The 72,089-nt window shown below is 39.8% G+C and overlaps 1 protein-coding gene across 12 annotated transcripts; it reads right to left on the bottom strand.

Moving 5' to 3' along the window:
• Nucleotides 1-13,317: 13,317 nt before the first annotated feature.
• On the bottom strand, nucleotides 13,318-54,496 carry PNPLA8 (patatin like domain 8, phospholipase A2). Of its 12 annotated transcripts, none has more exons than XM_074870318.1 (11): nucleotides 54,329-54,493; nucleotides 53,173-53,245; nucleotides 52,032-52,885; nucleotides 50,881-51,030; nucleotides 49,535-49,686; nucleotides 47,679-47,773; nucleotides 42,329-42,500; nucleotides 35,674-35,731; nucleotides 33,304-33,498; nucleotides 16,494-16,689; nucleotides 13,318-14,420 (listed from the first exon to the last, which is right to left on the bottom strand). In XM_074870318.1, exons 3-11 carry the CDS (start codon nucleotides 52,860-52,862, stop codon nucleotides 14,146-14,148), a joined length of 2,124 nt encoding a protein of 707 aa, XP_074726419.1. In that variant the 5' UTR covers nucleotides 52,863-52,885; nucleotides 53,173-53,245; nucleotides 54,329-54,493; the 3' UTR covers nucleotides 13,318-14,145. The 12 variants fall into 12 exon arrangements, 11 of the variants coding, with proteins under 11 accessions (XP_074726419.1, XP_074726415.1, XP_074726414.1 ...); XM_074870314.1 differs by lacking the exon at nucleotides 54,329-54,493 and adding an exon at nucleotides 54,225-54,315; XM_074870313.1 differs by lacking the exon at nucleotides 54,329-54,493 and adding an exon at nucleotides 53,964-54,203.
• Between the last annotated feature and the right edge of the window lie 17,593 nt (nucleotides 54,497-72,089).

The raw sequence follows: 72,089 nt of genomic DNA, 5'->3' as shown, positions 1-72,089 counted from the left end.
AACGAGAAAAATGCCCAAAGGGCTTTTCTAGTCTGCTTGCTTAAGGTACACCTTGTTCTCCAAGTCTGTTAGACCTTCTAAGGATGAGATTAGTTTTAAATTACAAACACACCATTGCCCTAATGGCTTATGTTTGGATTTCTTGAAGCAGTTTAAGTGAGAAAATCTCTGGATAAATTGACTGGCTCTACCAGGTTCCCAGAGGAGGGATATCAGTTCATGGTCCTTGTAGCTTTCTGAAGCAGTGAACAATCAGATTTATTTTTTCTGCATAACCGAACATATTTCCAAGATTCTCTTGTATTGGTCATTATATCATGATTATTAGGTATTTTTAAAGGTCCAGAAAACTATACTTACTTTAAGTGAAAGGTTTTGCACTTCCTGTTTTTATTTATGTTAGTCTGAAATACCAAAGAAAAAACAGTTTCTGATCCTGAGAATGTACAATTCACAAGGCAAAACACCTAGGATAGGAGGAAAAGCAATACCTGCACAGCCCATCACCTCAATAACAATTCATACTGTAATGCGGCACGTGAGTATTCTCAGCTTTAACTGGCAGTGTGGTTAGTTAATAATTCATAGGGTCTGTCATAGTCCAAGCACCAAATGGTGTTTAGAAGACGTGATTGATGATCACTGCTAATAGCCAATCACTAACCCTTTGGGAAGCCTGGAAGAGGAGCTGAGATCCCATGGGAACGTTCTAGTTATGATGACCTCTAGGTATGAATTGGGAATTTAGAAGAGTTCAAGAAATCTGCCCCGGATGAATCAAATACTTCGACGGACTCAGAAAAAAAATTATTGAAAACGTTTAATGTGGAACACAACAAATTAATTAAAACCAATTAATTCATGCATCACAAGATATGTAATATATACACATTTAGCAAAAGAAAGGAATTTTAAAATTAAAAAATGCTGAGATGGTCCAACTGCTGACAGGGGACATCCTGTTGGAAATAATTTTCTCCATGCTTTTGAGATTAAATTGGGGTGCAGAGAATTTGCAAAGGTCCTGTTGCATGTGTACATGGGAGCCTCAGCATAAACAGAAGGAATACCTTCTTTTATCCCCTCATTCCTAACAGAAAATTGCACTGATACATAAACAGCAAGCAGATCTATTTAATTTTACCATTCTGTCTCCACCAGATGAGCTTCTGCCTGTGTTTTTGTATTTTGTTTGATCATTTTCAATTCATGGTATACCAATATAGCACTTCTCAGTAAAGAAACAAAATGTTTCACTATGTCTTCTTCTGCTTGATCCCCCCTAGACCCCTGCCCTTTGCTCCATGGTCCCTGAGCTTCATTATTTTTCCATTCTTTTCTGGCAAGAGCATGTCATTTTCCTTTCAGAAACTGAAGGAAAGTGACACAATTTCTGAGAATAATACTGGAAATGAGTCTGCTCTGTCTCACTATTTACACTTTGCTAGAAGAGCTACTATCACGTACAGCAATTATTGTGAAGTTTGGGTATCTTCCATCTATGTGCTGCATGTCACTCAAATACATGAAAAACCTTAATTAGTGATGTATGATCCCTGGTGTTCACACTTTCTTCTCACTGGAAGTGAGCCCTTTTCCAGTTTGCATTCCTAAGATTGCCAGTCTTTCATTCCGTAACTACTCTTGCTCCTTCCAAAGTTCTCAGGCAGGGCTCATGTTTAAAGGATAATCACTCACCTCCTCCAGTGCTGGAACCTGCTTCCCTGCTTGCTGTGGTACTGACTGCTACAAGAGTCCAGCAGTTTCCTCAGCTCAGGAGTTCCCCTGAATATTTTGAAAACTTGCAGAAGCAAATTATTTTAGTTACCAGCTGTATGTCCTCAAATCAGATGGCTGAAGTGACAGAGCACAGACTATTCAATATTTCGTTGCCAACAGTAGAGCACAAAGTTTTCCTGGTTTACTCAACTGAATAATACCAACTGCTGACAAGCAATGTGGTCCCTAGGCTGGTGCTAGCTCTCAGAGGTGCAGCTGGTGGACTCTGATACCCACAGCTGGAGGCAAGGTGGATCAACCAACCTTAGGAGAGGCAATGGAAACCTCTGGATCTATGAGACCAAGTCCCTGTCTTTTTAATCTACTACAGTCCCTAAAATGGAGCCAGGAGAATGTCTGTACTCCTTACAGGGAACTTTTACCTGGGCGTGGATACATCCAAGTTTTTTCTGTATGTGTGCATACACCTGCTCGCTATTTTCCACTACCATGGATCACAGAAACAGCTTTCAGTCTGAGTTCCCTCAGATGTTTAAATATGCTAAATAACCATTTTATTTAGCATATTCAATAGTAATTTGCATGTTTGATATATGAGTATCTGTAATCAATACACAAATGACGTTGTGGTTTACTGTTTCAATCTGTGCCTTCAAGCCAAATAGATTCATCTGTCACCTAGATTTCTCTTCAAAAACAGGGTATATATATTACCTTTGACATCAAACTTTGTTTCTTCTTCTGCTGACCTCCACTTACGTTCTGAAGTTGTTTTTTGTTGTGGTTAGGGAGAAACCTTCTACCATATCCAAGATCAATCCCTTCTACACCATCTATGCTCTTCTCTTATTTTAGCTACGTAATAATGATTTTCTCATTTCTGCAATCATCTGTTGTTCAGAGAAACATTTGTGCTCTGCTCAAAGGTTTAGAAATGCTGTAACACTGACATTTTTGAGCAGGAGATACAAGGCTATTGCTTTTTTTTCTGTAACACTTTTATCGTTCTTTGTTCTATGGCACAAATTCAAGAAGTAACATGAAGAGAGCTGTCTTAGGCAAGTACATTCTTGTCCAGAAATAAACAGAGAAATAGATGAGCACAAAGACTGCTCTATAAGCCATTTAACAATTGTTTATAACAGCAGCATTAGGTTTCAAAATTAAGCATGTGATCATTAAAGACAGTACTTTAAAACACAGCATTAGAGGTACAGGGGCGTCAGAAGTCAAACCAGACATAGACAAGTCCACAAGGCAGAGCTAAAAAAATGAGTTCTTCAGAATGTGGAACAATGACACAGAAAAAAAAAAAAAAAAATCATCTTTTCTGGGAAAGAGAAAGGGAAGATCCTGAAGCAGTACTCAGGTAGGAACTTATATAGAAATGCTATCATAACTTTTGTCCCTAGGGAAGTAAACCTAGACCTTGATTCACAACAGCTATTGTTCTAGACCTTGAAAGCAAGATGAGAATAAGGCAAGATTACTTGTCTGAGCAAAACTATGAAATCCTAGACATCTTCGCAGAGATGTGGAAGAGTAGAAGCAGCTGAGTGCAATGCTGACTACTTGCCACCATCTACTGTGACATCTTGTTTTAGTAACGATAGAGACATATGCGTAGAGATTAGAGATATACAGCTCTGGCACATACACCTGAAAAAAACCTCAAAGACATAAGATATTAACATCGAGCCTTCTGTGATAGGATTTGTTGACCTTCACAGCAGGTGACTGCAAACAAGAGGCTAACACTAAAATACAGACTAGCTGTAGCAGGTATTGTTTAATTCAAGCTAAATGAAGGGTGCAGTGCTATATCTCTGTAAAGCTATTTGAGCGTGTCTGCATCAGATTAGAAAATCAGCTACATTCAATCATTTTCTAATCTGCTGTTTACTGTTGTGGAGAAGTGGTTTATGAGATGCAATGTGTTTGTTTTTACAAATACAGTCTGACAGGGTGACTTACCTTCTGAAGAAGCTTTTTATTCTTGTTTCTTTTTATGCAACTAGGGAAGAAAAGCTGTCCAGGAGCTGTCGTGATAAAAAAAGTACATAGTTCTGAGCACCTAATTAGAAGTTCTGTTTTCTGCTTTGTACAGGTTTTGGGTCTGCTTTGCACAGTTTCAGATTCCTTCGTTGACTTCCCTTAACATGCCTCTGGCAGCACCCATAACGCTTCAGGGCTCCAGAGAAAGACCCAGCTGATGTCAGGGGGCCATGTTCCTCAAGGCACAGGATTCTTACACTACCGTTCAGATTACCTCCTCACGTGGTCTGCAGTGATTTGAGACTGCCAGCACATATTCCTTGCCACCTCCATGATGCATGCTTTTGCCCCCATAGATAGCACATCTCTGCAAAAGCATGGCAGCACAAGCACATATTGGGACCAATTATGTTTTTCCACCACCAACAGGAGAGTGCCATCTCTTGATGCACTATTAAACTTGACATTTGGAATAGCAGCCTGCCTATCGCCATGTCACCTCATGATGACAACCAAAAGTCATACAAGTGGCTTGCAGGGTTAGCAGAGCGGCAGCCATGCTTATCCTTTGGCTTGCTCAGGAAACATGCTCCCTTCCTCACACACCTGAAAACCTGCTCTAACAGCCCTCAGCCCAACATCGAATCTAGCTGGGGAACTTTGTTGTCTCATTGTATAGTAGATTTCTCCAGGACAGAAGGTTGGCATGGGAGTCTTCTTTCAAGGAACTGTCTCAGGCAGAAAGGAGAAGGCTTGGCACCAGCTCCCTGCTAAGAATAACTCTCTGCCCATTTCACAAACATCCATAATTGTCAGCTGAGCAGTTGATACCAGGTCTGTCAGGGATGTTCTTGATAGGAAAGGTTATGGGAACAAGGTACCTACTGTCAGCTGGAGTTTATTTTTTCTGGGGACTTCACACCTCTGAAGTGCTTTTGCAATGGGGAACTTCCCATGGGGACCTTCTGCAGAGGGACCTCTTGACACTGACAGTCTTTCACCGTGCCTTTAGGGCTTGGCAGTCTAAGCCCAGCTGGAAAACAGACATTTCAAAGCACTTTGGGGATCTGAAAAATCTCCCTTTCCAGTGCTTTTAGTGACTTTGAGCTGACAATGGGCTATTGTGACCATGGAGTATTGTTTTCTGAGGCCTGGCTGCAAGAGTGTCTTCTTTACAAGTAGCTATTGTGAGGGAGGAAAGCAAAGACATTGTGTCCTCGACAGTAATAATGATCTAAGTCTTCTTCCTCATTATCTCTAGAAGGAAAGAGAAGTATCTTTTTCTGTGTGTGGTTTGATTTTGCAAAGGCCTGGCTGGTCAGAGTGACTACTAATACAAAGTAGCTACAGCTTTAATGTGGAGGAAGAGACTATCTGCTGAATAACCAATTGCTGCCTGCATACAGCTGCCGCAGTCTCCCATGCCAGCAGGGGCCATTTGCAAAGAGACTAAGTGCCCATGCAGCAGAAACTGCAGGGAAGTGGTGCTGCTTTCTGGGTGTGCCACAGTGACAGTACCTTCCAACCAACTCATACCAGTTGCTGACAAAAGATGGTAGCAACCCCTCAGTTTTGATCTAGCACATGGTGGATATATTTGGTTCTGGAAACTACTCTCTTTTTTTAACAATATTTGGTTTAAATTGAATTATGATGTGCCTGCTGTAAATGTGTTGGTTTGAAAAGAAATGATGTTTACCTGAGAGGCTGCAGTGTGCTGAACCCTGCATAATAGATGAGGAAAACCTTTTATTTTCTTGAACACAATCTGAAGTGAATGCATTCTACAGGCCAGACATAAAATATATAGGAACAGCATCACACTGGAAGTATTTTGTCTCGCTTTTTTTCTTTACTATCTCTAATATACACAACCATTTTTATATATATGAACCCACGCAATAAACAGCTGCCCAGAGCATACTTGCTTCCTGACAATCTCATCTAAACTTTCCTTACTGATCTGTAGCTCTTCCCAAGGATTTATGACATATGTAGTACAAATTATTTAAAACTCAGTCTGCTATAGAAATATTATTGTCTTTCCTGCTGTATTCATACACAGATTTGTTCAGAACTGCTTGGTGATGGTTTTAAATCTAATATTTAACAAGAAATAAACCAGCTAGAATGGACACGATGCTCAAGTTTTGGAATTATGACACGTGTATGTCTTAGTAGACTCTGTAAAGTAATGCTTTGAAGTAAGATTTAGCAGTGCCAATGGTTTTGTCCTTTGACTCCACATTTTAAGCAATACCTGAGATATCTGCCTTTCCTTGTAGGAGAATAGAAATATTCCCTACTGTATTGGGTTTGTGTGGCAAGGTTTTGTTAGCGGTAGGGGCTACCAAGGTGGCTTCTGTGAGAAGCTGCTAGAAGCTTCCCCCATGTCTGACAGAGCCAAGGCGAGCCAGCTCCAAGATGGACTCACTGCTGGCCAAGGCTGAGCCCATCCATGACGGTGGTAGCACCTCTGGGATAACATAAGTAAGAAGGGGGAAAAAAAACCCAAAACCTGCACAATTGCAGCTAGGAGAGAGGAGTGAGACTATGTGAGGGAAACAACTGTGCAGGCACCAAGGTCAGTGAAGAAGGAGGAAAAAAACTACTGGGGGAACAACAGCAGCAGAGAGACTGAGAATGTGTGAGAGCAACAACTCTGCAGACACCAAGGTCAGTGAAGAAGGAGGGGGAGTTGGTGCTCCAGGCGCCACAGCAGAGATTCCCCTGCAGCCCATGGTGCAGCCCATGGTGAGGCAGCTGTGCCCTGCAGCCCATGGAGGCCCATGGTGGAGCAGATCTCCACCTGCAGCCCATGGAGGACCCCACGCCAGAGCAGGGGGATGCCTGAAGGAGGCTGTGACCCCCTGGGAAGCCCGTGCTGGAGCAGGCTCCTGACAGGACCTGTCGCCCTGTGGAGAGAGGAGCCCACGCTGGAGCAGGTTTGCTGACAGGACTAGTGACCCTGTGGGGGACCCACGCTGGGGCAGTCTGTGCCTGAAGGACTGCACCCTGTGGGAGGGACCCACACTGGAACAGTTCGTGAAGAACTGCAGCCCATGGGAAGGACTCACACCGGAGAAGTTCATGGAGGACTGTCTCCTGTGGGAGGGACCCCATGCTGGAACAGGAGAAGAGTGTGAGGAGTCCTCCCCCTGATGAGGAAGGAGCAGCAGAGACAAGGTGTGATGAACTGACCACAGCCCCCATTCCCTGTCCCCCTGTGCTGCTCAGGGAGGGGAGGAGGTAGAGAAAATCAGGAGTAAAGCCTGGGAAGAAGGGAGGGGTGGGAGGAAAGTGTTTTTAAGATTTGGTTTTATTTCTTTATTATCCTACTCTGATTTGATTGGTAATAAAATAAACTAAATTCCCCAAGTAGGGTCTGTTTTGCCCATGACATTAATTGGTGAGTGATCTCCCCCTGTCCTTACCCATGAGCCTTTTGTTGTATTTCATCTCCCCTTTCCAGCTGCAGAGGGGAGTGATAGAGTGGCTTTAGTGGGCACCTGGTGTCCAACCAGGGTCAACCCACCACATATACTCGACTTTTAAACTCTCCAACATTTCTGCTTCTTTTTTTTACGGTACAGGTCTTGTCATTTCATTGTTAGAAATGTTCCATGACTGCCTGACTTGCCTGCCTGAAAATGTATTCAAATGAAGGGTACAAAAAGGACAGATCAGGACTATATTTCTGATTTCTACAGAGCAGCCAGTGAGGAAGCATGGAACAGCAGCCATGCTAAAATTATGCCCAAGAGTGGACACAGACCAGGTTTTTAAGAAATTACTTTTAGGGGTTTGATATCAAAAATTTGAGACATTCTGGAAGACTGTTTCCCTGTGATATTATTGTGATAATTATTATCTTATTCAATTACAAAATAATGGTGTGAGCACAAAAAGCTATTCCTTTTCCAGTTCACAGTGTTCTGAAAATGAAAAAAAAGCTTTTAAATGCTAAAATCATAAGTTTGCTGAACTCAGCATTGCACTAATGGTATTAGTAATCTGTCCAGGTTGTCTCTGTGGTTTTACATGAAAATGCTGTATTACAGCTTCTCCCTGAAAGGTAAAGATTTCAAAATACTATAGTGTATTTTTTTATGCTATTGCAAGTGTATGGTGAAATAGCCATTGATGATATTGTTGAGAAACCGATAAATTGAATGAAATTGTAAATAAAAAGCAGAATTGCATTGCTGCTAAAGATTAAACATACATTATCAGGGTTATTAAGCACTGGAGTGTTTCAGTGCTTATTTGATTTTTATATTATGCTGAAAATTGCTAATGGTTTCCCCTTGCTGAAGTCTGCTTATTAAAATAAATAATAGAATTGTCCTTGTTAAATCTTGAAGAACATTTTTTAAAAAATCGTTCTTGTTATGTAGGTAGCTGCAAACAGTGAAGGCTATCAGCAATATATTGGACCAGGTGGCACACTGGAATGAACCAGTGCATACCAGGAGCATATGTGAGTGCAGGTCTGAGGATGAGGAGGCCATGAGTGAGGAGGCTGAGCAGCAAACAAGGGAATTGGGGCAGCAGCCCCTTCAGTTCACACCCCAGTGATGTGCGGCTGGAGCAAGGAAAGAGCCTACTCATCTTGTTCCTACAGAGTTTGAGGAAGAGGCATTTGGCATGCTTATTTTTCTTTGTAAATGAATATGATTACACTTTATATACCTTACTTCTAGCACCAAACTGTCCCTCAAACGGAACATTCTGCAAGGTCTGAAAATTTGACTCACTTTTTAGGCAACAGTGGAAAAAAAAGTGGTTTTGCCTTCTTGCCTCATATAGTTAAGTGTAAAAGACTACGGGTTTATATCACAGCTGTGCCTGGGAGTGTAGTCCTTAAGCAGAAAGAGGAAGCCTTAACACAGCCTCTCCTACAACAGATTATGTTTGTATTTAATACTTGTCATTTTGAGAACAGTCTTGTAATGGAAAAAAATCAGCACTATTTGTTGACCCAGCAGCATATAAGTATTTTAATCTCTGATGAAAAATTAATGGTGCCAATGAGTAATAGGCACACAGCAGATTTTTCCTTCACCTGTCATGTGGCTTGTATTACTTCAGCCTCTTTCAACTCCCTTTACCCACTAGGCAAGGAAAGCAAAGTAAATGAACTGCCCTGTAAGTGATGGCTCAAAGACAAGACATAATCCTTCTCTATTGGGCCTAATGAGAAGGAGCTGTTAGAAGTTTTCATAAGCCTATGGATTCTATTATATATAAGGGGTTAACAAGTTCTTACTTGCCGCATAGGTTAGAAGGGATTCAGTTGGGCATGGAGACTGGTAGTCATTCTCACAATGCATTAGAGAGCCCCATTCATGAGCTCCGTTTCTAAAACTTAGACTAAACCTGTTTCTTTTACTCTGTTAATTCTCTGTATAGCTATTCTGTAATCTTGCTCCTCAGGGCTTTAGCACCTTTCCACTTTCTAGCTAAATTTATTTCTGGTCGGTTTGAGCACCTTTGGTTTTATGCAAGTGTTGTCCTCAAGCTTACTATCTTTTCCTGCTTGAAGCATTTTTAAAGAGCAGCATCTACCCTCCTCCCACCCCTTGTCTTGTTAGACGAAACAAACCATGCTCTCTTAATCTTGCTTTTGGCAGCCCTTCTTTGCATCTGTTTTAGTCTGAATATCTCTTTCTCTAATAGCAGTGACCAAAACTATAATTATATTCAACTGCTGCTGCCTGTGCCTTGAGCAATAGAGTAAGTATCTTCATATCACTGCTGGAATGGACACTGACAGGAAATATCCTAAAACCAGTGATCACGCTTCAACATTTAAAAGTTTTATCTTCTTTCCTTTGGTAGTGAAACCTCCTTCGATTAAGATCTCCTGCATAGATAATTAGAAGCTAAGAGATGACCTAGAGGCTTTTTCTCTTTCTGATTTAGCATAAAGGGAGATTATTTTGTGTCTATACCTTTTCATTTTCTGATCCAGACTATTTCCTCCTGCCTTTCAAAATCAGAGCAAGGGCATTATATCCATTTTACAAAGATTTGACATTATCACTTTCTAAACTAAAGTGTGAACTTCCTGATTTTCTTCCCAGGATGCAAACCTGGCACATTTTCAAGTGGGAACACTCATCTGGGCAGACAAACCCTCTCTTCTCTCAATTCATGAGTAACCTGGAATGCAGAATGCTTATCTACTATTTTCCTGTGATTTCTTATTCTAGATTCAAAACTCTACATTGGTATCTCATTCTTTTAGTTTTAGTTCACATTTTCCTGGCCAAGGAATTCTCTGGTGATTGATACACGGCTATTTTTGTAGCTGTGACTGCTAACTCAATTTCAGTTTGTTAACTGGATAACCGCACAGCATTCCCAAGGGTACTTCTTCAACGCAGCATTCTGTTAACATGATATTCTGCATTGGAGTATTCCTTCTCCCATTGTTAATTTTACATTATTCTTCAGAGGCTCTTTTTCATTCTAGCCTATTTTCTTCTCAAATCCATGCTGCACCGAAATCTTATTGTTCAAAATATTCATGATCACTCCTAGATTCACCTGTGAAGAGAATTACCATGTTCTTCAATCCACCCAAATGGTTAAAATATGCTAGTATTTGACCCAGAACTAATCCCTTTGCTCCCTATCAATAATCCCCCTTAATTTAAAATTCTTCCTTATTTAGCCAATCCTGAGTCCTCTACAGTTCTCCTTATTCCATTTTCTTGTATTAAAGTATCACGTGGGATTCCACATCCAAAGCCTCAATAGACTTCCTGAAAAGTTTTACTTTATATAAAGTGCTGTAGGAACACAGCCACAATAGTTGCAAACTGCTAATATTTTTTTTGAAGTAACTAAAAACTAATTACAGATGGAGCGATAAAATGTTGCACCTGCACATTTTAAAGTGGTTTAGTGGGGACAGCACTAACTCCTAATTAGTGCCTGATAGACTGTGCAGCACTTGCAACACTGACGATCAAAGACTTTAGTTTGAAAGGATTCAATACATGCATCTTGTGAATTTATACACAGAGTGTCCTAAATCAGTCTGAATTAATTACTCTATAGCTTAACTCAATTCTGTGTGTACTTTTAAAAGCCACACCTAAGAAAGAAGTTACAGCAGTAAAGAAGAGAAAAAAGGGTGAATGAAGATAGTAGCTTCCAGCAAAAACTGTAATCAAACCCAGATCCTGCCCTGAAACTCCTCCCTCCCTCTCCTCCAGACAGCAATGTAAAAAATTAGCAATACATTTAAACTGAATCAGAATCTCGTCACAGAATGAACCTGATTTAAATACAGCCTTTTCTTCTTGCTCTTTATATGTAGCCTTGACCTCACCACTTTAAGAGCTATGATGTTTTTACATTCTCTAGGCACAAGAGTGAACTGGTGTTTCATGAGATTTACCTACTGTTGTTGCTGTTGTGTATCTTTACATACATGTGCTCTATCTCAAATATTAATATTTATGCAACTCGGAACCAGACTTCCTCTAGTACACACCAAAGATTACAATCAAGCTTTACAGAGGTTAACGTGAAGCCCATGCACTCCTCATTCCTAGTTTGTGAGCTGAAGCTACCCACTTGGATTTTGCAGAGAGAAGGCAACCAGCTGCAAGTACCATTTTGGAAGTACCCTTCTGAAGGCAAAACGGTACTTGCCTTCACTCCTGTGAGCTGATTAAACGCATTCATGTAAATCCACTTGGAAAGGCCATGTCAAGTAACATGGAGACAGCATAGATGTCTTAGCAAGTACACTGTAACTTCTTAAATCTGGGATCTCAACAGTCAGCCAAATAGCTGCGCTCTTCAGCCCAGAATATGTTTAATGTAGTCTTCTGGAAGGCAGATTAGAAAAACCAATGGCTCTAAACAAAATGACTGCTTTTTCAACAGAGCCATAGTGGAAGCTTTGCAGGCAGCTTGTAAAGAACTAGCAATAACCTGATATTTAAATAAAGCTAATTTGAGATATTCTGTACTCATTCAAAAGGTAGCTTTCCATTCTCTAATCGACTCCTAATATGTTCAATTTATCCACAGTACAGTGAGAACTTCTCACTGAAGAAAAATTCTTGCATTATGGTAAACAGAAACATTACACTTGCAAAGGCTAGCTCAATATACACACTATAACCCCACTGACTGACCATTAGTAGCTCACACGTTTTATTTATATAAAAATTAAATGGAAATGTTATTGCTTTGTTCACCACAGGTGTTTTCTTAACTAAATACTTAACCCAAAAAGCTATGACTGGAAACTTATGAATTCAGAATAATGCCTTTGATAGCCTTATAGATGATGCCATAACTTTGTCTTTGCCAGGGGAAGTGTACTATGTATGTTGTTAATGAGACTATCCTATATTGTCCGTTTTGATTTAGGATGCTGGCAGCACACCTTAACTCTACACAAGGTGCCTTGATCAAAACAAAGTATATAAAAATGAAATGTCAACAATCTCACACCAATGGGAAAGGCTTGATCTTGTTATTCCTTTACTCAGTTCCTAGTAATTGAAATAAAGGGAAGTTGTACCAAGTACAGCTGCACCAAGATCACAAAACTTTCTTTACTATTTTTATTGCTGTATTCAAGGAACTACTTTTGGTGTTCACAGTTTAAAAAAAATGGGGGGGGGGGGGGGGGGGGGAGGGGAATAAACAACATACGTTCTTTTACTTATTTTTAAATTTCTATAGCTTTTCAACTTTTCTGTTTCTCCTCTTTTCCCTTCCTCACATACTGAATGACAAAGGCTTCTTTAGTCCTTATGCACCTAGAATTTGTTTGCCTTGGGAACAATTTAAAAAACAAGGCTACAGCTTATGCACTAATGACACTTACTGACTTCACTGGCAAAAACAAGCCAGAGAACTGAGGGCGCATCAGAAAAGTATGGATATCTGAGTAAAATGACACGGGTAAAAATGAAAAATATATCAGATTAAAAACAAGAACAGCCCAAATCAAAAGTTTTTTTGCACAGTCATGGGATACTATTTAGCAATTCCTAAGATACTAAAGGATCTCAGCTGTCTTCCTCAAAGTTCCTTTCCTAAAGGCAGCCTCATAACATTTTCAATGTTTTAAGACAAGTACAGAAGGTGACTATCAAAGTAAATGTTATTTTTAGTAGATAATGCAATGGCAGGTGATTAGTCCCAAAAGGCAAAGTGACAAATGCACTGTTTTTTGGTGAAGCTGGACATTTTATCTACTGCATAAAACATACTTTTTTTTTTTTCTAGTAAACATTTTCATGTTCTGTAGCTAAGAGGTAAAAACTCACCGAGAAACCTGTCAAGTAATCTTATTAATGGGCACATGCCCACCATGTGACAGCAGCTGTGTCTAACTCAAATTTCACTCAGTCATACTGTTTCGAAGAGCTCACGCGTACCTTCCTGTTGTTGAAAACGTTTCACTGACGTACTATATTGTCATAGTTTACCACACCACCCTTCCTGACGTAAGCAGAAAGTTGCAAAGGAATGAGCAGTAAGACCGTAGTAAGCTCTAAATGTCAACTTCACAACTCTAAAGGTAATTTCAAGAGGATGCATATATGAAAGACGACAAAAGGAAATGAATAATTTATTATTTCATTTATCAACTGCTCATTTTCCTCTTGACTAGAGACACCCGAAGTTTGGCATCCAAAACCAAGGCTTCTGTAGTAAGCTTCTCACTCAGATGAACTATTTCAAGATTTTATTTCCTTTATCCTGTGACAGGAATAGCTGCTCAAGTGAAGTTCTGGGGCTTGTGATTATTTTCAAATAATAAATGAACCAAACTGAAGTTATCCCAACAAAAAGCAGCAAGTCCTAAAAATATCAGTTAATTTTGATAATTTAATATGCCATTTATAGTCATCCAAACATTTTACTCAATACCATTATGTACAAAACCCACCGAAAATAAAAAAAGAATTTAAATGTTACCTTTCAAATGTAAAAGTGCAATTAACACAGGTAAAAGTTTTGTAGGAACATTACATTTCTATTAAATTCACAGGCTACATAAGAGCCTAACAGGTATATTGCCTACACTAAAGTGAATAAGGATTTTATTTTTTGTTAATTTTGAATAAGCCTGGTAGTTGATAAAGTTTTACTGCCACCATAATTATGGTACATACATCAAAAAATGCATAGCACATTTTTTTTTCATAATTTTCAGAGCAACAGTAAGATCTGTAAAATTCAAAAATTAACACCATAAAACACTGTATCAAGTAAGTGTGCACAAACCAGCCATTCTGAATTGCTTTCTCCAGAATTCTGATAGCTTTCCAAAGATGTTATTTACCCCAATAAACATTCTTCCTTTACAGTACTGAATGGATGTTCTAGAACAAGATTTACATTTATGATCTTTCATGCATTACATATTCACAATTTGGAAAGAAATGGAAGGCCTTCATACATATCAGCCTTTAATCTTATCCAGTCCTGAAGTCTCTGCAAAGTTGTTTTTTCTTGTATTAATATTTTTGCAGCTTTTCTCAGTTTTTCTTCATTTCGTTCTAAATAACGAATTCCATCTGTCTGCAGCTGATTGAGTTTCTCTTTACGACTCTCATCCAGAGGTATGTCTTCATTCATGAGAGGGTTAAATCTGAAATAAGTATTTGGAGGTAACAGTGCATCCAGCATGGTGTGAACTTCTGTATTGAAAACAAACGGAGGAAACAGTTATATTTACATGAGACAGACAAATAGTCCTACAGTCTCTGAACAGTGAGTGCTCTGGAGTGACACAGTACGTGTAAATACATGCTGCTTTGCTGAGTACACATTTTTCCAGCATTGCAAACCTTCTAATGAAAAAGGGGTTTTGGTAAGGCAAACAATCCTGTAGCTCTGTTTACTCTGGAAAAGCTTCATCTTTTATTCTAAGACTACTTCACTGGTATGACAATTCAGAAGCCTTTGCAGCTATCCAGATTTTCAGTTACATGTACATTGCATTCCTTTACAAGTGAGAGTGCATTCTGAAGAACAGGAATGTAACTTACATATTCCCATTCAGGATACCCATGATTTGTTACACTCAGTACCAGTGGAAGTAGGTATTATGAAAATGACAACCATATATCCTTCTCTAATCTCAAAGACTGCAGTAAAAAATATGTAGGCTTAAAACTTTCTTTTGTTTTCAACTAATTCATTTTTTTATATATTACTAGAGATTTTGGGTTTGAATTGAACATTAATTTAATTTAAAATGTTCAAGTTAAATTGTAACAGTTAACTAGTATGACAATAAACTGGCTATGTAATGTATTTGTATGTTCTTCTCTTTTTTTTCTTTTTTATAACCTGTTTTCTCTCTCCTTTTAGACTCTCTTCTCTTTGTTGGCTCCCTTAAAATTCCACTTCCATGACTACCTTCATCTTTCACTCTCTTTTATTTCCATCTTCTCTGCATTCTTTTAAACATCTTCTATTATATAAAAATTTTAAAGCTAAAAAAATATCACCGTAAGACTACAGCAAAAGATTCTTTGTAACCTGAAATCTTCTCTCTCTTGGTCCCAGAGACTCAGCTGTGTCTCTGTTCTTGCCTCACCACATCCAGTCTTTCTTGCCCTATTTAATATTCTTCCCTGTTTTCTTCATAATCTAACTTTCCATTTGCTCAAATCTACTCTCCCCTCTTTCCATTTCCTCTCCTTTGGTCTCTACAATGAACTTCCCTTTCCTCCTTTTCCCATCACATTTCTTGCCTGATTTTTGATCTGCAATAAAGCTTCTTGTTCCCTTGATAGAAAGCGGACAGCACTTCTCTCCCTCCCACAGTTCCCACTCCTTTTCCATGACTCTGCAAAAACCAAAGGTGTCCCGAAATCTGGCTTCTTCTTACTAATGACAGTCAGTTGACAGAGATCATGCAGCAAGGAATCTAGACTGTAAGAGTATTTCTTGTTCCCTAGCTTTTTACAGTATCAATTTCCTTTGTAAAGGGGGGGAAGCATCTGCATATCAGTATTTCCCATTTATAAAAACAAAAAAGATGTAAACTGCTAGTGATAAGAGTTCCAGTGTACTCCTCTCCTAGGAACAGAGTTTATTTTTGAAAACACATGCTTGGCTCCTCCCGCAGCAATGGAAGTCATGACCACTGGCAGGTACAGTCTAGCCCTTGGAAAAGCACATGTATAAAAGCATATACAGAAAAGAACAGAACTAAAATACTTTTCCTGAAGCTGTTGAAAACCAAACAATGTTCTATAACTATTAAGCATTTCTGTTTATGGGAAAAACAAACCAAATAAGAAAATATCATTTGTCTATTTAAATTAATTCCTGAATATGCCTTTATCCTGAAGCACGAGTAAAAACATATTGCTTTGCATAAATCCTGTTGGATTACCATTGTCATTCTGACAAATTTTAAGGTATCTTTTATGCTTAGTATACCTTTGTCATCAACCTCATGTTAACAGTTGAGAACTCAAACGAAAAGAGCTTAGCAATAACACAGTGAAGATAAAGATTCATGGAGATAGGGCTAAGAAACACATTCATATTATCGTCTCCAGAATACCTGTAATACTGGTACTAAAACACCAACTATACATAATGAGTTACAAAAAGGCATGTTTCAAGTAGTTTCAATGGGGTGAGAAGGGGAAAGACAAAAGGTTGCAGATTGCTCTTTGAATCAGAACTATAATTCTAAGAAACTTAAAAAACCTGAAAACAGTCACAATACAAATGTATCTTAAGTCACCAACCTTCTGTATCAGTTGCACTGCTGATAACATTTGTGAGTTTGGCTTTCAAACTGGTGTATGTGACACTGGTCTTTCCCTCGCTTTCGTATCGACCAGTGCCCAGTGATACCAGACACTGCAATGGAACATTTGGCCAAAGACACTTGCACTCATGAACTGCCAGTGCAGAAGGATTATTTAGAAGCAGACCCCCATCCTGTAAATTAAATAAAAATGTTAGTACTATACCTAGCATATGGCAACTAAAGTAGCATAGCACTAATACACAAAATCAATTAAATCAAACAAGCATTGATTTCCATCTCTTGTGCAACTGTTCTGTTTGTGCTCTACAGCAGCTGCATAGCTAGGCTTCCTGGGCTTATGGCCACTGTCAGAGGAGCACCTGGCTCTGTGGCCAGTTCTGCTGTTGTGAGTACTGTATAGAAGATGTAGGATGAAACAGCAGCCCTCACTAGAATATCTGAATAAGTTATGACTTCATCTGAAGATTTTTTAGGCAAGACAGATACACGTACTGACAATTTCTTAAACAGTCAAAAAGACTGCATCTCAAAATGTTTATTACTGGTATTACAAAGATATATTCTGTAACAAAATCCAAATCACTACCTGCAGATTCTAAAAAAAAATAAAATAAAATAATAAAAAAAAAAAATCACAAGAGCTAACCTTGGCCAAAGCTACTTTATAAGCACAGTCATTACACAGGATGCTATAGCCTGGATTTAAGACTTGGAAAATCACAGAATCACTGAGGTTGGAAGGGGCCTATTGAGCTCATCTGGTCCACTCCCCCTGCTCAAGCAGGGTCAGATGAAGCACACTGCCCAAGGCCATGTCCAGTCCAGCTTTGAGCATCTCCACAAATGGAGACTCCAAAACCTCTCTGGGCAACCTGTTCCAGTGTTTGACCACCGTCACAGTGAAAAATTTTCTTGCGTTCCGATGGAATTTCATGTGTTCTCATTTGTGCCATTGTCTTTTGTTCTGTCAGTGGGCACTACTGGGAAGAGTACAGTTCCTTCATCTTCATTCCCTCCCATCCTTAATTTGTACACATCGGTAAGATCTCCCTGAGCCTTCTATAGGCTGAACAGTCCCAGGTCTCTCAGTCTCTCCTCATATAAGAGATAATCAAGTCCCTTAAGCATGTTTGTGGCCTTGCACTGGACTCACCCCAGTATGCTCATGTCTCTCTTGTACTGGGGAACTGGACACAGTACTCCAAATGCAGCCTCAGCAGTGCAGAGAGGAAGGATCATCTTCCTTAACCTGCTAGCAACACTGTTCTTAATGCAGCCCAGGATGCTGTTGGCCTTTTTTGCCACAAGGGTGCATTGCTGGCTCATGTTCAGCTTGCTGTCCACCAGGACCCCAACGTCCTTCTCCACCAAGCAGCTTTACAACCAGCCAGCCAGTCCCCAGTGTGGGTTGGTGCATGAGGTTATTCCTACCCAGATGCAGGACTCTGCCTTTCCCCTTGCAATTCTCGAGCCTGCTGAGGTCCCTCTGCGTGGTGGCCCAAACATCTTGTGTACCAGCCACTCCTCCCAGGTTTGTACCATCTGAAAACTTCCTGCAGGTGCCCTCTGTCCCATCGTTCAGATCATTAATGAAGACGTTAAATAGTACTGGCCCCAGTAGTGACTTGCTTCCAAGTGGACTTTGTGACACCAATCCCAACCAACCCTCTGGGCCTGGCCATTCAGCTACTTTGCAATCCACCTCACTGTCTACTTATCTAACCCACACTTGTCTCTGATGTTACGGGAGATAAGTGTTAAAGGCTTTACTAAAGTTCAGGTAAACAACATCCACTGCTTTCTGCTTGTCCACCAAGCTAAGTCGACTCATTGCAGAAGGGTACCAGGTTAGTCAATCATGAGTTTCCATTTATAAATCCATGCTGAATTCTTGTCTTTCATGACTTTGGAAATCCTTTCCAGGAAGATCTCCTCCATCACCTCCCAAGGGATTGGGCTTTTGCTAGCAACATGTCAAAAGCGTAGGTGATGAGGCTGGGATAAAATACTTTAGGACTAGTAAGAAACAGTATGACTAGCAGTCTGAGAAGCATTCAGACAATGAGATTTTGATTCAGCAAATCTCGAAAAGGATGTTCAGCACTTCTTGGAAGCAAAATGATCTTCACTCCAACTAAGAAATAGGTTACTTTGGACTCTGAATTCAAGAGGACTTTCTATATTGGGAACCCATTTTAAAAAGCAGTTATAAAGGCAAAACTTAAGCTGAAAACATTATCAACAGCAGAAATGAAGATCTTTATAGCCATTCAAATCCATTAAAAAAACTCCATGTAAAATATAAAAGAAACACAATATTGACCACAATAAGCATTATGCAAAAGCTCCCTATATCCCAAAGCTTCCTGGACTCCCTATATCCCATACCTGACCACCACATTACAAGAACAATAAAAATACCCCAACTCCACTCAGGAATAGATTAGAATAAAAAAATGTTTCAGAGTTGATAAACATTTTACAGAAACTCCTTTTAACTACAGCTGTGCTAGATAAGTAAAAACAGGATTACTGAGCTGAGTTTGTTTTATTGATTTTTTCATTAAGCTTTCATTTCAACCTACAAAAAGCTCTTTGAACTCCTTCTGGATACTGTCCACTTTGCTTAAAACACTGCTAAAATGAATGGTCTCTTTAGTGTCTATTATCCTTTGCTTATGTTTAAATTCACTTCTACACAGAAAACTAAATACAAGGTTGTTTTTGTCCTTGATATAATTTCCCATGAATCTTAATCTAAAAATCTTAATAGTTATCTTTGTGGTGTTTACTTTTTTCTTTAAATCCTACATTAAAAACATGTTTACCAAATAATTTCCACTGATCTTGTCAATTTAATTAAACACAATTGCTTCACCATGGGAAAATTAACAAAAGTTAGGAGGTATATAATACTAGAATACTACAATATTTTTGTAATATTGAGAAATAAAATATCAAAGGAAGGGAAAGTACACATATCAAATGGGTACTGTGATGATAACTAACATTTAAATATGGAAATCATTGCACAAAACTTATCTGGTTTAGGTTTACTGAAATGACAGTAAATATCCACTCCTAATAATTTTCAATTTAGACACCTGTAACAAAACTTCTAGAATTTATATAGATACATGTAAATTTTGGAAAGTTAGAAGTAGGACTCAGTAAGGAAGGCAACTGATTTTCTTCTTCCCCTCCAAACAGATTATGGTTAATAATGACAACATCCTCATCAATATTGTGCTTCAAATCCTCTTACTCTGTTAAACAAAGATGTTCATCATATTGCTCTTTTGCTTACAACGATCAACTACTGAAACAGTAAATAATGTTATTAGTTAAATCGGACTATTAAGGATTCAATGAAGGAAATACTGAAATAATTTATATAATTCTGCAGCTCCAGAAACCCTAGAGCTAATTACATCAAAGGCTGAAATTTTTGTAGAAAAATATTTCACAAGTTTTAAAATTAGTTGCAATGATTTCACATGTATTTGAATTCTAAGAAAACTGTAAACAACAAAGACTTTTCCAGTTCTAAGATTAAAAAATAGAAACTAACCTTTCTGATTCTGAGTAATTCCTCTATCAGCTTTTGACACCCAATTAGAAAGCACTGAAAAACTGGAATACGTACAGTAAAGAACCACTAAGATGGTTTGTGAGCTGAAGCACATAACATATGAGAAGAGATGCAGGGAACTGGGTTTGCTTAACCTGGAAAAAGAGAAAGCCATGGAGGAATCTAATCACAGTCTTCCACTACCTAAAGGGGGAGAAGACACAGCCAGACTCTTTCAAAAAGTGCAGAATAAGAGCCAGAGAAGCTATGGAATCTCCATCCTTTGTTATTTTCAAAATTCAGCTGGGCAAGGCCTTGAGCAACCTGACCTAACTTTGAGGTTTATCCTGCTTTGAACAAGAGGCTGGACCAGATCACCTCCTGAGGTCCTGTCCTCCTCCAATTTTCCTAAGGTTCTACTCTTTTTAAAGAAATACGATATGAATCATGGGTGCATGTTATTTTAGTTGTAAAATGAAATTACATTTTAAAAGCCATTCTTATTAGAAATTGAACTTTGTCGGTCCAGTCTAAGTCTCGTGGAAAATGCAAACATGCATGTTCCATACGCAACTCACCTTGGATTCTGTAACTGAAAGTGTAACTTACAGGAACTCTTCAAATGACTGGACTACTTACCAACATCCACAAAATGTGCAATTGTCCCAAGTTCTGACTCTGGACAACCAACCAGAGTAGACCCCTCATTCTCTCTGTTCTCCCGTTCTTAGATTGTCTGGCCTTCCCTATGTTTCACCATTTCTTCTCGTTTAGCTATTTCTCAATCCAATTACAAACTCTCTTTTTCACTTCCCAAACATACATGAGTCAGGCCTTCCCTTCTGCACTTTTCTGTGCTGCTACGGTCAGTGCACTGGCAAGTACTAGATGTTTCTTCATATGCTGAACTTTGCAAAACCACTCCACACTTGAGTCAACTTAATTTGCTGGCAGTACACCAAACACAAAGTGCCACAGTAGGAATGTTAATGCAACTAAGTGCCAAAAAAGGGTATACAACTTTCCTAATGTCATCATACAGGTAGAAGGCGGCTTTTTAAAAATTTTGAATAAAAATAATGGAAGTAATCAAATAAATTAATCTTAAAATGGGCCTTAATACATATAAAACCAAGCCTGTTAGTGATAGCAAAGCAGTGAACTTAAGGACTGGACATTACTTTCAGTCTTTTGCCAAAGGCTTTCCAAATGGTAAACACTCAATTGTTGTGTTTTATTTAATATTTTATCAGCTAATTCTCAAGTGAATGAAATTTTTAGGGCTTGTTGGTTGTTAGCCAGAAGTCTAAAGCTGTAGCTAGTATTTTCTATAGATTTTTTTTTTGACAGTTGCAAAGTAGCAGGGAAGGCTCCTTCATGATTTGACTACCAGATCATAAATTATTTAAAGCAGGAAAAATGCACCTTTTGTAAGCATATGCTCCAATGAAAACTCTCTGGTGAAGACACCCTGTTTGCCCAGTTTAGGGATAAAGAAAGGCCTGGTTAAATATTATCACACAGATGAGGGCAAATTCTACAATAAGAAGGAAAATAGATCAGGACATCTCAAAGGGGAGCCTGGTAGCACACAACGCTCTGAAAATCTTGTGCCTTCAATAATTATGGTGAATATGCATAAAGTCAGCACTCACATATTTAAGTCAATACTTTGAAAACAATTACTTAAGATATTAAAATATAAAAACAGTTTGAATCATACTTTTAACATGGGCAGTTGTTTCTAACGAGTTCAGAATACTCTGTACATTCATAGGCTACCATTGCATTTTGTAATTTTGTCAGACTCAAGTTGTACCTTGTAAATATTCTGTGTAACATCCTCTGGGCTGCACAGTTGCACTTGAATGATGCTAAACTTTGCGAAGAAAATAATCTAGCACTGAATGAACGATATATAACTTAAGAAAGCCAAGTGTGATATTTGGAAGCTGGGTTTGTTGGCTCCATAGTAACCACTTCACCTCACTGCCTATGCCGACATGCTTTGCATTTTAGTTCACTTTTTACAGACTTGCTCTGTTGTTTACTTTATTCTCTTTGTGGAAAAAGTGGAGACTGAATTAGCACAAAGCTATAACAAGACAGGCTAAGATTCTGAATGGACTTTTGAAAAGTATTTTTTAAATTCTATGTTTAAAGTCAACATAACTATAATAAATATGCAGATTAAGGATAAGGCTTATTGCTTCAAATGACGAGTTTGAAGAGTTGCTGCACTATAACAAGGGGTTGCTACTTATAAAAATTAAAATAACTACTCTAAAAACATTTACTCTAGTTTCCCTAAGTAAAAGGGGTATGCCTTGCTGAATCATTCTGTAAAATCAGCTCAGTACATTTACCTAAGTAGCAGCAAATGTCCTCAGAGTAGAAGACAAGAATGAGAAACATGAGCATTCTTCTATTACCTGTAAGATCTATTCATACAGATAACTTCAAGGTTCACATCCCAACCTAGTCCTCTCATTGGACTGGGCGCCCAGGGCCATTATGAGAATGTTAGTGTATTCACATATAAGGCTTTAAGGCTTGCTCAGTCAAGCATCACTGGGCTACCAAATTACAGTTTTTAATATATGCTTTGTGAAAAAGGAACCTATGCATTCAGATTTAACTGTACAATAAACTGGCCCCTATAGTGTTCAGCACAAAAATACTCCCCTTAATACAAAGGTTACATGATTATCTTGTTCTGTTAAATGTATACAAAATGTTTGAAATCTACATTAATTATGGCTCTCTCGTGAGTAATCAGTCAGTCTGGTTACACTACTACTGAGGATGAAACTGCTGAAGAGGAGCTCCCAGCAAGTACAGGAAATTTTTATCTCCCTGCACAAACTTCTGACCCCATAAAGTATATAATGTTTTAGTAACATGAAACAGCACAGAAATAGAATTGTTCCCTCTTTATCTTGGTGACAAGCAATGGCTGGTGGTGCCAATATTTCTAACAACTCTCCATCTAAAATGTACAGTGCCCTAGAAAAATTTGGTTAGATTCATTCTCATGGTGGGTCTGATCCACTTTTCTGCATGAGAGATTAGTGAGAAAAGATCTTTTATTAAATGAGATAGTTTTCTGTAAAGCATACAATGACCTATGGTTATCTCTTTACACAAATATTTCATGCAATTCATTTAGAAAGATTCACCCTTGCTTCATAATTATGCTAATAAGGACGCTATTGGGTCAACTACATACAATTTATAACATATTGTGCGCTGGGCTGATTCCCAACTGAGGCTTAATTGGTGACAGATATTAAGGAAATCCTCTATACATCAAATCTCTAATAATTTCAGAATGAACCAATTCCATTACTTAAGAAAAGGCAGAGATGCTCCTTTAAATCCCTGAAATAAAAAACTCGTGCTCATTACTTTGTAACACTATCCCAAAACTAGGATTTCTCTTCAGACACTAGAAAAACAAACACTCTAGAACTGTGACAATTAACTGCTTAAGTGTGCATTGAAAAGGGCATTCCCCATGAACTGGCTAAAGGAAAAATTCTTTAGAAAATGTTTGTACAGAAAATGAAAATTAAATGCATTTGTATTTATATTATTGAATGACACTAATATTAAAATTTCCATTACTGCTGTCTTTGACAGTTTAAAAAAAAAATCAGAAGGTACATTAGCTACATTTGTACTTGTACTACATCAGTTGCCAAAAAGAGAATGCTTTATACTGCTATCGCACTATATAAAGTAAAAAAAAAAATCTAATAGTTTGAAAGTTTACTGAAAAGCTTCCTTTTCAGTACAACTGTTTTCCTATACAATATTTTCTCCCCTAAAAATTAGTAACACCTACATTGTTTGCATACACACAAATGTCATGCTATATACTGCTGAGAGCTATCAATACTAATGCTATTATAAGCTAAACATTTAATAATATATTTCACATTATTTTACCCTACAGTAGCCATGTTTGCTCTTAACATTTCTTTAGAATGAATGGTTGGCTGAGGTAGACTGCTAGGAGATTATCTTAAATTATTAACTCATCCCAGCAAGTCATAAATTCACAGAAAATGACCAACTGCTCTGAAGACATTACTGAATTCATGGGTTTATGGCAGATATGTAAAATGTATTAAAGATTTGCTAAATATTAGCAAACACATAAAAGAAAGAATTATTTGGCAATAAAATATACTGTCAGATATATGTGCAGCACAGACTGAATTAAATGAATTCTGCAATGAACAAGACACATTACCAAAACAGTATGCATTTTAACTGTGGTTCCCAAATGATGAATTCCCTGTAATACTACAAACGAGGATCACAGTGTATAACCTAAGAAAAAAACCTGGCCTGTGGTTGAACCTACACTGGTCCCAAATTCAGGCCCACAGGTTCTCCATGTGATGTTTGTGAAGCACAGGCAAGGTTCAAGAGTACAGTTAAAAAAACCCCAAACCACAACAAACAAAAAAAACCCCATCAACACACGTATCTGAATAAAATATTCCTGGATTCAGATGACTCTTGAGTGCTCAAGTCTAGATTTGTCCTTTCTGACCACATGTAACTTAGGAAGCATACAAAAACTTTATTGGCTATGACAGGGCGTATCAGACTAAGTAGAAAGCTCTAGTTACACAAAAGAATCACATTAATATAAAACTTCCACAAGTGAGGCAATAAATCCCAGATCCAGAGATATCCTAATTCTTGTGAAAAAACTGACCATGTTAGATTTTCAAAATGTCAAAATACTTTAAATTTTTTTCCTAAGCTAACAATGGAACTATTAAGACTCAATACATTTTTACATCAAGAACCCGATAAATGTTATCGATATTACTTATTCATATTAGTTTTGCTAACTGATTGGTCTATACTTTTATCTGCCAGTTTATTAAGTAATGGTAAAGTGTCAGGAAATTCAGAGTACTTTAGAAAAATATGGAAGAATATGAAGACTAGTAGTGATCTGTAGGGAATCCAGGTGACTCATATTATTGGATATATCACTGACAAATGCACTCAAAATCTGCTGGTCATTCATCTGTTTAAAACTGTACAATAATCAGAATGTTGTAAGCTAACTCTACAGACAACTTCTAAAACTAAATGTATTACAGACTCTACAGTATGAAAAATGACAAGAAATTTGTGATTTCAAACTGGAATAGGATTTCCCATAAAATCCCTTTATTTATAAAAACTACGCAAGCTACTTCAATTTCTTAATACAATTTTATTCTTGGTTGTCTCAAACATTAGATTTCATTCCACTATAATTCTTAGAATGGACAAAATTTAAGAAATAAAGTGAACTAATTATTGGAGATAATTGACGTGAAGGGTTCAGGATCTGGATACGAACTGCCTAGTATTTGTATCCACAGTGGGAGCAGGGAAAGGGGGAGAAAGAACTGAAGGAAAAGTTCTGCATTTTCACGAGCCCTCTAAATTAAGAGGTACATGACTCAATGACAAAATACAAGATGGGTTTAATCAAAAGCAGACAGAAATTGAAACAGAAATTTTTAGAGGAAGAAAATCTGGGTTTATAAAGCACCTTACATACCAGACCTCTGGAAGCGATGAAAAAGACTACAGTGGAGAAAGCACTGGCTAATCAGATAGGACAGCAGTCTACATGGAACAGGGAACTCTTTGGCTGGGACTGTTTTCTATGAGAGCTACTCAGCAGCTGGTTTGGGGCTCATCATCTTTATTATTATTTTCTCAAAAGCATGCAACTGCTAATGAAATCTGTTACTCTAAAGTTAGAGGCTTTCCAAATACAAAGGTCTTACTGTAAATACAGAGTGACTCAAAGAAAACCCCAAAGGAGACGACGTATAGCCAAGCAAAGTGCTCATAAACACAAAGCTATGCTCTTCAGAGCTAAGTTGGAATCAGACCAACTGTAAGAAAGATCCAAGTAGAGCCCTACCACAGAATGATTCAAACCACCTAGAGATGAAGTACGTGTTGAAAAGGCAACTGTAATTCTAAGCCATACCTTCCTTTGAAAAAAGAAATACATGATGCAGTTAAGACATCATCTAGAATACAGTGTTCTAGCCTGATCAAACCAACTCACCTTAATTTTCCTTCTAATTTAGAAATGCTCATTTTGAATCTGATATATCATTCAACTTTGCACAATATGTCTTAGGTCATGCCAAAACACACTGAATAGTCCAGTTTCAAGAAATATTACTCAAACTGCAGCAGGTGCAATGAAAGACTATTAGGATGATCAAGAGAACACAGAGTCTATTTTGCAAGACTGAGACAGACTGGCATATTTAGACTAACAAAATAAAAAAGGATATGAGTGCTTTCTATACACACATCGGAAGGGTAAATACTACAAGAAGAGAAGTTAATTAAACTAGAGAACAGTACTGGCACAAGGAGAATTTGTATCCATTAGTTAGGAAAAGATTTAAGAATGAAAATGAGCAATTTTCTGGCCATGAGAAAAATGAAGAAATACCTTCTAGAAATAGGCTTCTACAAGGGTAGCAACAGCAAAGACAGCTTTACATGTTTATGAACTACAGTCTATGGTGCAGTTGGCGACCATGACAGAGGACTGAATTTGACCCGAGGGAAACTTTCTAAGTTGTATAGGTAAAAATCTAAAATATATATCTGCTACTAAAACCAGGAGTGTAAATATACCCCCAGTAGAAGAAACACTGCAAGGTAAAGAATATTTGAAGAGACTGCCAAGAGACTGATTTGGGATTCGCAAAGTTAACACTATAGATTAATCACTGTATTGGAAGAGAAGCTTAGTAAATAGGGCTGAGACATTGTGCCTTATTCGACTAAAGGGGATGCACTGGGTACTGAAGTAAGTGACTTTATGCACGTTTTGTATACATGGTGAAAATTATTCTTACCACAGTACTAAGACCTGTATCTGCAACAGGATGAGGGCAGTTTCCTAAACTACAATACAGAAGGCAAATTAGGTAGCTTACAAAGTATGAAGTGATTATTTGCACTAAGCACCAGACGACTATATATCATAAACAAGCTTTCTTTAAGGGAAGAGGTAGAAGTGTATCAATAGTCCCACTACATTCTTAGGCTTTTATTTGGAATGAATCACCAGGCTATTTCATACGGAAATATGGCCCCATTCCAGTCAGTATTAGACAGATACACAACCTGGGAAAATAAAAATTACAAGCTATCAAGAATTGACAGTAAATTGTTCTTTTTGATCTATGAAATGGCAGCTGGTAACATCAGAACCTAGACTGGCTGTATGGACATTACTGAATTGACTCAGTTCTTAATTTTTCACTGTACCAGCCTCCTCTGATTTTACAAGATTTGTTTTACAGCAAATATTAGCTGGTAAATAGTGTCACTAAAGATATACAGACTCAGAAGTCTAAGCAAAAAAATAGTTAAATGCAATACAACTCATTTCAGAGTAAGGTTTTTGTTTGTTTTTTGTTTGGTTTTTTTTTTTTTTTTAAATAAGCACTCTGAAAATTACATTAGCAAAGCATCACTCTGAATCATTGGAGAGAAAAATTGTAATGCTTCCAAGTGAAATGCCTAAACAAAATATACTCTTAATTTCATTTCACTAAACAAATCTTCCAATAACACTTCACTTAACAAGTCCCTGCAGAAAACCCTGCAAGCAGTCTGCTCTGCAAAATACCACAGCAATTTCACAAAGGCTGGTAAAACACATCATGCGTGTCCACCTTAAGAGCTGCTAACCAAACCTCCAGAATCAATAAAAGAAATCCACGCAGCTAACATATTCCAGTGAAGTCCCTCTTCCTTAAACAGTAGCTGACATTGCCTTGAAGGCTGTAGGAAAGTGTGTATGGCAACAAGTAGACAGAGAAACAAAGAAATATTTGTTTCTATCATTGTGAGAACAAGATACACCTATTAAACTGCAGTCTGTATAAGCTCTGGTGCATACTGATCACCATGGCATATCCTAAGAATGAAAAGAACTTCAATGTGACCTATATTCTATGTCTTCTTAGAGCCTGGGAAGCACCCTTGGATCTAATTTTAAAAGCTACCGTGTAAAACCAATTAGGGTAGGATCCACTAAGCAAATCACTTTTGAAGGCCTCTCCCGTAACAAGCTACAAAGATGAAATGGCTTTACAGACTTACTGCCTAATAAAAGGACGGGAAAAGTTTGAAAAATATGAAGAAACTGTGTATTATCTTTTTTTAATGAAGGTGAGACTTGAAATTTTAGTTACATCATATTATTTACTACATATGTTTTTTATTTCTAGGTTGTATTCTCACCACACATCCTGTTAAACTGCATTATTAAAACTCCACCAACAGACTAGCTGTCAATTTAACTGCTTTACTATCTCATTTTGCTCAAAGAAAATAGGGTTATTTGAACACTATTATAAGTCAACACCAGCATTTTAATAAATGGAATTGTAACACAACAATGAAATCACAGGAAGCTATCAAGAAAAAGGTGATCAAGCTCTTTGTATTAAATTTTGAGAAAAATCTGTGGCTTTGTTAAATTTACCACCACCACCCACCCACACAGATAACCCCTGCTGCCCTTTTAATTAATCCTGTGGGACAAATTTAGTTTTCACTGTAAAACCTAGTAATGAAGTGTGCATAATGATTTTGTTAAATCTTAAATTGCTCTTTTAATTAATTGGTAATTTCCTCAGCATACTGTACTGTCTACTGAAGTGACACTAATGAGTACCCCAAATGCTTTTCACACTACAGAAAAAAAAAGGGGGGGGGGGAAGGAATAGATACAAGAAACAACGCCTCTCCATGGGAAGTAGAGAAAAAATACAAAAATCACTGGTTGTAACAAGGCTGGGGAGAGGTTAAGAGCCCTCAGTGCTTCATAAATAGATTTTAAAATTAAAAAGCTGACATGTGGCAATACAGCTTCTATATTATAACATCATGACTTGGTCTCTCTTGACTTGAACAGTTCCTGGAGAAGCATGTTACAGGGATTAAATCCCTTTGAATGTTAATGTGTTCTTCTTTTGAACCACAAAGAATATTAATCCTCCTCCCCTCATCTACCAACAGCTGCACTGTTTTTTCCTACTTGACAGAGTGGAACGAGATAGCATGGCATGATTGACCTGATTGTAAATATTGCTATTTGGTTTTGAACTGCTTACTTTTTGCTGAAATATAACAAACCTGGCATCAGCTTATCTGCAGCACAAATAAGAGTAAGTGCTCAGGCACCTAGGAACCAGTTTCTAAACAATTACATCAGAAGAATTGTAAAAATAATTTACTGCCTCCTTAAAAAAAATTAACACACTTGATAATCCCGTCAAACGTTTATAGTGACTAGTACAGGAAGTCAGACTAGAATGTTCCCAGAGAAAAGGGCATGCACGTGTGTACACAAGTACACATGCATGTATAAATGTACAGATTATGGAAAAGTGAGCGTTAAAGCGAACAGCTATAGTTCAGGCATGATTCCAGCATAAACGTCATACATAAAATCTTTATGTCATACATAAAATCTTTATGAATTAATCTCAACCCTACACATAACTGCCATTCAACTACTTCACATAGTGTGTGAAAGGACTCCCAATTTCAACAAAAGCTAGATAACATAAGACAAGAATATGCAGGCTGACCATAAAACAAATCCACTCGATTTCCATTATCAAAATAAATATTTTCACACATTTGAAGAGTCCTAAGTCAGATCAACTGTCAGAGTACTTTTCATTCAGATTTAAATGTACAACTGACTGATAAGATAATACAAAACCTGGTCTCTATATATAATCCTTTAGGAGTCCCAAACTTCAAAGCCAGGAAACAAATCTCACTGTATTTACTATTTTGAATTTTCACAGACATTTTACAATCATTTTCACATTTTGGCCATCTCTGTTCTTTGAATTATTTAGAAATCTCAACAGTACAGAAGCAGATTATGTATATTAATTAATAAGGAACTAGCATGGTTTATATTCAGAAAAGAGATTATCTTGATTAATTAATGGAGTTTTCCAATCCATTAAAAAAAAAAAATCCTCAGACGACCATCATCTTTCTGACACCATGCTACAATACTGAAGCCTCTGGCATAAATTATTACTTACAATTAATGTGTACTGTGCTAGTGTACTTTTCAAAAATCATGGTACTATTAAGAATGTCTAACAATGTTATGCTTCATTTATTTCTGTAGTTCAAAAGCAGCCCAACCTGTTAGATAGTGTACAGGCTTAAAGTGGTAAAACAGAAAAAAGCAAATATTTCCACATAAACTACAAATGTTAGTATCATACATGACCTGGCCAAGGAACTTAATATGACAATTACAGTGCACTTTTAGAATAAAGATGATTAACAAAAATCTACTATCTCATATTTATGATATGAACGATCACTAAGGACTAAGTTATTAACATACTTTGAGAATAATCACAAAGCTATTTTAAACAAGAATATGACTGCATTTAGGATTCTATTTATTTTAAAATGTATTTATGCATATGTATTCTTTTCAATTCATCTTGGATACTTTAATAGAGATAAAACTCTTGATTACCTTGCATTTTCCACTGAGGTACCATTACATTCAAGAACATATGGGTAACAATCTGCTACATGCATGGAGGCTCTTACCCCAGGGTTAAAACAAGGTAATTCAAGGCAGTTTTGAGTGTGCGTGGTGGATTTATAATCCAAGATAGAAATCTACATGAAGACAGTTATGTAGCATTTGCCATGTAGCACCTTGGTAGCCAGCTGTCCATAAAAAAAAAAAAACCTAGCACATCCCACGCAAAATAGATAATTATGGAAATAGAGATGTCGTAAGAAAAGTGTAATCTGGGGAAAGAAAAGCCTGAAATACATGAAAGACGATGACCTTTGGATTCTAAAAGAATTCAAAAGTGTTTAAATATCATGCCTGGGTAGAAGACAGATTTTCAGACGATATGAAAGTTTAAATCAGAAAATTTAGCACCTAGTTCTACTTCAATAAACAGTTTTATTACTGAAAACTTATTTAGTTCTTTATGGCTCACAGAGGTGAACCACATCCTAAACTCTTGCTTTCTAGTAATTAAAATACGTCAAATAGAAAAGAATGGTGAGTTTGTGAAACAGTGTTAGTAAGATCATATGGAAGGGCTTTGTACAAAGACTCTGGAGTAGGAAAAAAATGAACCAGACTTCATTCTAGCTCTATGTGTCTGAGAATACTGGATCCAATCTCTATTAACACTAATCATACATTCTCTAGTCTGGTAAATTGGACTTAAAAATTAATATAGATGAAATGAATACCCGCCTTACTGCATTTCATACAAGTCTGGCAATTCAAAAATGATGTTAAGACAAATAATTGTCTAAGCACTGCGTAGAAGTTAGAAATCATGTTGTTTATTTAGCTATCCTTCATACAGAAACACAGACAGATTTTGATGTACTCTCAATTCAAGGAAAGAGGGGGTGGAAAGGTGAGAAGAAGAAGAAAAGTTCTTCACATAGCTTAACACTGACCCATTCAAGCAGTTAAAGAGGAGCTTGGAACAGCTCCAAAAGCTAAAGCAGCTCCCTTTCCAGTTTTGCTTGGCCAGATGGAAGATGAACATGTTTCAGGATTTCAAGCAGTGCTTAGGCTTTGAGTATCTGATGTGTTACTCCATTTTTAGCTTGAAAAAAAGAACCAACCAACCCCAAAATTTGCTTATTTCAGGTAGTATTTGATTAAAATGCTTTGGGGATAATAAGATGTACCATACTGGGCAGGCTAGTAGGGAGGAAAGATCCTAAACAAAAAGGGGAAATAGTAGGGAGGAAGATCTTAAACAAAAAGGTGAAACAGAGTAAAATGGAAGAACTCTCAAAATCTGGTTGATGTAGTAGCACCATCCTGCCCTCCATGGGAATCTTTCCCCTTCACGCCCCAACTTATATAGAGCCTTTATATAACTGAATATAATTATTCCATCTCCTTATAAATGTTAATTCAAAATATGGAAGTATGCTGGGTTTGAGATTAAATTCTAGCTGTTTCTCTGTACCAGTACCTCTGTTCATTATCTCTTAATCTAATGAATTCTTCACTATTTAAACTCCTTATTTATCTGTTAGTCTTTAAACTTCAATATTACTTATGCACATTACAATGCTAAAGAAATTACACAGCCTTTTAATGGACACCATAAGAAATTCTGTATGGGATCCAGGTACATCTTATTATTCAAAATATGCTATTATGGCTTTCTACTAGTTAAGGCTAATGCCATCATATAAACTCATATGAAGGACATGTAATAGATGCTTTAAGCGATAGAATCCTATACTGTCTTTGTTGAAGGTCTCTGGTTCAGTCACCCTTTGTAATCTTTTCTGCCACAGATCTGCACCAGATGATTTTAAAAATAAATACTATTAGTTTTAAATAAATGTGTACTGTAAAAAGGATTCTTTTAAAACTCAGAGAACTACAGAACAATAAAGGGGCACTGGAGGAAAAGAACACAACAGTTAAAAAACTACTAAAGAAATTAATTTGCGTTGCTCTTTACTAATCAGGGTCACCAACTGAAGCTATAATACAATAAAATAGCATACACTATTGATAGGAGACATTGCTTTATCCTCAAGGGAATTTATTTTGCAGTTGTCCTCTGAGTCTAATCTTACTGCTGTGGCAGCTCTTATTCTTTTTACTAGCTCAGAACCAGGGTAGAGCCTAATAAACTATCAATGGAAAGAATTAAAAGTAGAACGTAAACTGAAATTACTCAGTAATAAAAGGAACACCGAAATGCATAACTTGATTTTTTTTTTCCACACTTTACAGTATTGTTAGATTTTAAGTCCCGCCATCTGTTTAGTGAAATAATGCTCAATGAAATACCAGTTGTAACCAGGAAGTCAGAGGCAATTTACAACTCATATAAGGTTTCCTTCCAGGCAGAGAAGAAAGGAACAGCAGATGAGCTTAAGTTTTTTAAGACTAAGATTTTTAAGCCTATACCCTTTCTAGTTCTATAAGGGCTATACAAGCTAAAATTTCCTTTCTTACCCCTATCTATCTTATATTTCCCTTCTGCTACCAACTTATTTGGCTTAGTTCTGATTCAAAAATTTGGACAACTTTTTTCTCAGGTATAATATTGGAAAATATTTACTAAAGGAGAAGATTGTAACTTACCTGATGAAGATCGTTGCCCAAAACATATTCCTGAAAGTAACCCGGTGCAGCAGATGATGCTCTAATGGCCTGCCACAATTTATACTGACAGCCTCCAATATAATGAGACTTAACACCAGGAAAGTGATTGTAGTTTCTAAAAACAAATGCTTTCAGTGGTGTTCCTCTGTTTACAATGGTGCTTACTGCAGCTACCTAGTGAGTTAGGAGGAACAAAAATAGTTATATATAATGATAATGGTAACAATAATATGAGAATGACAGCCTCCCTCAATATGAAGTTCAATTTATAGATTAAATGTATCTCTGGAATCCTAATCAGTTTGTCATTTATTTACTTTTTTATAATGCCTAAATTTTAAAAAGTGAAAGTTAAAAAGAAAAAAAACCCAAACAAACAAAACCCCCCAAACTCCCTAAAGAAATCCCTATTTTTAACCTGAAATTAATTGTTTCCACTGGTTATTCTGTTTCTACCAATATCTACCCACTGGTATTTAACCAAAAAGCTGGTGTCATCTATATGATTTTAAAATATGTTGCATTTATGAATAGTTCATTCTCAAAAGTCTGTAACCAGCAATGCAACAATGGCATTAAATACAAATGGTAGAAACGTCGATTTCCTTCTCCAAGAAAATGATTACTTAATATTGCAACCTCAGTTACAGGATTACAGGAAGAATTTCTTCCAAAGGAAAAAAAAAAAAAAAAAGAATCAAACATAAATCCTTCAAGGTTTTTTGTAAGAACGCTGAAATGTCATTAACAAAAGTCACATATGTAAATCTAAATGAAAAGCCAAAATGGTATCTCCATAGAACAAAACATGACTGCAAAAAAATTACATCTTACAGATATAATCACATGAAGTGAAAGTACCTGTAGTTATGGGTGAGCTGTTAGAACGTGCAAGACCTTTTAGTGATGATGCACCCAGCCTGGCTGGCACTGTCAGAACAATACTCCTTAGCAGCCAAGTGGGTGTTCAATTCCATTTTGTTTACTGTTCTATAGAGTAGGGTGTTTTTGTGACAGCTGACACTGTGATATCACTGTATTCATTTCCATTCTTCAGCTACATAAGTCAAATCACTTAATTCACAGTAAGTCCATCCTTACAGAAAAGTATAACTTCTGTATAACAATGCAGAAGCAAAACACATGCATGAGTCATACTCCATAATTTGATGGAAGAAGTTTCCTGCTTTGATCAAAGGGAAGCTTTGATTCTAAGCACTGCTAGAAGCAGTAGGAAAAAAAGCTTTGGAAAATTTAATAGAAAACTTATCAAACTGATGGTTGAATTTGGTTTTGGTAATACCCATACATGCTTCCACTTCATGATGCAGTCTAACTTGTGAAGTGCTGAGCGCCTTCTGGAAAATTCCATCTTGCCATAAATATAACAGCAGCAGAGCATACAACTGCATGTTTTATTTTGATTTTGCTGTGTCTTGTAAAGAGTGCCACCACTGCCAGCACTACAAAGCGATTACTGGGAATAGCTAGTTTCAACTCTATTTATATTCACATTTTATTACTGAAGAACATGGAAGAAAGCCAAAGACCCTGGTTCAAAGATCAACGTAGGATAGCTTCTGTCTCAGAAAGCAACATACCACTCCAGCCTTTTCATGTCCTTGTTTTAGACACGGACTAGAAATGCAGTCAGTCAAGCACACGTTTCCATGTTTAGAAAAATGTGATCATCTTCCATTTAACAGTAAAGTACTGAACATAGTGCTATGACACCAAAACACCCATTAATTACAGATTGTTCTGAAATAAGTACTATTTTATTCCTCTTCTTTCTTCATACCCTAATCCTCCCCAAAAATAAAATACCTATGCTTTCCTTCTTATCTTTCACTCTCTGCTGCTGCTGTATACAACACCCCTCCAATTAATTGATGCCCTTCACATCATACAGGAAGAGTAGAAATCTCAGGGTCTACGAATGTGGCTGGAGAAAACCTGGTAATCCAGATAAAAGTGAGGAGGAACCCTGTTCTCTCACTACACAGTAACACGGATCACAGCTGACATGACAGAATTGCCAGATGCTGGAATTCTCTTACATGAAAAAACAAACTTCACACAACTTTAAGAAGTTGACCTAGTACTTCTCTGCTTATAAGCCTTTTAACATCTCTGAAACATATTTTAAAGTACTGAATAAAAATATTAGAAATTGCTGCAGAAGTTTAAGAATCCAATGTATTTTTATCCTTCAAAAGCATGGATTATCTCATATGGAAGCTTGAAGAGCGTATCAACATTGACAGTATTTAGCCAGTATTCTTCTAGGGAACTCAAAAGTACTTGTGAAACACACAATTAGTATTCACCTCAGAAAACTGTACTTACCTTCGGACATTTCGAATTTCTTGCAGTTTCAATCATAAGATTTGAGCCCATTTTTTCTCTACAAATAAGTGTAAAAAATTGAAAATGTTCCATCAGTTTAGCATGAACAAGAGACGTATGTTTTTACCATTCTTACTTCTGAGAACTTTGCATTTAAAAGAAGCAATGCTTGTATTTCACTTTAATAACTGGATTTCTATGGTTGACTTCAATGGACCAATATTTTAAACCTTCTGGGCTGTTGGAAATAAGTCTGAAGATTGATTGAGGTCTCGATTCAGTTACTCACTTCACCACAATTTAACCATAAATCATCAGGATTACTGAACTACTTTGTGAGAGGAAAATGAAGTACTTTGCTACATTTAAGAATCAAAAAAATCAACATCTTTATTAAGTGGGTTTATAGTAATGAAAATTACTCTCCTGAACTGTTACGAAAACAAAAGCAAAGGAAAGACACACCGTTCTACATGATTTAGAAGACAGTGAAAACATTTACATGTAATCTTCCACAACAGTAATTCCATATGCATTTAACATCCCTTTTTGAGGTGGAGTTTTTTCATATGCATACTTTTTTATAAATCTGACAGTGAAATGACACGAATGGTCAGCATTGTTATTTATCATCACCTCAGCATTAGGGTCAATATTCTAACTACTGACTAGAAAGTAGCCCTCCTGCACAGTGCAGGAGACTGGAGGATATCAGCATACTAGCCAATAATATCATATCAGCATCTATTTCAACTTGGATTTGCTTACAGTAAAGGTATAAAACTCTACAGAGTGGGTACTCATCCATGACAATTCCAAACAGACTTTCATTTACATGAGGAAGTTTTCTTCCTCTGCCTGAACACAGTCCACACAAACATGGGTGGTGCGTCTACCTTACTCTGCAAAAACGGTTTTCAGTACTGCCACCCTTTTTTAAGTAAGGTGATTTCATGTGTTCTTGTTCAGAGATCACCCAGCTATAGCTCTCACTACCATGAAACAGTAGGTAGTAGTGCTTCCACTGTTAAAAACCAACACTGTTATCAATCTAGTCAGGTCACAAGATAAAAGAAGCTTTAAATGCTACGACAGCAGTAGTCCTCAATGTAGGCAGTAAACTGTATTTGGAGGCAGGGCAATTCACTGTTCCCCTAGCGTGTCTGAAGGATAACTGTGCATGTGTCCTTAAGAGGAAGGAATGAAGGGAGACAGCTTCTAGACCTAGGATCGAAGACTGCTGCTGACACAATTCTTACATCGATAGTGCTGGTTTATTTTTTCCAATAAATGCATTAATTCCAGTCTCACAGTCACCAACCAGAAGGGGAGGAGTGCCATCTGCACTCACTAATTGATTACAGGAGGAGACGAAGGCACACAAAACCATGAAGTAGGAAAATACAGAAATAACAGATGAGACTGACAGAGGTGAGATATGAAACATCTACTGATTTGCATAATTTTCACCTACTTCTTCCTAAATATCTGTATTAGGTATTTTTTCCCACACCCTGAATGCAAAGATTAAAAAACTGCATAAGCAATATCCACTGCTTAATTATAGGAATCATCAAACTGAATAATTATTTTCTCACATCTTGTTTCGTATGAAGGCCAGGAATTGATGCTTCAGAGTAGGTACAAGAAATCCCTGAACTACTATGCAACTTTAGACATTAAGGTCTAAAGAGAAAAGTCTAATATCACCTCCAAATTTATTTTAGTTTCGTTGCATATTATATAAATGTCTTTGTCAAGCACCACTGTTGAATTATTTTCTTAACTGAAGTCACACTCAATTAATTCCAGAGTTTATTAACATACTGTGTTAAAAGAGAAAGTCTCCTTATTTTAATTTTACTGAATAGTCCCTTGTTCTTGAAGAAAAGATGAGAACAGTAATTCTCAAGATATCTTACTGTCTCAAATTACTGCTTTAAGTTGTTTGCTTTTTTTAACAATAAAGAGTTCTAATCCCTTTGTGTGAGCTGTCTTTAGGTCACTGGCTATTTTTTACCAATCTTGCAACAGAAACATTCTGTAAAATGGGGTAACCGGGACAGTAAATAGTATTTTAAATGAAACTGTATTATGGATTAATGTAATGGCATTATAGTATTTTCTGTATTTTCAATCCCAACCGCCACACACTTGAATCATCTTGTTTCACCACAAGCATACAAATGTTTCATTAAACTGTCCATGACAACACCCAAATCACTTTTGATATTATAGTTAGTTTACATCCTGTAAGCACTTGACATTTTTCCACTCATGGGTTATTACTTTACACACAAGTTCACCTGCTATCCTATTTTCCCATTTATCTGCTTTGTTTGAAACAAAGTGTCTGTCTGTGACCTATGTCCTCTAGACTGACCTACCCAAATAAGTCTCCTTTACAAATGTTGCTCTTTCACTGCTTCAACTCACTAATCACAGAATCACAGAATCATCTAGGTTGGAAAGGACCTAGAAGATCATCCAGTCCAACCATTAACCTAACACTGACAGTTCCCAACTACACCATATCCCTCAGCGCTATGTCAACCCGACTCTTGAACACCTCCAGGGATGGGGACTCCACCACCTCCCTGGGCAGCCCATTCCAACGCCTAACAACCCGTTCTGGAAAGAAATATCCAGTCTAAACCTTCCTTGGCTCAACTTGAGGCCATTCCCTCTTGTCCTATCACTTATTACTTGGTTAAAGAAACTCATCCCCAGCTCTCTACAACCTCCTTTCAGGTAGCTGTAGAGGGCGATGAGGTCTCCCCTCAGCCTCCTCTTCTCCAGACTAAACAACCCCAGTTCCCTCAGCCGCTCCTCGTACGACATGTGCTCCAGACCCTTCACCAGCTTCGTTGCCCTTCTCTGGACACGCTCGAGTAATTCAATGTCCTTTTTGCAGTGAGGGGCCCAAAACTGAACACAGTAATCGAGGTGCGGCCTCACCAGTGCCGAGTACAGGGGTAAGATCACTTCCCTGTCCCTGCTGGCCACACTATTTCTGATACAAGCCAGGATGCCATTGGCCTTCTTGGCCACCTGGGCACACTGCTGGCTCCTGTTCAGCCGGCTGTCAATCAACACCCCCAGGTCCCTCTCTGACTGGCAGCTCTCCAGCCACTCCTCCCCAAGCCCGTAGCACTGCTGGGGGTTGTTGTGGCCCAAGTGCAGCACCCGGCATTTGGCCTTATTGAAACTCATGCAGTTGGCCTTAGCCCATCGCTCCAGCCTGTCCAGGTCTCTCTGCAGAGCCTCCCTACCCTCGAGCTGATCAACACTCCCACCCAACTTGGTGTCGTCTGCAAACTTACTGAGGGTGCACTCGATCCCCTCGTCTAGATCATCAATAAAGATGTTAAACAGGAGTGGCCCCAAAACCGAGCCCTGGGGGACACCACTCGTGACCGGCCACCAACTGGATTTAACTCCGTTCACCACAACTCTTTGGGCCCGGCCATCCAGCCAGTTTTTTACCCGGCAAAGCGTGAGATAATCCAAGCCTCGAGCAGCCAGTTTTGCCAGGAGAATGCTGTGGGAAATGGTGTCAAAGGCCTTACTGAAGTCAAGGTAAACAACATCCACAGCCTTTCCCTCATCCAATAAGCAGGTTGCCCTGTTGTCGTAGAAGGAGATCAGGTTTGTCAAGCAGGACCTGCCTTTCATAAACCCATGCTGACTGGGCCTGATCATCTGGTTGTCCCACATGTGTTGTATGATGGTACTCAGGATGAGCTGCTCCATCAGCTTCCTGGGCACCGACGTCAAGCTGACAGGCCTGTAATTTCCTGGATCATCCTTCCGACCCTTCTTATAGATGGGCGTCACATTGACCAATTTCCAATCTGTCCGGATCTCCCCGGTCAGCCAGGACTGCTGGTAAATGATGGAAAGCGGCTTGGCGAGCACCCCAGCCAGCTCCTTCAGCACCCTCGGGTGTATCCCATCTGGTCCCATAGACTTGTGTATGTCTATGTGATGCAGTAAGTCACTGACTGTCTCCTGGATTGCGGGGGGGCCATTCTCCCAGTCTGTGTCCTCTGGCTGAGGAGGCTGGATTCCCTCAATACAACTAGTCTTGTTATTAAAGACTGAGGCAAAGAAGGCATTAAGGACCTCAGCCTTCTCCTCATCACTTGTTACCATGTTTCCTCCTGCATCTAGCAGGGGAAAATTGCAATGCTTATTTCAATAATGCTATGACAAACATATTGCCAAGCATATGCTTAAAGAAACATTCTAATGGGCTACAGCCAGGGTGCAATCAAACAGTCTGGAGAAAGAGCATTCAGTTCAAAAGGCAAAATTGTAACTTTTACCCCCTTCTAACAACAAGAACAAAACTACCAGGAAACTACAACATCTTTACCAAACCTACAGGAGAAACTTTTATTGCATGTTCCGTAAGGATACAGACCATCTCACTGATAACACTGCAAAATCTCTTAAGTATGTCTGGAGTGACTAACAGGTACAGAATGTGTGGCCTGTCTAGCCACTGAGAGCAGTTGCAATTTATGCAATTTGTGTAACAAATACTGGTTTGCAGTATTATTACTTGTATCCCCAAACACATGAATTATCCGTTTTCCTACCAACAGAGAACATTTAATTTTTACTCTACCCTTTATACTGTGGTTGACTGCTTCTCAAGATTAAAAATTCCCAGTATGGGATTTTAGTTAGCTTGTGAAAACCCCTAGCTGCTCACCAAATTTCTCCAGTAGCTTCTCAAGACAGTATGAAAGAAGAAAATTGTGTACGTAAACAACAGTTGAAAGAAAACAGAAAACTTGGAACTATAAAACAGGTTCCTCTTACAGATGCAACTGAATATAGCATTACATAGACTGATGTATGGTAAGTATAATTTTCTGCACAAAGTAATAAAAGTAACTGATTAAAACCAGTTGTCAAATTGTAATTCAAGGAATAAATAAGAAGAGTTAAAATAAACATATATGTAAGACAAAATCAGTTCCCTAGAGCACTGAGAATAAGAACTTAACCAAAATTAATTGCAATTTTCTGAAATGGAGTTTATAATATGCCTCATGAATGCACACAACATTAGCCTAATGCAACATTAGCTTAATTATTTTCAATAAGAATACTTTCTGACAGAAAGTAATACCATCAATATCATGGTAGGTCTAAATGTATATTGCTTGCCTGTATATTGTAAACAGATATTCTCTATTTCAAGCAAGACTGACAAGTCCACTACCATTTAAACAACAAAAACTCAACCAGCGCAAGGCTTTTAAATTTAAAGTAAAACATAAAGTAGTTTTTCCATGCAGTAATTGAAAGCCAGACCTGACCATCTCACTGCCATAAAGAGATACTACATAACCTTTCAATTCCCTTAGTTCTAGGCTTCCACACCGCAAGGAAGTCTGCAGGAATCCATAGTGTTTCAATAAAATGTTGTGTAGGCATAGCATCTCCCTTCAACACTACAGAATTAGATCAACAAAAAGTCATTTGTTGATGAGTAAACTTAATTTTTAATTTAATCTGTGGATAATACAATAATTGCCTGGTTTCTGTCAATTGCACAGGAGTAGAGTGCTTTACCTCCCTCACATGTTACATGTAGCTGGAAAGATTAACATTTTAAAGGCATGTAAAATACTTTCACATGAGGTAATTCTGATTTTCACAAGACTTCTTTTAGTTGGGCAGGGGAGGAAAAGAGGGAAGGCAGAGAAAAAATTTTTCTAAAAGAAGAGGAACTCCAGATATCTGAGAAGAAAAACCTCATGATATTAATTTGATAAATGCATTTATTCCTGAAAATATGCAAGAGCACGGAGAAGTTCTTGGAAGCCTCTCTCTCCACTATAATGTTCAGAAAAAAATGCTTTCAATCCCATAAAACACAATAATCATGTTCCCAAAGGAACTTGTCATTACTTATGCACAGAAATTTTTCCACTGTTTTACATTTGCTTTCAGAAAAGGTTGTTTCAGTTCTTTCAGTAGCAGTGCCAGCTTACACTGTTTGGGAAACTATGACATTAGTTTGCTAAAAATTATAAACAGAACTATCAATACAAATATGGATAAATAAAACTAAATAATAAAACTTGTAGCATAATAACTTCTTCCAGTGACTTCTCCCAAATAGCCATTAATGCATTTGTATACATATCTATGGACAAATACCATTTCACTGGCAACTCTGACACAGAGGATATTTTTTAATTGCAATCCTTACAGCTCATTTCTCTTTTGAAAGAAAGGGGCAGTGGGCAAAACCCCTCAATATAGCAGCTAAGATTAAAAATCCCTACTACATCACATTGTTTGATTTCTCACCATGTCTCCTATAAGAAAAAAGGCACAGCAGGTGGCTAGAAAAATTTGTAGCAGACTTATAATGAGTCAGATCAAGCAGAGCTGGCAAGCATTCAGGAATATAATCAGAAATCAGTGCACTTTATTCCCTAGAAACAGAAATCATTACATTAAAGGCTTTCAATGTTCTGGTAAATATGAAAACAGCTATTTCAAAAGAATGAGAGTATATGCTAATCCTTTCTAGTTGTTTTAAGAATTTGCTTACCAGTGAAACAATAACAAAACCAAAGACTCTCAGACTTTATACTAATTATTTTTCATCTGATCATTTTTTACTTACTTGAGCATTTTTTCCCATATATCACTGTCATAAAAGGCATGGCTCCAACCCATTTTGACTGTTCCAACAATGACATTCTGTTTAAAGACATCTGATCCTAATTTGCGATACAGTTCTTCACAATCATCCAGAGGGATGTGGAATAACCCCAACATAAAAGCTAATATAGCTCCTGAAAAAGAAATATTTTGAAATGTAAAATATAGCCTGAAGTAAGATTACCATTTAATGTAGTTCATAGGTTAGCAGAATATCTGTCTTGAAAAGGGAAGATTAATTGACATTTATATCTCTAAATTCCTGTTCAAGGATCAGAAATTGTTTTAAATTAATTGTTTTAAACTGAGTATGTTTTAAAAGGACATATATAAGATAGGAAGAGTCTACTTTCAAAACAGAACTAAACTGCAAAATGAGATTATTTCATTTTGCAGATTTCATCCCTGCAAACAAGTATACGGCAGAGAGCAAATTAAACCCACTGCTTTATTAGGAAAGATAAATGTGTAAGAGAAATCTATGCTGTGGTATTGAAAATGTATTTGGAACATTACTTGCTATCTGGCAAACTCTGAGTCAGTAAAGAAAAAAATCTAGGAAAACTCTGAAAAAGAAGGGAGTTCTGACTAGTTTGGAATATATCTGGTTGCAACCATTTATTATTAGTCATTCATACATACTGCCATCTAGTGTGTGCCTAAAAAAATTATGACCTACCCTTGTAGGAACTAAACAACAGTATCCAAAAAGCATGGTTGCAGAATACCATTAAAAAGACTGTGGAAAAATACAATTAATGCAGCACTACAATTCTCAGATATATTAAACTGAAAGGGACATATACAACCTTTAAATCTAATTGTGCAATACTGTGAGGACATGTAATTAAGCATTAGGAACAACTAGGACACATTGATTTTTCCAATTTGGAAATGAATATAATAGGTTTGAATAAAATTAAATAGGAGTAAATTCTTGAAATAGAGTAAGAATAAAACACATATACAGAAAGAACTACATAAATAAAGTTACAGCTGGCTTTAAAGGAAACATAACTTCCAAGTTTCTTTTGCTCTCACAAACCCCACTTCGATGATAGCTGAGTGTCACTGGATTAAGGGTCTCAATTTTTTAAAATGTAGCACACATGCTTAACATAACCTGGGCCTACCTGACACATTAAAGTTTCATTAAGAGAAACTTACTCAACTGTCAAATCACCAAATCCCTGTATTCAACAGAGACTAAAAATCTAGCTGCAGAGAAACACCATTTTCCTGAGCGATGCAAAATCTCTGCTACCTTCTTTTCCTCTTAACTCTCCAGAACCAACTACACAATATCACACATTTGCTATTTTGGTGAACAGTTTCAAAGACAAAGAGCCCAAATTCATACCAAATGCAAACTCGTCTTCATTTCATCTCTTAAGAAACACCACCAAAAACTGCAGTCCACATCAGCACACACGTGGCAGTAGATAATATCAGAGTCAAGGTACACATCAAAGGGCTTTGCTGAAACCTGCTGGATGGTAACAAGGCAGTCACAGGAGACTAAGGCCCAAATCAAAAATAGAACCTGCACTATATCAGACGGTCCAGTGAAAAAAGTTTCTGATACTTCCATCACATCCTGCGCTCTGTATCACAGGCTCCCACCATCACCTCAGCCTTGACAGCCAACACTTCAGGGGGAAAAAATACCTAAATAAAACCTGGGAGGCTAAGGAGCATATCTTGAAGAACAAGGGGATACAGTTGGCTAGTAAGACACAAGATTGGCAAGAATATAACCTGAAAGACAGAAGTATTCCTTCCTTATTCAATACTAGTGAGACTTCAGCTGAAGTGCTGTATCTGGACCTGAATGATGTTCTTCAAAAAAGACGTGGACCAACTGAAAACAAGAAACACCACAGATAAAAGACAGAATATGTTATCCATGTTCCTGGGGAGTGAAGACAAGAGGAAACAAATTTGAACTGCAACAGGAAGATCCACATTAGACATTTGGATATTTTTTCATCAAATGTAAAGACAGCAAAGCATTAGAACAGATTTTCTGAAGAGATCTGACATGATTCAAAAATGTTAGAAAATTGTCAATAGTGAAACACACACACAGCTGATCCTTCCGATGGGAAATGAGGTAACTTCCTAAGGATGCTTCCAGCTCTATAATACCATGACTTGACTTACTCATGAGTTCTTCTGAAAAAAATACTTCTTGTATCAGAAAGGTTTCCAAAATGGATTTCAAAACTGGGAAGACATCACAGGCAAAAAAATCATCAACACAGAGGGATGCCAGCTTTGTTTAAGGAGGCTCCTCATCTGCACATCCCTGAAGCCACTAGCTCTATGCTGTTCTTAACAACTTGGGAGGAATATTTTCAGAGAATATCCTTATGTGAAGTCCTTATGCAAACTTCACATACATCCAAAACTGATGATCAAAGAGACCAGTACAATTCAGATGTCTTTATAGTAAAATGCACTGGAAAACAATATGCTTAGAGAATCTTTGATCACAGTATGTCCATGATCAAATCCCTCATATGATGCATCTGAATGTCACTAATTATTAGCTCAATATAGGAAATTTAGGAAAAACTGTATTTTTAAAATTCTTGGAGCAGGCCAGCACATTTGAAAATGTGGTAGCATGCACTTTGCCTGATCACATACTCTTGATGTTTTAATTCAGTCACAGGGAGCATTTCATAAGTGTACCACTATTGAGAAGTATCTTTGATATACTGGGAGACTGCATGAGCAGTGAAAAGAACTTATAAGCCACATCCGCAGCATACCTGCAGATAAGTTGTCCTCAATGGGTTAAGTGCTCTGTGCATCTATGAAAGCCATGTCATATGCTAGAGGAGTGATAATCACCCTCACTTACAGAACTCCTAGCAGCTCAGTTCATGGGGCATGGCACTTCCTCCTCTTAACTGCCTTGTTTTCATCTTTGGATTTTTGCATAGAACAGGCACAAACTCAGTACAGAATTTACATTAACCTAGTTCCCCATAAAAAAAAAGTTCAGTGGCCATCACTGTATTGTATGTGCTTGCAGATTTTCTGGTGCTTCCATGTCCAAATACTGCGCTCAGCAATAGGCAAATGACCTAAGTATGCTGGGCCCATTACAGCATCACTACAATGACCTTCCTCCGTGACATCCTGCATTTACACCCTATGAGGACCAGTGAAGAGAAGTACAGGGAAGCTAACTACAAAGTCAGACCCTGTGATGCTGAATTCACAGCAAACTGATTATTGCTAAACCTCAAAGGCAAAACACCTAAATTATATTAAGAGATATGAAAAGCGCAGCGGAAAAAAAAAAGAGAACTATAATGAACAAGAGGCATCCTTCCTATCATTTGATACATCAATCTTCTGAACCACAATTCATCCAGCTGCAAGCTCCTGCAAACTGAACACAAACTGAATGGTAAAGTACACTGCTAGCACATGCTGACAGATACGTACAACCTCTCCCAGCCATGTCTTGTCACCCATTATTGCAAGCTGGACTACTGCAGACAAAAGCTCGATAGTGTAAACAAAGCTTAAAAGAACACGTTAAGTACTTACTAGCAGTTACAAACCCCAAAAAATCTGCTGAAGAATTAAGTTAGTTCTAATCAGAGTAGTGGGATCAAATTAAGAACACCAGGCCTCTCTATCAAAGATAAAATGACTTTATTATGATTGAAGGAGACATTAGAGAAGTGTTTTGTAGTGACACTACCTTCCAAAGAAACAACGACTTCTAAATTAACAAACAAAGAATCTTTCTCAAAGACTATTAAAAATGTAAAGCAGGGAACTATATTCTGCCTACAAACAACTTCTGTCTAGTAGACCTAAACATTCTCCTCTTCTCTACTATTTTGAGACTGTTAAGCAAACCTCTGGAAACATGAACATTGTATCTACTCATGGTGATCTGCCTTCAATGTTATCTATGTATTGAATTGGATAGAAGTATCATGCAAAAAACCTGAAGAATGCGGGTTTCTGAAGGAAACTGAGCTATTGAACTACAGCATATCTCATGTCAGAAATCAGCATTATGCTGTTACTGCTCTAGCATCGTTTCTGAAAGAGATGACTGTAATTTAAGAAGAAACTTATGCTTTAGAGTTTCCTACTTCCTAGGGGGGAGTAACTTATCATTGAGTCACAAGAGTAATTAAGGCTGGCAGGGACCTGTGGAGGTCATCTAGTCCAATGCCCTGTTCAAACAGGTTCAAATAGAACAGGTATCTCAGGACTTGTTAGGTCGAGTTTTGAGTATCTCCAGGGATGGAGATTCTACAGTCTCTGCAGGCAACTCCTTCCAGTGTCTAACCATCCTTGTAAGGAAAACATGATTCCTTATACCTAATTGCAACTTCCCGCATTTCAACTTGTCTGTTGGCTTTTCTCCTATCATTGCGCACCTTCCAGAAGAGTCTAGCTTCATCATCTCTGTATTTTCCCGGTAGTTGAAACAGCAGTAAGGCCTCCCCTTAACTTCCTCTTCTTCAGGCTGAATAAACCCAGTTTTTGCACTCTCCCCCTCTATGTCATGACCTCCAGTCCCCTGAACATCTACTTGGCATGTACAAGAACATACCCAACAGATTAAGGGTTTACTGAGGAGCTCAAAACTAGACATACAGTGGCCAGAGACCCTTCATCTGTTGGGTATGTTCTTGTGCTTAAAAGCCAGTATGTGGCCAGCTTTCTTTGCTGCAAGGGTACACTGATGATTCGTGTTCAACTTGTTCCGACAAGACCAGCTATTTTTCTGCAAAGCTGGTTTCTAGCCAGTCAGCCCACCTCAGATGGAGGGCTTTGTACGTGGCTTTATTGAAGCTTAGGTGGTTCCCATCAAGTCATTTCTCCACCCTGCACAGGCCAATCTGAACAGAGGGCATCTCTGTACCAACCCCTTCCTCTAATTTAGATCATCCAAGACCTTGCTACAGGCACACTCTGTCCTGCTGTGCAGGTCATTAATAAAGACAGGAAACACTACTGGCCCAGTATTAGTCCCTGAGTGGTGTTGTCTATAAAGTCCCATAAACATCTAAGATATTTGTATCTGCGCACAAAATGAGGGTTTCATATTTATTGAAAAAAGGATGTATCAGTTTGAAGTTACAAGCGTATCATGAGTGACCCAAAGTTCTTACTCAGAACAAAAAAGAAAGACTTTAGAAATCATACCTGTACTTTCCCAGTTTACACTCAGAGTCAGAAAGCAGCAAGTTCTGCAAAATCTACATCTATTCTCAGTTTTTCTTCTACTATATCGATAGCAAAATTCCAACTTGTGTCTTAACAATTACCTGTGCTTACACCACAAATGTAGTCAAAAAGTTGATGAACCGGCTTTCCAGTTAGTTCTTCTAGTTTCCGTAGAGTCTGAAGTGCAACTAAACCCCTGAAACACAAAAATTCCCTTCACATACAATGGTAATTTTATCTTACATAGCTCTAATTAAGCCCACCTTGCTTAATTATAACCAATTATAACCCAGTAAATACAACAGTAAGAATCCTGAATATTTCAGGGTATGAAAGAGTAGCAGAACACAATTAAAATGATGAGTACTAAATATAAATGACATACCCAGGCATACCAAAAATACTACTCAACAGCTACAGCCATATTCTTTGGTAGCCATACTGTCTCGTAGCAAAGGCTCAGGGACGATCATCTTCTGTGGCTGTAGTAGACTCAGGACAGATTTTAACTGCATCCACACCACACAGCACTTAAAAGTTTGGGCTTAACAAGGCTATATAATGCCCCCTGGGACACAGTTTTCTGTCTGTGGTTTTTATTGTCTCAATGTGTCTGAAATAATGGGAAAGATGCAATCCAGACCATTAGACTTATGCTTCTATAGCATGAAACAGAGTGTCTGACATGCAGAGGCGCTAACTCTGCTGGGCTAGAGCTAGAGAACTGTGTGTGACAAAAGGAGCACCAAACCAAGTACCATCTTGCCAACGCATTCTGCTGAGAATGGCACCTCCAGCATGCTGCCTCCAAATCTGTCCTGACTTGTGCTGAAGAGCAGTAGTCAATCTAGTCCAAAACTATAACCAGCTGACCACAACCAATTAAGTTGCACAACAACCAGTAGTCAGTACTCAGGCTCACTCTCTGGACTTGTTTCATTTAGTGTTATAGATGTAGACACCACTTTCTAAAGATAAGATGTCTTATAATGTCGCTCCCCTAGAAATCTAACAGAAAAATTAACACACTTTATTTATACCATTATCTATGCCATTATCTGTGAAGCATCCTCCTTTCTACTTTGTAAAATCTTTATGGTTTGCCATGAACTTTTGGAAACACAGATGTTGAATTTGTGACATACACTTACTCCTTACTGAAGACAACTGATTTTGATGCAAGGAAAGAAATACTATGGGGAAACAAAAAGTTCTTGAAACTGTATTTCTGCAAAGACTTCACACTTCACTTTCTACCAATACAGATTTGTGAATCAGTAAATATTTTCCAACAGGATTTCTTCAAATACACCTGAAAACACAAGCTTTTAGTAAACATCAGACTTCAAATTTAATGAACAGGCTTCTGCTATTACTCTTTACAAATTGTGATAGGTGTATAAATTCATGCAGAACCAGAGCACAACGTAATTAAGGATGTGTGATGCACAAACTAAAAAAAAAAAACAACCCATTAGTTGTAGAAGAAATAAAAATCAACAGCATGGATAGAATAGCTTTCATCCCTAGCCTATTCATTCTTTCATATGAGACCAGACCTGCTAAGGCAGGTCACCCTGCATAAAAGTACAAGACAACACAAGTACTTCTAGTATTTCACAACAATTTTGTATTTGAGATTAGACTAGTGAGCAGACTAATGCAAATAACCATTTAATTTACTTCCAAAAGGAGAAAAAGCCAATCCAAGCACTTAAGTGTGTAGCCAACTCTAAACAGGTAAGTAATTTCAGTGTCATAGGACTACTAATCCATGGAACTTTAAGCACAAATGCATACAAAAATAATACCCATCACTTGGACAGTCAAATGTAACCAAACTGTAAATCATAAACTGCATCTCTGGGCATAAGCTTATCAAAGAGAAACAGAAATTTTATTTCTGGTTACACTATGAGAAAGGCTACAAGTATATAAAAAAACCCAGAGGTTTTACCTTGTTCCTCCTCCATCAATAGCGAGGACTCGAATTCCCCAGCCTTTCACAGGGTCTGTATATCCAATTATAGCTAAAGTCTCTCTAACAGCAGCCTGAAGACTTTCATCATTTGCCTGTCTCAGTCGCAGTAAGCATGGGATTAATTTTTCCTATTGATAAATACAAAGACATTTCATTCTAACTATATGTTTATACCAAAAGAATCCATGCTGACATTTACTAGTTTGGCATTTAAGTATAAAAGTAATGTATTAGTTAAACTCGGAGGAAAACTTCCTTAAATCTGTATTTACCCATCTCTCTAACAAGGAAAAGAAAGGACTCCAATATTATGTCATACACATCTCATTGCTAAAGTAACTACCTATCAGAATTAAACAATCAAGGCAAAATGTAAATCTTTCAAATAGCTAGGAAAGCTGTATTTACCAGCAGTTTGGTTTTATTGACTTTAGTGTCACATTGGCCAAACATAAACTCAAGTACAGAGCACACCAAGTACAGCTAAAAGCCCAGATTTTGCTGAATAAGTATCACACTGTTTCAAACAGGAAATGCCTTCCAAGTACATTAATATTAAAACAAAAATAAAAATTTTTTCTCACACTGAGTAATTTTTGTTATCACAAACATACAGATTTATAATCAAAATTCAAGTAGTGAATGTACTCTTTCACAATAAAGTAATTCAAATTATTCATGTGGATGCCCAACCTGTACCCTGCCCAGGTGATTCATCTGGCCTGCACTCCGTTCCCAAAAATCTCTTTTCCAGCGATTCTACAGTCTATGTCACACCGCTGTCACACCTTGTGGAAAAAGGCATGAGACTGACAAATGCTGTGATGCTAGAATAGTCTACCATCCACCTCCTGTCCTCTCACTGCAGGAAAGGGAATGAGTAGGACTAGATTACATGAACTTATTTGATGGTTATACTCTACTCGTCATCTCTCTTCAAAGGAAGCATGCAAACAAGCATAAAAACTGCTGTGCATATCCAGATCAACTGTACCTTTCCCATCTGGTCAGTTGCGACAGAGGACATAGTGTATGACCTCTGTCCACCACTAGAATAAGCTATACTATCTATCCACATGACAATGCTGTATGCTTCTAAATTAAACACTGCAATCTTAAGAGCCTTTAGCTAACCTACTGATGATTTGCATATGAATCTGCTTGAACCAGCTAAAAAACAGCTATAAAAAGAGACATTCACATTGTAAACTCTACAAATAAAAAATATGACTAGCCCACAACAGCACAGAATACAGTTTTATATTATTCTGTGTCAACTGTCAGATATTTATTTTTTGACTCAGCATAAAGACTATTTGCACCTTAATTGCAACTCCTCTGCTCTCTGGAAATTCTAGAAGATGATAGGTCAGTTCTTCAACCCTGCTGATACAGACTCTCTGATTAGAGGATCTTCGTAGGGCTTGAACTAAGGCTCGAGTCCTGTTATCAATGCTCACTCTTGCAATAATCTAAAAAAAGATAAAGTTACACAAAGAACACAAAACTACTGTAAGAAATATGTAAAATTTGTCAAGACTATTCCAAACTGTTATTTTAAGATTTCTCAGAAGTAATGGACAGCATGTTGTAATAGAGATCTGCTACAGACTCCAAGTTAGCATTGCTTAAACGTAAACAGGCAACCTTTTGATTCTTGTTTACTAGCAAAATAAATAAAGGCAGCTCACAGCAATAATACACCAAACAAACATAAGTCAGCATGTACTCAGATGTATTTTCAGGGCAACTCTGAAATCACTGTATTTGGACCATGAAGGAGCGTAAGATTTCTGTAACTACAACAAAAAAACCCCAACTAGATCTATCTATTTTTATGTATGAACATATATATGAACAAAAACATAAACATATATATGAACTAAATATATGTATATATATTAATATATAAATATATATACTATACACACACATGTATATATACATATACTTTATACATAAACTTACATATACATATATGTATTTATAAGTATATTATATGCATATATACCTATAAGTATATATGTACATATATGCACACATATATACATAGGTACATATATGCATATACACATACACTTATATGTGTATATACATACACATTATACGTATGTAAGTGTATATAAGTACGTATATGTACTTGTAAGTATATATGTATACATACGCATAGATGTTTACATATAACATATATAAGTACATACAACTTGTATGTATGTTTATATAGTTTGTATGTGTATACATATATACCTACATGTACGTGCATATAAATAAATGTATGTGTACATGTATGTACTTATATGTAAGGATATACATAGGTATATACTTTTTAATGTAAGTATTTCTGTGCATATATATGTATATGTAAGTTTACCTATAGGTACATACACATGTGTATAGTGTATATATACACTTGTATTACATTATATACACACAGAAATAATATATAAAGAGGTAATGCTAAATGAAGACTTGCCTTTTCTCTCTGAAGAGACAGATGCTTTTCCCTCTCTTCTGCAGTCTTAGACTCTTTTGCTTTCTCCTCCTCATCCTTCTCAGACAGTTCTTGTTCTGGCTGTTTACTCTTTTCTTGTGAAACAACTTTTGTATCAGATCTTAACTTGGGAACCAACCCACCAATGTAACTGTCTACAAAAGCTTGTACACTGTTACTGGGATATGAAAGAAAGTTTGCAATACTCTTTTTAGTGGAAACTGGAAGAGCAGTATTTGCCTTTTCAGTAGCCAGAGTCTCTGCTTCAGGAGCTGAAGTAGCTGCTGAATCCACTCTCTTTTCTTCACTCATTACAGCATTTTCTGATGAATCAAGTTTATTCCTCTCTTCACTTTTAGAGTCCTGTAATAAAGCATTCCTTTTTCTCTCTTGATCCATAACAGACTTATTAAAGTACCAGTTGATATGATCAGCTATGAAGCTGTAAGTCTCTCCAAAATTTGTAGAAAAGTAGCTTATATGAAAAAGGTGGTGTTTAGTAGACGCTGAATCTTCTGGAGTATCTTCATAAGTGCCACTTGAGCTTACTAACATAGAGTCTGAGATTTCATTTGCACAAGTGGGTTTCCTTGCAGCGGGGCCTCTGTTGCAATCCTCCTGAGTTCTGGCATCTGTGACTTGTTTATCATTTTCCAGATTTACACTGATGTTATTTGCATCTGCATTACTTTTGTTTGCTTTTCCCAGAGTACCTGAGTGTGATTTTAATCGAGCTATCCGTGAAACCAGTTCACTGTGTGTGCCAGACACTGCCTTTGAAACAGATTCTATAGTATTCTTAATTCGTGACATGCGACTGTTCACTTTTGTAAGTCCTTTGGAAGAAGAAGTTAAAAGTTTAGAAACTCTATAGTATAAAAAGTCATGGCTGTAAATGTATTTGTAATACCAAAATGTTCTGCTTCTGGCCCACTTACACCGAGGCTCACTTGTATGAAAAACTCTCGGGTGAATGGCATGATTTATCCTCCAGCAGACTTTAGGTCTATACAAATACAGGTATTTGTTTCTTTGCTTCCACCAAAGACTTTTTGGGTTAATCACAAAGAACAAATATGCGTCTAAAGAGAAATGACCTGTCATTACTTATAAATAATTACACCTTTTCTATGTTGCTTGTCTACTTCATTCCAGAAAATATATTTCAATAAATAAGTCTCGTAACACGGTGCTATCTGAAAAAGAAAAAACACAACAATGGAAACCCCAAACCTGTAACAAGTTAAACTAAAATCACAGAGTTGCTTAAAGCAGATGCAGCTTATTTATTCTTTCAGTAAAGACAGATAAACATTCAAATCAAATGATCTCATGGGGCTATCTACTGATCAGGACATTCGGTGGTGTCATCCCAACATTTTAATTTCAACACATTATTCCTTAAAGGACAGTCTATCTTGAGCAATACACAACACTTATCAAAAGCATTTAGTGACATATAGAAAATTGCTTGCCAGTCTTTTCAATTAAGAGAAACTTGTATATCTTTAGAAAATTATCTTGTGCAGAGACCAAACTTCAAATTAAACTGTCATTACATTACCATCCCTTTGCAGACTCCCTCCCGGGGGAGAAAGGACACCACTTCTTTGAGCAAAGCTTCACTGTAAAGCCACAAGTTCACCGAAACGCTCCTATCCTAAGAACTAAGGGCAGTATGTAATCCTTACTCTACAAAGAAGGATGTTTCTCAGGTGGATCACGGTTTTACACAATATACAAGAGTTGTGCTGCAACCGCAGAAGCGAGTCCATTATTTGGCTAAATGGCAAACTCAGACCTCGCTGGCTTCTGTGACAAGTGCCGGAGGTCAGGCAGGCCAGCAGCTGCGCAGGCCGACGCCAGAGTAACAGCAGAGGCGATGCCGCCGCAGGCAGCAGCGTCGTTACTCACCGCTTCCTCAGCGGCTGCCCGGCCCTACGCCTGAGTCCTGCTGGGTCCCCGACGCCGTAGAGCAGCCGGGCTCCAGGCCGTGGCGCTATATAGGCCCCGGGAGGGGGCGCGGGGTCTGTTTCTGCTTTGCGACATTTCGCAGAATCGATTTCGAGAGCAGCCGCATAAACAAGCGGCGAGTCACGTCCTGCACCGTCCCGGCTGCCCCCACCCCTGCCCCTGCCGGGCGGCGGCGGCCCCACGTCACACGTCCACACCCACCCGCCTGCGTCACGCACGCGAGTCCCGCGTGCCTGGCACGCGCTCACCGTCTCGCCCCCTCCCGCCTACGCCCCCCGGAGCGGCGCGGCCCACGCCGGCGGTACCTGCTGGGCAACGGCTCCCGCCTCCCCCCACTCCCCAGGTGGCCCCGAGCGCCTGGCAGGCAGGGCCTGCCGCCCGCACGAACGGGGCAGCCACAGAGGCCGCGGCCCGCGCGGTGCCACCCCGGCGGAGCGGGCAGGAGGGCGGCGGCGGCGGCAGCGGCGCGGAGCGGCGAGCGGAGCCGCGCTACTGCGCCTGCGCCGCCCCCAGCCCGCCGGAAGCAGCTGAGACACGCACCGCCTCACCGGCCGCCGCGAGCGGGGCGGGGCGGGGCGGGGTCACGGCCGTGCCCGCGGCGGGGGTTGCGGCGCCTGCGCGCGGGGCTGCGGCCGATGGGGCGGGGCGGCGACGTGCGGGGCTGCACACGGGGGACTGGGCCGGCGGAACTGGGGCGGCGTGGGGCTGCCGGCACCGCCGGGAGCGAGCGGCCTGGGGGGAGACGGAGACGGAGCCCTGTCCGGACTGGCTCCTCTGGCTGCTCGGTGCAGGTGCCGTGGGCATTTCCCTCTGCATTTCCCGCTTAATACTGAGCGAAAGATCACAAATAATGAGTTCCCCACAGGTTTGTCAAGTTTAGGGGGCGCCTTGGTATTACCCAGCCAGACTTAAGGGTAGCAGCAGCCCTGTGAGCTTCCGGCTGGCACGGCCTGGCTGAAATACAATTATCATGAAGTTGGCTGAACTTACGGTGATGATGGCAAAAGACAGTGAATGCACTGCATGCCTCAGTAGCTGATGAACGCCTTGCTTCAAACGTTAGGAGGATAATGTTTCATTTGTACTTTCAGATTCCAGTCATCTGCTTCTCTCTCACAAATTAAAAAGTAAAATTAATTTTCTTACCTGGTATTTTCTTCCCCGAAGGAAGATTTATATCCATTGCATGTTGTAATTATTACTTTTTTTAAATAAATTGGACAGATTGAACTTTCTACATCTGCCAGTGCAAGACATTTTTCAACTCTTTAATATTTTATGAATATTAGCTGAATAATTTGTAGTTACTTTTTTGCCTCCAGTCGGTGTGGTGTGTTGACTCTGGCTAGTTGCTGGGTGCCCACCAAAGCCACTCTATCACTCCCACTCCATCAGTAGAATGGGGAGGAAATAGCAATCAAAAGCTCATGGTCGAGATAAGGACAGGGAGATCACTCACCAAGTACTATCATGGGCAAAACAGACTCAACATAGGGAAATTAAAATTTATTGCCAATTAATAACAGTAGGATAATAAGAAATAAAACCAAATCTTAAAAACACCTTCCCCCCACCCCTCCCTTCTTCCCAGGCTCAGCTTCACTTCTGATTTCTCCAACTCTTCTCCCCCAGTGATGCAGAGGGACAGGGATTTCATCACACCTTGTCTCTGCTGCTCCTTCCTCATCAGGGGGAGGACACCTCACGCTCTTCCTCTGCTCCAGTGTGGGGTCACTCCCACAGGAGACAGTCCTCCATGAACTTCTCCAGCATGAGTCCTTCCCATGGGCTGCAGTTCTTCACAAACTGCTCCAGTGTGGGTCCCTCCCACAGGGTGCAGTCCTTCAGGCACAGACTGCCCCAGTGTGGGTCCCCCAAGGGATCACAAGTCCTGTCAGCAAACCTGCTCCAGCATGGGTCTCCCACAGGGCCACAGGTCCTGCTAGGAGCCTGCTCCAGCACGGGCTTCCCACAGGGTCACGGCCTCCCTTGGGCATCCCCCTGCTCTGGCATGGGGTCCTCCATGGGCTGCAGGTGGAGATCTGCTCCACCATGGGCCTCCATGGGCTGCAGGGCACAGCTGCCTCACCATGGGCTGCACCACGGGCTGCAGGGGAATCTCTGCTGTGGTGCCTGGAGCACCAACTCCCCCTCCTTCTTCACTGACCTTGGTGTCTGCAGAGTTGTTTCCCTCACATAGTCTCAGTCCTCGCTCCTGGCTGCCATTGCGCAACAGTTTTTACCCTTTCTTAAATATGTTATCCCAGCGCCACTACCAGCGTTGCTGATGGGCTCAGCTTTGGACAGCAGCAGGTTCATCTCGGAGCCGGTTGGAACTGGCTCCTTCCAACATAGGGACAGCTTCTGGTGTCTTCTCACAGAAGCAAGTCCTGTAGCCCCCCCACTACCAAAACTTGTCACATAAACCCAATGCAATGAAATTTTTTTCACTCTTAAGAGAGTATCAAGGCAAGTCTTAAAGGCAGCATTCCAGTATCACTTCCTCAGTGGCCACAAATAGCTCATGAGCCACAATATTATTTAGGGTCCTTTTGCACAGGACAGTGGTGGTTCACAGCCAGGTGGTCATCTGTTCCCTCCTAAATTCTTTCTGTTGCTGCTTTCTGGATTACAGTGGCCTGTTCTGGAGGTATGGTCTGCCTGCCTTCTCTGTAGATGACTACACATCTGGTTGTATTATCTAATGATGGTTTACTCCTGGCTACTGTTTCTAAGACTTTTGTGCTATTCTTTATTTAATCATAAGATTTCATTATGTATGGTTAAACTCATTTTTAAACCAAATAGCTCAAACAAATCAAATAGTGATGTCTGCCCTAAGTGCCAGGTGTAGCTAAGCAGGGAGGTTTCGCTGCTCGTTGTTGTATGAGCTTCTTCAGGTAAAGGCCACTTACTGTTGTGAGAGCAACTCAGTACTGATATGTTTTCAACTGTGGTAGCAGTGTTAGATTAAGCAGCTTCCCCAGCTGTGTCTACCCTTGTGCAAGTCCCAGGACTCTTGTTTGACAGTGTGGTGACCTGGATTGGATCTCATCAGATGACTTAAGCAGTGGCCCATCTGAAGCCAGTCTGAGCTGGCTTTAAACAGGCTGTCATTCTTACAACAAAGGGTTAGGCAAAACAAGACCTACAACTTCAGTAAGAAGGAAGTTTGGCCTTGTTAAACTTCATGCTGCCATGGCACACCCTGCCTCTCTTTGACTGGCAAATAAGGTATTGGAGGTAGGTGGCAACTGATCCCTTTTAGCTGCACATAACTCCTTCCTAAACAGTCATGCTTTCTCCCGTAATCTCATTATAAAATTCTCTTCTGTGCCTGCTCAGGCATTTGTCTCACCACTGGGATATGTACAATGGTATGTTGATTCACACCTTTTCTAAGGAGAAGATTCAAGGATTTCACATTTCAGGTCTAATCACAAACCCGTGTGTTCTTGCCACAGAGCTCTTCCTGAGGATGAACAGACCTGTCTGATTTGACATGTTCAGAGACCCATGATACAGCAGCTTCTCAAAACAGCCACTGAAATCTATGAAAGTGCTGAGGTTTGAACTCAGCCGGCAGCCAGACGCCACGAGGTCAGCCGTTCACCTCCCCTCTCCCCGATGAAATAGGGGAGGGACAAAAAGAAGAGAATTCGTAGGTTGAATAAAAAGAAAGAATTTACTAAATATAACAAGAGAACAACAGTAACAATAGTGAGTCCAAAAAAGAAACAGGTAAAATGCAGCAGTGGCTTACTGAGTGTGGCGACCGCCCCCACAGCAACACACATCCCGGGCCGGACCCAAAAGTACCGCCCCTGCCGCGAGAGCCCACCCCCCTATAGCCCTGGGCATGACATCACAGGGTGTGAAATACTCCAATGAAAGTTAACTCCATCTTGGTCAAACCAGGACAGCCTCCACCCCTTATTCCATACCATTGACATTATGCTCAGGTTTCCAAATACAACTTAAGGAACCACCCCTTTTTCCCAGGTCTCACAGATATCATTCCCTTAGTCTATGGGTCATCCTTCCACAATGTCTGCTGAGTTCATTTAGTCCATAACTTCGAGTTCCATCTGTCATGACAGTCTATAAGGCTGGAGGAATGAGGTGGAGTTGGCCCAGTCAGTGGAGCAGGAGGCTTTGGATGTGGCACGGGAATGTTGCAAGGCACCAATTGCCATAACAGGGTTATTTGACAGTCCGGTTCATTGGCTATTCTCACCTAAAATCAAATATACCTGAGGCACGCATCGGACTTCTCCATCCTTCTGCATTACCCACCAAGTACACCCAGGTCCTGGGGCAAAAGTAATCCCATGCATGGGATTACCTTTACCCAATGCAGGAGTAACCCAGATGGCCTTCCCCAACATATTCCTAATGAGCACTATGGGGGCTTTATACCCATCCACAGTATGTAGGAGGTTTGATTGGACAGGGCCATCTTGCTTGGCAGATCCTCTGGTATTGACTAACCAGGTGGCTTTTGCTAAATGCACGTCCCAGTGTTTGAAAGTTCCACCACCCGTTGCTCTCAGTGTAGTTTTCAGCAATCCATTGTATCGCTCAATTTTCCCAGAGGCTGGTGCATGGTAGGGAATGTGATATATCCACTCAGTGCCATGTCCTTTGGCCCAGGCATCTATGAGGTTGTTTCGGAAATGTGTACCATGATCTGACTCAATTCTTTCACAGAATCACAGAATCATCTAGGTTGGAAGGGACCTTGAAGATCATCCAGTCCAACCGTTAACCTAGCACTGACAGTTCCCAACTACACCATATCCCTAAGCGCTATGTCAACCCGCCTCTTGCACACCTCCAGGGATGGGGACTCCACCACCTCCCTGGGCAGCCCATTCCAATGCCTAACTACCCGTTCTGTAAAGAAATGCTTCCTAATACCCGGTCTAAACCTTCCTTGGCTCAACTTGAGGCCATTACCTCTTGTCCTATCACTTATTACTTGATTAAAGAGGCTCATCCCCAGGGATTTGGGGTAGACAGTCTTGTGTGTGTCAAACTCTTGCACTAAAGGGAAGTTGAATCAAATTTTTGTAAATTATCACTTTGTTCCAAAAAATATATTTTTTGAATTTCTTTGATAGCATGTTGCAATGAGGTTTGAACTGAGAAAAAAAATAACTGGAAATTTGAATATTGTTTCTATCTGCGCTGTTGAAAGATTGTTCCATTACACATCTGCAAAGTTGTAGACATTTCCAGGGTACCTTCTGAATTATCAACTTTTGTACAGATTAACTGATTCAAACAAAAGAACAGCTCTCATCTAAAATTTGGACTGTATGTTAAGACACTTTTAGTTGGAACAATTGACTATCTCTTAAAAATAAGTGATCTTCATAATTAAAGTTCATCTCTGTACTTTTTTTTAAGGACACAGAAATGTAGACATACCCAAATCCCACCCAACTACATTGTACAAATGTTCTTTTTCTGAAGTAGAGAGTAGAACTATGGGAAGACTTGCTCTGTTAGGATTTCCATCCCCCTTATTTCAGAACAAAGAAGGGGAGATGGGATTTCTGTGCCTGCAATTATCTGATTTAAATCTTCAAATTGTTAACATCAGCAATTGCCTAGGAATACTGAACTGTAACAATTACAGAATCACAGAATTGTCTAGGTTGGAAAAGACCTAGAAGATCATCCAGTCCAACCATTGACCTAACATTGACAGTCCTCAACTACAGCATATCTCTAAGCGCTAAGTCAACTTTACTCTTGAACACCTCCAGGGATGGGGACTCCACCACCTCACTGGGCAGCCCATTCCAATGCCTAACAACCCATTCTGTAAAGAAATACTTCCTAATATCCAGTCTAAACCTTCCCTGGTGCAATTTGAGGCCATTACCTCTTGTCCTATCACTTCTTACTTGGTTAAAGAGGCTCATCCCCAGTTCTCTGCAACCTCCTTTCAGGTAGTTGGAGAGGGCGATGAGGTCTCCCCTCAGCCTCCTCTTCTCCAGACTAAACAACCCCAGTTCCCTCAGCCGCTCCTCGTATGACATGTGCTCCAGACCCTTCACCAGCTTCGTTGCCCTTCTTTGGACACGCTTGAGTAATTCAATGTCCTTTTTGTTATAAGTAGATTTCTCAAATTGATGTGAGTCAGAGCCAATCAAAATTTCAATTGTTTATTTAGCAAGCGGCAATAAGCAAAACAGCGCTGGGCGGCCGGGGAGTCCCTGCTCCACCAACGGCACGCACTCACTTCCTGAGGGTCCGTCTTTTTTATATCCTCCGCCTTCCGGTATCGGGTCTCTCTGGGAGGTGTACCCTGCGTCTGTGCACTTGGCAGTTAGGGGGTCGCTCCATCCGGGTCTTCCTCACGTCACCAACTCCTCGTATTTCCTGCTTTCCTGAGAGTGGCTCACAAAGCTTTTGTTTATATTTTATAGAATATAGACACTACCCCCTTTTTTTTTTTTTCTTCTTCTTCTCCCCTTTGTCTTTCTCCCCTTTGTCCTTCTTCCCTTTCTCCCTCTTTTCAGTCTTTTGCACGGTAGGAGTCCTTGCTTCAGCATTTCAACTTAGATAAGCACTTGCAGTCAGTTAGTCGTTACACAGTGTAATAGTTAAGATTAAGCTTAGGCCTACATAGTTTATGGAATAACATGTCACGAGCTCCCAGTATCTTTAATGGAATTTGATGAACAAACAGTTTACTGTCTATCACACTTTTTGTAGTGAGGGGCCCAAAACTGAACACAGTAATCAAGGTGCGGCCTCACCAGTGCCGAGTACAGGGGTAAGATCACTTCCCTGCCCCTGCTGGCCACGCTATTTCTGATGCAAGCCAGGATGCCATTGGCCTTCTTGGCCACCTGGGCACACTGCTGGCTCTTATTCAGCCAGCTGTCAATCAACACCCCCAGGTGCCTCTCTGACTGGCAGCTCTCCAGCCACTCCTCCCCAAGCCTGTAGCGCTGCTGGGGGTTGTTGTGGCCCAAGTGCAGTACTCGGCATTTGGCCTTATTAAAACTGTACAGTTGGCCTTAACCCATCGCTCCGGCCTGTCCAGATCTCTCTGCAGAGCCTCCCTACCCTCGAGCAGATCAACACTCCCACCCAACTTGATGTCATCTGCAAACTTATTGAGGGTGCACTCCATCCCCTCATCTAGATCATCAATAAAGATATTAAAGAGGAGTGGCCCCAAAACCGAGCCCTGGGGGACACCACTCGTGACCGGCCACCAACCGGATTTAACTCCGTTCACCACAACTCTTTGGGCCCAGCCATCCAGCCAGTTTTTTACCCAGCAAAGCGTGTGCCCATCCAAGCCACAAGCAGCCAGTTTCACCAGAAGAATGCTGTGGGAAACGGTGTCAAAGGCCTTACTAAAATCCAGGTAGACAACATCCCCAGCCTTTCCCTCATCCAATAAGCAGGTCACCCTGTCGTAGAAGGAGATCAGGTTTGTCAGGCAGGACCTGCCTTTCATAAACCCATGCGAACTCTGACTGATCCCCTGGTTGTCCATTATATGACTTTTAATGGCTCCCGAGATGACCGGCTCCATGACCTTCCCTGGCACCGAGGTCAGACTGACAGGTCTATAGTTACCTGGATCCTCCTTCCTGCCTTTCTTTTAGATGGGTGTCACATTTGCCACCCTCCAGTCCAATGGAACCTCCCCAGTTAGCCATGACTTCAGGTAAATCATGGACAGCGGCTTGGCAAGCACATCTGCCAACTCCCTCAGCACCCTTGGGTGTAACCCATCCGGTCCCACAGACTTGTGTGCATCCAAGTGGTGTAGCAGGTCTCTGACCACCTCCTCTTCAACTGTGCTGACCTCAATCTGCTTCCCCTCCCCATCTCCCAGCTCATGAGGCTGGGTGTCCAGGGAACAGCCAGTTCCACTGCTAAAGACTGAGGCAAAGTAGGCCTTGAGCACCTCACCCTTTTCCTCATCCTTAGTTACCATGTTTCCCTCTGCATCCAGTAGGGGAGGGAGGTTTTCTCGAATCCTCCTCTTGCTGTTGATGAATTTATAGAAAGATTTTTTGTTATCCTTAACAGCTGCAGCCAAGTTGAGCTCTAGGTGTGCTTTGGCTCTTCTAATGTTCTCCCTGCATAACTTCACTACGACTTTACAGTCTTCATGAGAGGCCTGGCCCCTCTTCCAAAGGTGATATATTCTCCTTTTGTTCTTGAGATCCAGCCAAAGGTCCCTCTTTAGCCAGCCCGGTCTCCTTCCCCTCCTGCTTGTTTTTCGGCACACGGGAACAGCCTGCTCCTGTGCCTTTAAGACTTCTCTCTTGAAGTATGTCCAGCCTTCCTGAACTTCCATTTCCTTCAAGGCAGCTTCCCAAGGGATTTGGTTAACCAGTCTCTTGAACAGGTTGAAGTTTGCCCTCCGGAAGTCTAAGGCAGCAGTTTTACTAACCCCTCCCTTTGTTTCTCGAAGGATCAAAAATTCGATCATCTCATGATCACTGCACCTGAGACAGCCTCCAGCCTTTACCTCCCCCACAAGCTCTTCCCTGTTCACAAGAAGCAGGTCCAGGAGGGCACCTTCCCTGGTCGGCTCACTCACCAGCTGTATGAGGAAGTTATCCTCCACACATTCCAGGAACCTCCTGGATTGTTCCTTCTCTGCTGTGTTGTGATCCCAGCAGATACCCGGGAGGTTAAAGTCCCCCACAAGAACAAGGCAAGTGACCATGAGATTTCTCCCAATTGTTTGTAGAAAGCTTCATCCACCTCACTTCTTTGGTTGGGAGGTCTATAGCAGACTCCCACAGCAAGATCTGCTTTATTGGCCCTTAACCTGATTCACACACTCTCAACCCCGTTATCACTATACTTGATTTCCGAGCTATCATAGCATTCTCTTACATATAGGGCCACTCCACCACCTCTCATTCCCTGCCTATCCCTCCTGAAGAGCTTGTAGCTTGTAGCCATCAACTGCTGCACTCCAGTCGTGTGAGGCATCCCACCACGTTTCTGTTATAGCTATGCCATGCCGCCATAAAACTTTCTCCTCAAGGCCTAAAATGGTGTTCCAGGCAGTGGCATGGGACACAGCATAAGTTTCCAGCCAACCAGTGGCTGCTTCCACCAGTATAAGCACATAGTGTTTGCCATGCCGAGTATGTGGGAGCGTGATATAATCAATCTGTCAGGCCTCCCCATATTTATATTTTGACCATCGTCCTCCATACCAAATGGGCTTTAACCGTTTGGCTTGCTTGATCGTAGCACTTGTCTTACATTCATGGATTACCTGTGAAATAGCATTGATGGTTAAGTCCACCCCTTGGTCACGAGCCCATCTATATGTTCCATCTCTTCCCTGATGGCCTGAGGAGTCGTGGGCCCAGCGAGCCATGAATTGTTCACCTTTATGTTGCCAGTCCAGATCTACTTGAGCCACCTTGATCTTGGCAGCCTGATCCACCTGTTGGTTGTTCTGATGTTCTTCAGTGGCCCAGCTCTTGGGTACATGAGCGTCTACATGGCATATTTTCACAACCAGATTCTCTACTCGAGCAGCAATATCTTGCCATAATTCAGCAGCCCAGACAGGTTTGCCTCTGCACTGCCAGTTGCTCCGTTTCCACTGCTGTAACCACCCCCACAGCGCATTTTCCACCATCCATGAGTCAGTATAGAGGTAGAGCATGGGCCACTTTTCTCACTCAGCAATATCCAAGGCCAGCTGGATGGCTTTCACCTCTGCGAACTGACTTGATTCACTTTCTCCTTCAGCAGCTTCAGCAACCCATCATGTGGGGTTCCATACAGCTGCTATCCACCTTTGAAGTTTCCCCACAATGTGACAGGACCCGTCGGTAAACGGGGCATATTGCTTCTCGTTATCCAGTAGTTTAGTATATGGTGGGGCCTCTTCAGCACGTGCTACCTCTTCCTCTAGCACCATTCCAAAATCTTTGCCTTCTGGCCAATTTGTGATCACTTCCAATATACCCGGATGGCTGGGGCTCCCTAATCGAGCCCATTGTGTGATTAATGCAACCCATTTACTCCACGTGGCATCAGTTGCATGGTGTGTAGAGAGGACACTCCATTTGAACATCCAGCCCAGCACTGGCAGGCAGGGTGCCAGGAGGAGCTGTGCTTCAGTCCTGATCACCTCTGAAGCAGCTCGGACCCCTTCATATGCTGCCAGTATCTCCTTTTCGGTCAGAGTATAGCGGTCCTCAGATCCTCTGTATCCCTGACTCCAGAACCCCAGGGGTCGACCCCGAGTCTCCCCTGGTGCTCTCTGCCAGAGACTCCAGGTAGGGCCATTCTTCCTGGCTGCAGCGTAGAGCACATTTTTAACATCTTGCCCTGTCTGAACTGGCCCGAGGGCTACTGCATGAACTATTTCCTGCTTAATTTGCTCAAAAGCCTGTCGCTGCTCCGGGCCCCATACAAAATCATTCTTTTTCTGAGTCACTTGATAGAGAGGGCTTACAATCTGACTGTAATGTGGAATGTGCAGTCTCCAGAAACCCACAACACCCAAGAAAGCTTGTGTTTCCTTTCTGTTAGTCGGTGGGGACATAGCTGTTATTTTATTAATCACCTCCACTGGAATCTGACGATGTCCATCTTGCCATTTTACTCCTAAAAACTGGATGTCTTGTGCAGGTCCCTTGACTTTACTACGCTTTATGGCAAAACCGTCTCTCAGAAGGATTTGGATTATCTTCTCCCCTTTCTCAAAAACTTCTGCTGTATTACCCCATATAATGATGTCATCAATGTACTGTAAATGTTCTGGGGCTTCTCCTTGTTCCAGTGCAGTCTGGATCAGTCCATGGCAAACGGTGGGGCTGTGTTTCCACCCCAAGGGCAGTCGACTCCAGGTGTACTGGACACCTCTCCAGGTAAAAGCAAACTGTGGCCTGCATTCTGCTGCCAGAGGGATGGAGAAAAATGCGTTGGCAATATCAGTCGTGGCATACCACTTGGCCACCTTCGACTCTAGTTCATATTGAAGTTCTAACATGTCTGGCACGGCAGCGCTCAGCGGTGGCGTGACTTCATTCCAGCCACGATAGTCTACTGTCAATCTCCACTCTCCATTAGACTTTCGCACTGGCCATATGGGGCTGTTAAAAGGGGAGCGTGTCTTGCTGATGACTCCTTGGGTCTCTAGTTGACGAATCAGTTTATGGGTAGGGATTACAGAGTCTATATTGGTGCGATATTGCTGTTGGTGCACTGTTGTATTGGCAGTTGGCACCCGTTGTTCTTCAACCCTCAGCAATCCCACAACAGAAGGATCCTCTGATAGACCAGGTAACACAGACAGCTGTTTAATTCCTTCTGTTTCCAAGGCAGCTATACCAAAAGCCCACCGATACCCTTTTGGGTCCTTAAAACACCCTCTCCTGAGATAATCTATGCCAAGAATACATGGAGCATCTGGGCCAGTCGCAATGGGGTGTTTTTCCCACTCTTTTCCACTTAGGCTCACCTTGGCCTCCAATACAGGCAGCTGTTGAGACCTCTCTGTCACTCCTGAAATACAATACGGTTCTGCTCCTTTAAAATTTGATGGTATTAGGGTGCATTGCGCACCAGTGTCCACTAGAGCCTTATACTGCTGGGATCAGATGTGCCAGGCCATCGAATCCACACAGTCCAGTAAACTCGGTTGTCCCTGTCCTCTGCCTCACTGGAGGCAGGGCCCCTCTAATGTTGGTCATAATACCCGCTAATGACAAATGGGTTAGTATGGTGTGCATGGGTTTCAGTGTCATCTTGATTACTCACTTCTTGTGAATACAAGTCAGAAGTTCTTCTCATAGGATCATGAGCAAAGTTGACCTTTCTGCTCTGTTTGGGCACTTGATTACTGGAAACAGGAGCAGCATTTCTCCTGAAAGGACCACGTTCTGTACTTGTTTTTCCTTCCAGCTCACATACCTGCTTTTCTAGAAGGTAGGTAGGTTTTCCATCCCATTTCTTCATGTCTTCTCCACAGTCACACAGGCAATGCCACAGCTTCCCCTGTGCTGTGTACCGGTTCTCTCGAGTGGAGAAACGATTGCTCCTAATAGCCGAGATTCTGGTCCGTGCAGGTGGGGAGTAGGACATGTTCTCTTTAAGTTGCTGGATATCTTGAGATAATTTGTTCACAGCCACGATGATGGGGGAAGAGACACTTTCTTCATATTGTCGTAGTCGGTGAGCCAGTTCATTCACTGTTGGTCCCTCTTCGTCTGTCCAGTCCATTAGTGCTAATGCACTGGCATATGATGAGGGTGTGCTCCGTACAAAAGTCCTCCACATGAGCCAGGTGCATCGGACTTCATCTGGATCTGTGGGTAGCTGTGCATTATCTGGGTCATAGTAAACTGTCTCCTGCACAGCTAGCTCCCTCAAGTATTGAATGCCTCTCTCCATAGTGGTCCACTTACTTGGTCGACATGTCAAGTCGTCCTTGAAGGGATACCTCTCTCTCACACTTGACAGAAGTCGCCTCCAGAGACTGAGATTTTGTGTCTCCTTTCCAATGGCTTTGTCAATGCCCCCTTCCCTAGACAGGGATCCCAGATGCCTCACCTCCCTGCCCCCTAGTTCCATGCCACTGGCCCCGCTATCCCAGCACTGGAGCAGTCAGGTAATGAGTTGCTCATCTGGATGGAGGCTGAAATCTTTTCTTATGTCTCGCAACTCACTCAAGGATAAAGATTGGGTGACTATCACTGGCTCTGCCTCCTCCTCCTGTTCTCGTGATGGGCCTGGTTCATCACCACCCTGTACACTGAAAGGGGATTTTCTTGTGTATTTCTTCTTCTGTATGGGAGCAACTAACACTGTCATGGGTTGGTTCTCTGGTTCATCTGCAGTGCCTGTCCTCGGGCTTGTCGTGACTGCAGTTTCTGTTACTTGGTTACCAGGTGCAAAGCCCTTCTCTTCCTCTTGAGGGTGCTAAACAGTGTTTAATAGCACTCGGTAAGCTGGGCTATGCCCCATCATGTTGCAGTGAGCTGTGCCTCTCTGGAATTACCCAGGTGACAAAATACTTTTTCCAAATATTCCACTAGTTCTTCAGGATTCTGCACCTGTGCAAGAGTGAAGTTCCAATACACTGGAGGTGCTTACTGTTCTAGGTACTTTCCCATTCTACTCCACACCTCCAGCCACTCATAATTCCCCAACCTTGGGGTAGGTTTCCAAGTGATACTCTTAAATAGTTGCTTAACCATAAACAAAACCAGAACCACATTCAGGAACACACTAGCTCCTAACAGTACGGCAACCATGTTTATGTCAACATTCCAAAGATATTTGAACTCTCCAAATTTCTCAAACACAACTGTAAATAGCCCCAGGGCTGATGACTGCACGCTATCATAGATGAACATCACATAGTACAACAGGAACAAAATCTTAACCCAACTCTCACAGAAAGTGAGCAACAGCATGGGAAACATGTATTTCAAATGAGGCGATAAGATCTTAAGGAGCCAAGCAATCCACATTTGACCCGTTTTGTTGTTATCTCAAACAAAACACCTCAGTGCCCCATGTTGGGCACCAAAAACTGTGGAGGTTTGAACTCAGCCGGCAGCCAGACGCCACGTGGCCAGCCGTTCACCTCCCCCTCCCCGGTGAAATAGGGGAGGGACAAAAACAAGAAGAGAATTCATAGGTTGAATAAAAAGAATTTACTCAATATAAGAAGAGAACAACAGTAATAATAGTGAGTCCAAAAAGAAAGGGGTAAAATGCAGCAGTGGCTTACCGAGCGCAGTGACGGCCCCCACAGCAACACACACCTGGGCCGGAACCAAAAGTCCCGCCCCTGCCCACGAAAGCCCACCCCCCTATAGCCCTGGGCATGACATCACAGGGTGTGAAATACTCCAGTGAAAGTTAACTTCGTCCTGGTCGAAACCAGGACAGAAAGAACTAAAAAACACTGGAAGAAAAAAAGATAAATTTTTGTATTCCCAGGCACAAATTCTGCATCCATATGTTCTCAAACATTTGCCAATTTAGCCTTCTCTTTACTGCTGTCATGACATTAAGAAGAAATGATCTCAAATTTATTTGTTTAAAAGATAGACACTTCAACTAAGCTAATATTGTAAGCTCTCTTAATAGTCAAAGGTGAGTTGATTCATTCTATTTTACTAAACACCTACTTTTTAGATGAGAAATGAATCCACCTGTGGTATTCAGAGGGTGGCTAACTCCAATTACAGTAGTTTTCACATAATATGGAAATTAGCCCATTTATCACAGTTTGAGATATATTTTAATTTTAATAGGATGTACATTAACTGTTTAAAAAATACTTTCATTTCACTACTTTCCATGGGAAGTCTCAAACAAGAATTTGTTGTGATTATTGATGTTCTTTTTGCTGATCTCTGTCAGGTTGCATACCCAGCACCCAAGCTCTGTCAGAGTGGTCCCTTAAACCATTATTGTTTTCAGTTTAGGACAACACTGGAAGTAGTTTGATTTTAATGACTGCTATCCCTGTAACTTAATTAAAATAGCAAAGGCTTTCAAAAGGTTTTCTCAATGTGCATGTTCATACATGTTCTTGTAGGTAAGTTGCAAACTTCTGTAAATCAAGTTACAGATCAAAAATTGTGGTAAATCTTCCTATTTTAATGAAAAAAGTTTTTTGGTGTACGTGATTTTTGCCATGTTATAGCCAAAGTATTATAATGTCCATACTACAAGTGAATTATCTGTGTTCATTTATATGTATGCTATACTTTTAAACACCATTAATTATTTCTAACATTCACATATATATGCTTGTCTTGGACTGCTACTTGGAGAGGAAGTCATAATGCGTTATGAGGCAGTTTGATAAAAATTGGATATTTACCAGAAATAATTGTTCAAAAATTTGTCTTTCTCGGGTTCTCTCTCTTTATCTATGAAATACGAAATTTTTCTATTTTCTTACACTCTCCTTCACTATAAAAGGTGGCATAAAAACACTGAAATTAATTAATTCTGTAACTCCTTACAGAATTAAGTCTTACTGTTTATTGCTATTCCAGTTGCAGAGTTCAGTGATTTCAGCTTAGATGAATTAAACCTGAATAGAACAACTTCCAGGGGTGAGATGTTAATTCTGAGAAAATAGTTTTGCATATATATTTGCACTGTACATTTGATACAAAGGTATTATATTAATAGCATTTGAGTATATACAGCCAGGGTTTTTATTTTTACTTGCCATATTGATTATGGATGCTATCCTGGAAACACAGCACTGTCACATAAGAGACTCAAACAAATTTAAAAACCCCCAATTATTTCAAAGCACTATGACAAATTAACATACATTGGTAGGGTAGTATTCTGCTAATAATGGTATCTGAGATAATTGCTTAAATCTGACATCTTCAGTTAAGCCTTAGGGAAAATGCTGTTTTCTATTTTCATCAACATAGTACGACATAGGCAGAAGCTGCATAGTGCTCCCATGTATTTTAAGCTTTGTAAATGCAGAACACAGGTATTCTGCCTCTTAACACTAGATGGCAGACAAAAATGGGAAAACATTTCGTTGTTTTCAGAAACAGAACACTGAAAAATTAATTTGCAACTTGAATGAGCATTCACTGAAAGTTCTCAAAATAATAAGAATGAAGAGCATTGGACACAAAATACCATGCTTATGATAGCATGGATACTTTCTGCAGTTTTTCATTTGGCTGCGGTTTTTGGCAGAAATACTGCAAATAATCACATGGAACATTTCTACATTATTTTCTTATTGCATTTTTATCTCTGTTACTTCCCTTCAATATTTTTCTCTTGTCAAAGAAGAACTAAAAATTCTTGAAGCCTTAGAAAGGTTTAAACAGTTCAAATAGAAGAGAAACTTTCAGAGAAAACTTTTATTGCTGGGTAGTTGCATGGTTGTGAAATTGCCTTCCACAAATCCAAAAAACAGGCAATATAAGACTTATATTGCAACTGCGTAGTATCTTTGTCTTACATCAGTTACTGAATATAATTAGGCTGCTTTTCTCCTTATTGTCACTGAAACTTAGAAAACAATATAGAAGTAACACATTTGCTAAGGAGGCAACTTATTTTCATAGAATATTATAAGTTGTTGCACTAAATATTATGCAATCAGTTCGCCTAGCAGCCAGTGAAATGTTGCTACCGTATTGCTCTCTCAGATACATCTTGCAAAATAAGTGTAGCAAGAGGGTCAGAATCCCCAAGGGTACATTCACACTGTATCACACTTTAAAATGTTGGTTCATCTAGCTGTAGCACTACACTAAGGTGATTGCTTGCAGGATTTGAGCTACTATCTGCACCGGGGATGAGGCAGTTGCTCCCTGTGCATGCACAAGGTGCGGTTAGTTAACAAGACAGTCTGAGATTGCTGTACAAAAACCTGCTTTACATTGCCTATTATGTATAGATGTGTAGTGCATTTATGGGACTGAAAACCAGCACAGACTTCATTGCTATTAAACTCTGATGTGCATATACAGTACTAGAACCGTAACAGATCCCACCAAATCCCACCCGATCTTTCCCCCCTTTGTGCGGCTACTGTGGCTGCACAGACTCCAAGACAGCCTGGCTATCTTCAGCGCCGCACTGGGCGGTGCCAGCAGCCTTATAAACTATAATTAGAAAAGACCCATGGTGTTTTTCCTGATGGGGTTGTTCCAAATGAGAAAAGTAAGTGTACTGGAACAGAAGGGTAAGTGCAAAAATAACTATGATTTTCCTGCCTCACGTTTAAGAAGTCATTTACAAAGATGGCCATAGCTTCTGGTCTTGATTCCTCAGATTATTCTCATTACACAATAGCTTTTGGTATAAAATGTATATATAGGAGCAAACACCAGACAGCGGCATTCCCCTTTCCATGGGAGTGCTTTAGCCACAAGGATACAGAACTGCATCCCTTTTTCCAGGGTTTCTTCTTGGTTCCATGAATCTTCCATTCTTTTGTGTGTAGTCACCTAGTTTCAACAAGAGGAGAAAGCATTTTCCATTCTGCCTTGCCAGTTCACCAATAAATTGATGAACAGGAAGTTCTTTTAGGGAATCAGAAATGTGTATTTAAATCTTCTCAGGCTGAAAATAGCACTGACCCCATCTTCTGGCATCACCTGGGCAAATATTCCATTGAGGATAGTGTTATACTAGATATTGTTTCTGTTCCTCTTTTCTCTTATTCCTGCTGTTCCTCCTCTCCACGCCTAGGTACCTCCATTTTCTCCCCCCATTGGAAAGAACTGGACAAGTCCCAGCCTGTTCCTTGAATGAATGGTCTTAAGGCACCTTTAGAGTTACAGGCTCTACATTTTGAACGGGTGGAGGTAACTGGCTCTCGTTCAGGGTTAAAACTCTAGATTAGAATCTGAATGTGGGATTTAGCTACGCACCCCTCCATTCATTTTCCGGCTTTGCTAAATCCAAGCAGTTTCCTGCTTTCCACACAATGTAAAGGTGCTTGGATCAGGGTTCTGGATCCCTAAATTAGGGTTTTGGATTCTGCTCAGGGAATTGGTACCTGAAGTCCTTTACACAGCTAGCCTTGATTTCCTGTGCCTCCATGACTCATAGTCCATGGTCTCTGGCCTTGATCAGCACTTCTATGTGTTCTGGAAATCTAACTGCTAAAAACAAGAGTGTACTAATCAAATAATTATATAGTAGTTATGAATAATGCAGTTGATTACTTAGAATTTGAAATTCTGACTCACGCTAGAGGTCATATTACAATTCCTTTTCAGCCCCCTGTGATTACTATAATAGTCATTCTGTTATCTTTCAGCACTCAAGAACTGATAGATGCGAGTTTTATTACTGACGCATCTGGTTGAGAGTGTGGTTGTGCAAGTGCCAGAAAAAGTTCCTGGCATGAATGGAAGGAGGTCAAAACACACAGTCTCTTTAGGTCCACTGGTATTAATTCACTGTCTGCATTGTTTGCAATTGCTTATTCAGTGTCGTCAGAGAAACTGAGTCATTGCTATTTACGTTGTCTTTTAATTAAAACATTGAAATTTGTCTGAACTTTGCAGCAGACTTTGAGGTATT

This window comes from Strix uralensis, chromosome 5, assembly GCF_047716275.1.
Source record: "Strix uralensis isolate ZFMK-TIS-50842 chromosome 5, bStrUra1, whole genome shotgun sequence".
Taxonomy (NCBI): Eukaryota; Metazoa; Chordata; class Aves; order Strigiformes; family Strigidae; genus Strix; species Strix uralensis.
Note: the sequence above shows the minus strand (reverse complement) of the source record. Positions and strands in the feature narration are given on the sequence as shown.

Bases quoted from the DNA above. Each gene is read 5' to 3' on its own strand.
- PNPLA8 (XM_074870310.1), bottom strand. From the start codon at position 53,153: ATGACAGGTCATTTCTCTTTAGACGCATATTTGTTCTTTGTGATTAAC. The intron at 49,687-50,880 runs GTGCAAATAGTC...ATTTATCAATAG, and splicing joins GCAGAGGAGTTGCAATTAAG to GAAAAATTAATCCCATGCTT. The intron at 42,501-47,678 runs GTAATTGTTAAG...TTTCTTTTTCAG, and splicing joins CATTTGTGGTGTAAGCACAG to GAGCTATATTAGCTTTTATG.